General features: G+C 44.1%; 1 protein-coding gene and 1 pseudogene across 2 annotated transcripts in view; both read right to left on the reverse strand.

Moving 5' to 3' along the window:
* Positions 1–1,772: 1,772 nt before the first annotated feature.
* LOC100026009 (zinc finger protein 883-like) lies at positions 1,773–22,915 on the reverse strand (annotated as a pseudogene).
* A 36,250-nt stretch (positions 22,916–59,165) lies between these two features.
* The window catches only part of ZDHHC8 (zinc finger DHHC-type palmitoyltransferase 8), a 71,152-nt gene continuing 58,228 nt past the window's right edge, over positions 59,166–72,089 (reverse strand). Inside the window, exons 10-11 of one of the 2 annotated variants that reach the window (XM_056821393.1) lie at positions 71,583–72,089; positions 59,166–60,974 (exon numbers count right to left, since the gene is read on the reverse strand). The exon at positions 71,583–72,089 is cut by the window's right edge and continues 530 nt beyond it. In XM_056821393.1, coding sequence (XP_056677371.1) covers positions 60,734–60,974; positions 71,583–72,089 — 748 coding nt within the window. In that variant the 3' untranslated portion in view covers positions 59,166–60,733. Of the gene's footprint in view, positions 60,975–64,168; positions 66,388–71,582 lie in introns of those variants that run through there. The other variant, XM_056821394.1, reaches the window with a different exon arrangement.

A 72,089-nucleotide genomic window follows, 5' to 3' on the forward strand; every position in this document is an offset into this window, starting at 1 on the left:
GAATGACCATATCACCAGAGGAACTATATAGTATTAAGCTTAGTATTCTTACTATAAATGAAATCTTATGGCCTCATAGGAAGATGGTTCTATGCTTGGAGGCAAATAAAAGAAGTTGGAAGAGACAGTATCATAAATCAAAAAACCAGAAGCAGTATTTCCAGGGAACCTGGTCATCTTGTATTACAGCATTCATTATATATATGTGTGTGTGTGCTGTGTGAATCTAACAACAATAACACCCCTCGTTCATTTAAAAAACTCACTTTGATTGGCATCAGCCCTACCCTTTGACTGGGTGCCCAGAAGAGGCTGGACTCCAGTCCGGAGTGACTCCTGGTATCCAGAAGACTGGGCTCTGACCCCGACTGAGGTCATCTGACCAACCAGAGACCCAGAAAGAGTGATGTCAATGGGTCTATAAGAGATGGGACTAAAGAAGTGGGAAGGTCTTTTTTGGGATTTCAGTTGTTGGCTCTCTTAGGCATGGCCACTTTTGGTTAACGAAAGGAGACAAGCATGGCAAACTCAGATTAATTGGTTATAAATTAATACACAGCCTCCAGATAATTTTAATCATAAAAGTGCAAAAAGTTATTTAAATAACTGTAGTTTAGGCACCAACATCTATTGGAAAGGATGAAAAAAAAATAAATTCTTTGAAAAACTAAAAAATACTCTCCAAAATAAATCTAATGTATCTTATGATACTCAGTGATTTAAATGAAAATTTGAAAATAGATAATATTAAGAAATACGGGGGGCAGCTGGGTAGCTCAGTGGATTGAGAATCAGGCCTAGAGACGGGAGGTCCTAGGTTCAAATCTGACCTCAGACACTTCCCAGCTGTGTGACCCTGGGCAAGTGACTTGACCCCCATTGTCTAGCCCTTACCACTCTTCTGCCTTGGAATCAATACACAGTATTGATTCCAAAACAGAAGGTAAGGGTTAAAAAAAAAAAGAATAGCTAGGAAAGAAACATTTGGGGGCAGCTGGGTAGCTCGGTCAGGCCTAGAGACGGGAGATCCTGGATTCCAATCTGGCCTCAGACACTTCCCAGCTGTGTGACCCTGGACAAGTCACTTGACCCCCATTGTCTAGCCCTTACCACTCTTCTGCCTTGGAACCAATACACAGTATTGATTCCAAGACAGAAGGTAAGGGTTTAAATTTAAAAAAAAAAAGAAGAAAAGAAAAAGAAATACACTGCTGGAAAAGATGAATTAACAACAATGAAGTTGAGACTTATACACTGTATAGGACCTGCATGCCCATATACCATAAGTACTTTTTTTCATTGGACATGGCAACCACCAAATTACACGACAACAAAATTAACTGACTAGATTTTAACAAACTTGCTTCTTACTGATGTGGAAATTTTTCCCAAACTTAATATGAATCAAATGGAAAGATATCTCAGCACCCATCTAATTCTACCCAAGGGCAAAGAAGAACTTCTCCAACACATTTGACAAGAAATCTAGACTCTGCTTCTACAAAACCTCCAATGAGAGGAAGCTCACTCCCTACTAAGGTAAGCCATTCGGGACAGCTCTAATTGTTAGGAATAGTTTCCTGACATCAAGCCTAAAGTTGCCTCTTTGCAGTGTCCATCCATTGTTTTTGCTTCTCTTTCCTAAAGTCAATATAAAGCTGATGTTAATAAAGGTTTTCTGTAAAACCATAGTGAAGGAGAAAAAGTTGTTGCCTAAGATATTCCTTCTCTTTGGTTTTTTCCCTTTGCTCTCAGAAACACTTTTGACAATCTTTTCTCAGTCAACAAGCATTTATTACCAGGTGCCAGGCACTATTGTGCTAAGCCCAGAGGATACAAATACAAGCAAAAAAGGCCCTAGCTACAAGGAGTTTACATTCTAATGCAAGAAGACAACATATAAGAAGGAAGGTGAAAAAAATTCATCTGAAAACTGGGAGGAAGAGATGCCAAAGGAGGGAATTGTGAAGTCCAAAGGAACAGAAATGGCTGGTCTGGGCCCTTCCTCCAAATGGAAGTACAGTAAGATTCCCAATGGGGAGAGTAACAAGAGAAAATAAGGCCAAGGGGAAAACCTTGGGGGGACATCCCACTTAAAGTGCTAGGGAATATAAAAATAGTCAGAAAAGGGGGAAAAGGTATGTAAAATCATAAGAGAATTAAGTAAGTGCAAATGCAGAATGAGGTAGCAATCAATAATGTCTAAGACTTCAAAGGGAAAGACAGGAAACATAACTACTGAATATTGTGATTAGGAAGTCCATGATGCTTTTTTAAAAAAACTCTTACCTTCCATCTTGGAATCAATACTGTGTATTGGTTTCAAGGCAGAAGAGTGGTAAGGGCTAGGCAATGGGGTTAAATGACTTGGCCTGGGTCACAGCTGGGAAGTATCTGAGGTCAGATTTGAACCCAGAACCTCCCATCTCTAGGCCTGGCATTCTATCCACTGAGCCACCTACCTGCGCTCATTTCTGTTAAAGGATCTCATTCACAAAAAATAACTTAATATTTATGAACTATCTAAAATAGATTCTCAATTCACTGAGTTACCCAGCTGCCCCCTCCATGATGCCTTTTAAGAGAGCAGTTTCAAGTTTGAATGGTTGGAAAGAAATGAGACTACAAGACATTGTAGATATGGTAGTAATGAGGAATTGGAAGCACAATGTTTAAGAAATTTTAAAAGGAGTTTGGAAGTAAAGAGTAGAAAAGATGGGATGGTAATTGCAGGTCAGTATGGCTACATAAAAATGATGGGTTTGTTTCGTTTTGTTGTTGGGAGAACTGGAATACATTTGTGCATAGTTAGAAAGGAGCCTGTAAAGAGAGAAAAATATGAAAGATTTGGGAGAGATGTGTGCTAGAATAAAGTTCTGGAGTAGTAAGAAAAAGGCAAGATCAAGGGGACAGGCCAAAGATTTAGTCTCAGCAAAGTATTCATATTCTTTTGTGACTGGAAGACAATTTGGAGTGACAACTCTGAGGATTTTGGTGGATTAAAAGTTGAGAGTATACAACTATGAAACTGCCTTAGTTTTCTCAGGAAAGAGGAGGTATGGGTCAGGTAGGTTGCTCAGTGGATAGAGAGTCAGGCCTGGGGCTAGGAGGTCCTGGATTCAAATCTGGCCTCAGACATTTCCTAACTATGTGACTCTGGATAAGTCACTAAACCCCATTGCCTAACCCCTTACTGCTTTTCCACCTTGGAATCAATATTCGATTCTAAGACAGAAGGCAAGGTTTAAAAACAAAAAAAGAGTAATTTATACTGGCCTTGGTAATTAAGACATGCTACATAAAGGACTCTAAAAGGAAAAGATGTCTAGTCCTTGCTAAGACAAGGGGTGTAAGTGGTCTGGGCCACGTGTTTCCTACATGTATGCCTCATTACTACCATACTCCAAATTAGTAGTCACTCTTCCCACATATGTTTTGAAGAGTTTGGTAGCTACTGTTCTTACTATTCATCTTAATAAATGTCTTTGCCCTGAGCCAAAAAAAAAAAAAGTATGTTATATATTGTATTCATCAGCTTTAAGGAGATGCATGTGGTCTTAAGAAAAAGGTTTGGAAAAGCTACTGGGAAATGAGATAGGTATTTGCTTAATTTACAGGGATTTCCTCTTAAATTCTGTAATATTAAGTGAATATGTGCTTTGGCTGAAATCCTGGTCATGCTACTTAAATGCAAAATCACTGTGTTCATAAAGTTTCTCTCCAGTATGATGTCTTTAAAGTTTGTTCTCAAGGAAGAAGTTCTCATTTACTATTCAGTATATTCTAGTATAAACCCACTCATCTTGGGTAAGCAATCAGCTAATCTAAAAGTCCTTCCTGAGTTTTCTCTTCATTATGAATTATCTGATGTTTCTTAAGCTCTCTGTTTTGACAGAAGGATTTCCCACATTCATTACATTCATAAGATCTCTCTCCAGTATGAATTCTCTGATGTTTAGCAAGAGGTGTTCTATGGCAGAAGGTCTTCCCACATTCTTTACACTTATAAGGTTTCTCTCCACTGTGAATTCTTTGATGTTGAGTAAGATGTGTGCCTCGGTGGAAGGTTTTCCCACAGTCATTACATTTATATGGTTTCTCTCCAGTATGAATTCTCTGATGTTGAGCAAGACGTGTTCTCTGATGGAAAACCTTCCCACACTCTTGACAATTATAAGATTTCTCTCCATTATGAATTCTCTGATGTTCAGTAAGTCCTGTTCTCCATCGAAAAGCCTGTCCACATTCACTACAGTTATAAGGTTTCTCTCCAGTATGAATTCTCTGATGTTGAGCAAGTGGTGCTCTCTGACGGAAGGCTTTCCCACACTCTTTACACGTATAAGGTTTCTCTCCAGTATGAATTCTCTGATGTTCAGTAAGGTCTGTGCTCCACCGGAAGGCCTTCCCACATTCACTACAATTATAAGGTTTCTCTCCAGTATGAATTCTTTGGTGTTGAATAAGACTTCTTCTCTGGCGGAAGGTCTTCCCACATTCTTTACATTGAAAAGGTTTCTCTCCAGTATGAACTCTCTCATGTTCATTAAGTTCTGTGATCCACCGGAAGGCCTTTCCACAGTCATTACATTCATAAGGTTTTTCTCCGGTATGAATTTTCTGATGCTGCGTAAGTTCTGTGCTCCTAGGGAAGGCCTTCCCACATTCCTTACATGCATAAGGTTTCTCTCCAGTATGAATTCTCTGATGTTCAATAAGACGTATTCTCTGGCGGAAGGCATACCCACATTCTTTACATATGAATGGTTTCTCTCCAGTATGAATTCTCTGGTGTTGAGTGAGACCTGTCCTCCGACAGAAGGTCTTTCCACAATCATTACATTTGTAAGGTTTTACTCCTGTATGAACTCTCTGATGACGAGTAAGTTCTGAGCTCCATCGGAAGGCCTTCCCACATGACTTACATTCATAAGGTTTCTCTCCTGTATGGATTCTCTGATGTTCAGTAAGGCGTATTTTCTGTCGGAAAGCCTTTCCACATTCATTACATTTATAAGGTTTCTCTCCATTATGAATTTTTTGATGTTCAGTAAGTCCTGTCTTCCGGCTAAAGGCCTTTCCACATTCATTGCATTTATATGGTTTCTCTCCAGTATGAATTCTCTGATGTCGAGTAAGTCCTGTCTTCTGACTAAAGACCTTCCCACATTCATTACATTCATTAGGTTTCTTTACTGTAGGAATTCTTTGTTGAGTAAGGTTCATGCTATTGGGGAAGACCTTTTTACATTCACTTCCCCCAAATGGTTTCACTCCAGGATGTATTCTATGGTTTTCATTGAGGTTTGAATTATAACTGAAGAATTTCTCACATTCGTTAAACTTAGAAAACATCTGTGAGCAGATGCTATTACCCTTATTCAAGTGTGAAGAAATTCTGCAATTCTTTTTTAGGGTGTCACACTGACAGAGGTCCTTTTCAACAGATCCCTTATGTTGGGGAAAAAGAACTGATCCTGGATAGAAGCCTCCATTAAACTGGTTATACACATGTTCTGTCCCTTTATTAGAAGCTCTCCTTGAGATATTTTTAATTTGCCTTAACTGTTTTTCCTCCCATTCCCACTCCTTTTCTAACAGGGCATTATGTTCCCAGGCTTCTCCAAATTTGGAGAAGAGACTGCTCCTTGGGAATTTTTCTTGGAATGATTCTTTCATAGAGAAATCCATCTTTGGAGCTACCTCCATGAATTCAGGTCTAGGAGTCCAATCTGAAAGAAAATGAAAAAGCATCAGTATCCTCTTTCAGTAACACTTGGGTCTGTGCTCTCTTTCTTCCAATGACCAAAATTATTATCAAATTCATATTCTGCTTTATGTTTGTTTAGTCAATTATATTATATAAAAAGAATTAGCTATAAAACAATCTTGTGAAATAGATATAAACATCTTCCAAATCAGGGATCTAAATCCCATAATCTACCTCTTTTCCCAGCTCTCCTATTTCTGTCAAGGGTACTTCTATCCTTCAAAGTCACCTAGGTGCCTTACTTTCCTTCAAATCAGGTATCAAGTCTCTTGTGAAGTCTTATTGATTCTACCTCTACAATATATCTTATATTTTCTCTCCACTCCTATAGCTATTAATCTAGTTCATCCTTTATCACCAGGACTACCTGACGACAGCCTTTTAACTGCCCTCTATTCTACATGCTACCTGACACCCAGCTCTCACTTGTGGCTCCCAGTATCTGCTAGCATGTGGCAGTGGCCACACCCCGGGAAACGGCTTCGACAAGCCGGCTAAACATTGTGAGGGTAGCCATCGGGTCGACGTCGACCCCTGGTGAACTAAGGCTTTGCTCACCCAGCATGTGAAGACTGTTTCAGCGGAACAGGCGGAAGAAACCAACAAGAAGGTTCAAAGGCTGAGAGGGCGACACAGCAAAGCACTGTGGAGTGCTTAGGGCATGTTGGAGCACAAAGGACAATATGGCCGCCCAATGCAGCTGAGGAAGTCTCCAGGTGTAATGATTTTTCGTGCCACTAGACCCAGGCTTCCAATGCCAAGAGAGTGGGACTGTCTCTGTGCACCGACTTTTCCACTTAAGTCTCTTTCACACACAAATATCTTTGATCATCATTCTCAGCTTCCAAGAGACTACTACTAACTAATTCTACATGCACCCTTCATCTTCTTTCCATATACCACATACTATCAGAATGATGTTTCTTAAGTACAAGTTTAACCACCTCACTCCCCTGTTCAAAAAATTCCCTATATTTATCTGGAATCATATATAAGTTACTTTGTTTGGCACTTAACGCTTTGCACATTGTAAATATTAAATTAGCTCTCCCCTGCCCATTTTTAGATTTAATCACCAAAAGCATATACACCTGACTCACAATTGAGTGGAGGAGGTCTGTGACCCATGTGTGCGATAATGGGTGATGAATCAGAATCAACTGGGGCAGTCCTAAGCAAAAGCTTTAGCTGTAATTGGTACATGTCAAATGAAGGAAGTCACAGGAAGTGACGAAAAGAAACGGTCTTTAAAAATGCCAAGAAACTTCCTGTGGGGGTTCTCTTCTCTCTTCGACCTGACTTTGCCTCCAAAGCTTGGACTTGAGATCTCAGACTGCTTCCCTTTGGACTGACATGTGGTGAGTGAAAAAAGGCAGACTCCTTTCCTTGGATTTTCTGAAAGAACTAGCCTCAGAAGAGACCTATTCTCTTGAGAGAGGCTCCCTGCATCCCCAGGTCCTCAGCTCAAGGCCAAGGAGGCCACTCTAGCTCAGGACTAACTAGCCCTGCTTGAGGTGAGCCAGGGCTGGAGCAAAATACTTAGTGTGTAGGCTAATTATCTTATCCTATCCTCAATCTGATTTTTCGTACTTTCACTCTTTCTATATTTTATAAATAAATTGTTAAATAAACCTCTTTGGAATTAATTCAATTCCTGGTGACCCTATTCTTAAATAATCCAGTCCAACCTTTTATAAAAACCCCTCACATTTCTACCTCCTTTACATAATTCACACATTATGTGGAAACAATTATTACAGCACTATAATCCCTTAAAAATGTTCACTAGGAAACTTATCAGAAAGTAACATGTAAACCAATAGGAAATTTTTGAGACATAATACACACAAAAGGTATATTTTGTTAAGACACATATAAAAAAGATAATGAATGAATGATTGAAGAGGGGAAGCAGAATGGCTTTCGAAAGAAAGCAAACTAGAAAAGAACAAGATAACCCTTCCTATCTAAGAAAGGGGGAGGTGTCAAGGAAAGCATTTCATTCATCTGGGATAGCCTCTGCTCTTCTTCTGAGGCAGAGGGAGTTCAGAAGGAGACCTTCCTGCCTTAAATTTTCAAAATTCTTTTCCCCCCTCAATGATCAATTGTGATGGTAGGTAATAACTCCTCAGGCTCTCATTCACGCACCTGGATACACTCTTGGGATATCGTCCTCTGGCATCCAAGGTACTTTCCCTTGCTCCAAATGATTAATCACATCTGGTTTGGAAACAGCTAGTCCTATCATTAGAAAAAAGAAATGTGTTAGTTTCAGCTCAGAATTCGACTGGCCTCTCTTTGTAGACAAATAGAAAATTTAACACTAGCCTGTACCTTTTTTTGAAATCCTAAGACAACCTGTGGATTTTAATGCAAAGGATCTCACTTCCAAGCCTCTGAAACACATCCTTCTGAGGCGATGGATGCAGTCTGCCCGCTCATGCCAGGAGATGCTGTCCCAGTTCTAAGGACCATGTGGTGACTCATGGTGTCCAGAAGTCCTCCCTCTTATGCAGACTGAGGTCAGACTCCACTAAATCAGAGCAGCTCAGGGAAGGGACATCACAAGGAGCATGAATTGGAGCAGGGTAAAGAAGTAAGGCCTTTCCCCCTCAGAACTGTGGACAGAAGGGGCGGCTAGAAGAGTGCTAGAACACTTGTGGTCTGGCTGCACAGCTCGCTCAGGGGGAGGTGGCTAGGATGGTACCAGCCCAGGTGAGTTGGCTTAGGGCTGGCTACAGGAATGCCAGGTGCCCATGAGCTGGCTATGAAACTGGTGCAACCAGCACAGGGAAGAGGTTGCTAAGGGAATGGCCAGCCACATGTGGCTGGTGCCTTTTCTTTCTCTGGACTGCTTATTATTATTTAATAAAGAATTATAAATTAAGATACAGTCGCTGGAGAATTTTAATCTTAATAATAGGCCTAGAGAATGACACAAGGACCACTTAAGGTAGGACACCCATAACTTCCTAGGGAGGAAGAGGGAAAGGCAGTGGGCTTAAATGAAATGCACATTTGATGTCTTCAGAGGCTGAAGTAAAGAATCTTGGGGCTGCCAGATCACAGAGTAAGCAGCAGGAGCTCAAATTGCCACCTTCCAATAATATAAACCAAAGCACTTTAACAACTTTCCTATCCTGTCTCCACAAAAGAATGAACCATATCTATTTTTTGCAGAATCAGAAATATTCTTTATTAGAGAACTTCACAGCATGTAATGGTTACCAGAGTGCCCAGAGCCCTGGAAAACCTGAATTCTAGTCCAGCCTCAGACATTGACTAGCTGTGTGACCTTGGAGAAATCACTTCACCTCTGCCTGCCTCAGTTCCCTCATCAGTAGAAAGGTAGATAGTAGCACTTATCTCCCAGAGTTAAATGAGATAATGTTAGTAAGATGCTTTGCAAACCTAGACGAATAGTGCTATATGAATGCTAGCTATTAATGAAGGAAGCACAATCCCTCCAATGAGAAAAATCAGAAGCCAGGGGAGAGCTATTCTTACCCAGGCAGACCAGGTTCCTGTAGTTCTCCAGCATCACATCTCTGTACAGGGCTTTCTGAAAAGAGTTCAGGTACCTCCACTCCTCTGGGATGAATTCCACGGCCACATCCTTGAATGTCACCAGTTCCTACAATATCAGGATATTTCTGCATACTCAGCTTCCTGTCTTCATATTGGCTCAGGAGGATGGGTACAGTTGGTTTGAACAGAATCACAAAACCTGATCTGTAGAAGGGCCCTAAAAAGTCACCGAGGCCAGCCCAAATCGAAGAATCCCTTCTGCTCTTTCCTCTACAAGTGGGCCTGTAGCCTTAGCCTGAAGACTTCAAGGAGGAAGTATATAAAACAGTCCATTCTACTTTCAGGCATCTCTGATTTTTAGGAATTTTAAACTTATATTGAACCTGAATCTTCCTCTCAGCAATTTCTCCCCACTGCTCTAAGGGCCACAGAACAAGCTTAATCCTTCTTTCTTGTTTATAAAGAGGAATAATTTTTAAAGTTTTGAATAAGCAAAAAGAAATGTAATTAGGATAAGAAGGTAAACAGGGGAAAATTTTATAAGAAAGTCTTGGTTCTAGAAATCGATAAACAATGATTAGGCACCTGCCACATGCCTGACCCAGTGCTAAGCATGGGGATACAAGGCCAGACAGTCCTTGCCCTCCAGGAGCTCCCAGTTTAATGGGGGAGACAACATGCAAACAAATACATGGGAGTTCAATACAGGATAAAGAGGAAACGACTGAGAGGGAAGGTGCTGGATTTAAGATGGGTTGGGATAGGCTTCCTAGAGAAGGTGGGATTTTAGCTGGGGCTTAAAGGAAGCCTGGAAGGTCTGTACTGGGAGTAGGGAAAGGAGACGGCCAGAGAGAAAGATATGGAGATATTCAAAGAACAGCCAGGAGGCCAGTGTCCCTGGAGCAAAGGGTATAGAGACAGGGGAGGGAGGAGGGGGCAGTTCATGAAGGGCAATCTGGAGGTCACTGGAAGTTTGTGAGTAGATCAGACCTGGACTTGAAAACCACTCTGGTGGCTGAGAAAGGTGGCCTGGAGTGGGGAGAGACTTGAGGAAGGCCTACTTCCCATCCCTAACTAATGAGAGACGATGAAGTCTGTACAGAGTCGGGGCAGTGTCAGAGGAGAGAAGGGGACTTGGCCAAGAGATATGGCAGAGGGGGATGGACAGGCAACAGCTTGGATGAGGGGAGACAAGGGGATGAAAGTAAGGAACCAAGGATTACTCCTGGGAACCTGGAGGACCCGGAGAATGGTGTTACTCTCAACAGAAATAGGGAAGAGGGTTTAGGGTAGGCTTTTGGAGGCTGTGTATTCCTGCCAACCCCCCCCCCCCACCTTAGCCCAGACAGGGGAGGGAGAAAAGGAGGGGAGTGACCCTGGAGCCCTGCTCAGGGGAGGGAGAAAGTACATCCATTGGGCTGCTTGGCTGAGGGGCAGGGAGGTACAATGGAGAAGGAGAAGGGAGCAACTCTGGCAGCCAACAGCATGCGTGCCCACAGAGAGATCTCTGCATGCCATTTTCGGCACATGTGCATAGGTTTGCCATCATGGGTTGGGGGATTGTGTGTGAATTTAAGAGAAATAATTCTATTAGGACATATTGAGTTTGTGACAACTACTGGACACGCAGTTCAAAATGTCTGAAAGGCATTTGGAAATGTGAGAGTGAAGGTCAGTAGAGAGGATGAGGAGGGGAAGGAAAGGAAGATTCAAGAATCCTCATGAGGTCACTAAAACTATGGCAGCCAATGAGATCCCTGGATGGGAGGGAGAAGAGCAAAGAAGGCCCAGGACAGAGTCTGGAGGGCTGTGAAAAATAATGGGACCCCTACCCTATTTTAGCAGACCCACACCCAGCTAAAGTCAATAATTTTATCCCTATAACTGGTTCTAATTAGTATTATCTAGTTCAATATGATTCCATAGATGGTGATCAGTTATTTATTATTAACAAACTACCTAAAGCAAAAATAAGTCTTTCCTCTCTCACAAAACTATGTTAAACTTAATTTAACAGGGGACTCTTCCCAGATGTCACAAGCATCAGTGGAAAGTCTCCTGGTATGTTAAGGAAGGAAGAAAGCCCTTTCACTAGAATCACCCCCCTCAGGACTCTCACTGGGCAGGCAGGGCCATCTAGACAAGGGGTTTGAATGCCCAGGTTGCTGATCCAATGGGTGGATGAGCTGGCTACTACCATCCACACTGTTTGGCAGGAACATGACTAGGGGTGTATACCAAGAGTATGGAGTCTACCAGTAGACCCCTCCTTGATGCCTGGAGTGACCAGGCAGGTAAGGATGGGGTTGAACACTGAAAGGAATCAAAGCTGTATTCTGGAGAAGGGAGGGGACTCAGATTGTGAAGAAGGTCTAGGATCCTATTTGTGGGAGGGGACCAGGACCCTCTAATAAAGTTACTGGTTCAGAGCTCTGCCTCAGTTGTTTTATTGCAGATTGGGCAGATTTCTGGCATTATGATTAGAGGAGGACCCAGGCAAGGAGACAAGAGGAGGAGCTGTCACAGAGATAAGAGGAGAACCAGAAGGGAGAGACATGTCCTGAAAACCTGGACAGAAAAGAGGATCTGAGAAGAGGCAGCTCAATAGTGCCAAAGGCCTCAGAGAAGTCAAGAATGAGGCCTGAGAAAAGGTCACTGGTCACTTGGAAGAAAGTAATTTCAGTGGAATGATGTGGCCAAGTGCCAGACTGTAAGGGGTTATGGAGAGAGGGCCTGGGGGAGATGGACATAGGGTGGAAGGCTCAGGGAGGGGTTTTCAGGCAGGGGATGTGGGCATGTTTGTAGGAAGGAGCCAATGGACAACTCCTTCACTTGCCTAAATCATAATTTCCTCCTCAGAAAGGTGGATGAGCCAGCAGGGGGGGACCTTGTTCTGAGTACAAGTTCTCTACAACAGGGAGAACTGCTGAGGCAGAACTGATGGGAAACCTGTGAGGCAGGAATGCATCCCCTTGTGGGCCTGGGTTTAGCAAGGACAGTGATGATGCTGAGACAGACCACCACAGAGGAATGCCTGAGAGCACGAAGTTGTAAAAAGGCCACCTGAAGGGATGGGGCTGTTTAGGCTATATAAGCCGGGGGGAAAAGGAGGGGGGGAGGGCTGGAGGTTTTAAAGGGCTCAGTCTCCCTGTTTGGCCCATCAGGTTGATCCATGGGTGGAAATCACCAAAAGGCAAGGTAAGCAATGGCATAAAGAAAAGCTTCCTGACAGTCTGGCCTCCTAAGGAGGGAGGAGCTGCTCCAGGAGGTGTCAGGGTCCCTTCCATTCTATCTTCAAGCAAAGGCTGAACCATCCCATGTCCAGTGTGCTGTGGTGAGATTCTTTTCTGGGTAGGGGTCAGATCAAACAGCTGCTTAGGGCCCATCTACTTCCCAGTCATTTCTAAACCACACCACTTGGTCTCTAGCCATCTTCTGCGTCCCCTTCCTATAAGAACGTTGGACTCTGCTCCCCCCCCCCCCCCCCCCGGGGCTCCTGGACTAATGAAGTTGCAGAACCAGGCCCAGAATCAGGCTTCCCTGAGCTAGTTACAAAAGATCTGAAACCCTTTTCCCTCCCTTTACCACCTCCCTCACCACCTTTATGTCTTAATCTTTCTCTCTTCAAATATAGGCTCCTTGAAGGCAGGGACTGCTTTGCTTGCATTTGTAGTTTCAGTGTTTTGCACAGTGCCTGGCACATAGTTTGGTGAATGGATGTTTTGTCATTCTTTGACAAGGAATTTAGAAAAACAAGGTCAGAATTTTATGAACTTGGAAAAGTAAAGAAAGCAGAATAGAGGGAATATGCACAAATAATAAAAATACACTCCAATAGTAGAAAGGAAACGAATCCCTAAGAGGCTTCAGAATTCAGACTAATTGGAAAACAAATCATGATTCCAGAGGATTGAGGATGAAATAGATGCTCGTCCTCTTTCCAGAGATGATGGGGAAGAAAGCATCTACTGTCAGGTACCCCAGAGATATTGACTGCTTTTGCTTACCAGTGTCTCTTTGGGTTAGAATGAAGGGTTCAACTAGGGGGAGAGATGCTGGGAATTGACACTGATGATCAAAAAACCCAAACAGGTTTTAAAAGAATTTTTTTCAAAAGGATATACACTCACATGGGGGAATTGGACTGAATCTAATCTATGGCTCTATGAAGGACAAAATTCACTGGCTTATAGAATATGGGAAAAAATGGCTGAAACATGGGGACCCAGATGTTATTTCAGTTAATGGGAAACTCTCACATACTTGGTGATGATCCCTGGAGGGTAGGCGCAGAGGAGACATTCTGTTCACCTCCTCAAGGTTCTCAGAAGCTGGAGCTAAGGAGAAAAAGAACATGATGAGCAGGACTGACCCTTCCTTTTAGCTTCCAGACCCCAGACCTGGAAATGTTCACAGACCGACTTGTTGAGATATAGAGCAGAGGGAACTCAGAAGCTCTTCCCAGAATTTAACTTAATTCAATAATGACTGAATCAATAAATACCTCCTATATGCAGAGAAATAAGGCCAGACTGAACAGATTCCTGGTTTCAAGAAGCTCACATTTCATTGGGGTGATACTATGTGCATAATAAAATAAGTAGCTATGAGATAATGTGCAGAGGAGAGTACGAACCACTGGGGGTGGGAGTCAGGAATGGCCTCATAGCTGAGGGAGCACCTGAAGGGGGGCCTGAAGGATCCTGGGAAGCAGAGGTAAAAGCCATACTCCAGGTACTGGGGTGTGGGCAACCTATGGAAATTTCTGGAGACACAAGATAATAGAACTTTGGAAAAGAGAGAGCAGCTTAGATCTGAAATCCATTGGAAGCTCTCTCTATGTACGTCATTTATGGAAGGAAAATTCCTTCCAAGTCATGACGGACAACACCTCAGCTATAAACTCAGATTGGTGGAGTAAGGATGGGAATTAAGTCTGGAGAAGCTGAAGTGAGATGGGCCGGCTGAGTGACTTGGGATTTGTCCTAGAGAGCTGTAGAGTCCATGTGAGGAGGGGAGTGACAGACTCAGCCTTGGGGAGTGAATTCCACAGCTATTAGGAAGCCAAGTTGGAAAGGAGACAGACTGTGAGCAGAAGACCAGGTGGGGGCCTTGTATGAGAGCACAGGATGAGAGGCATTCAACAAAGGCTCAGGCAATGGGTGTAATAACTAAAACTCTCCAGAGGCAGAACTTCTTCATTTTAAGTTGAATTGTGAATAGACCACTTCAGAAAATCTACAATGGACAGAAGACTCCCTCCACAATCCAAACAGCACCAACAAGTGTGAGTGGAGAAAAAAGCAGAGGCCCAAGAGAGGAGCTAAAGAACCAGGATTCTCCTGGCCCACATCTTCCATACCCCTTGTGACCTCACCACTCAGTCCCTCCCCTAGACACTCCAGATTTCTCTGACTGGTGAGTAGCTGCTGAAAAGGTGTACTTAGAAACCCCAACTCCTCTCTCAATACTTCATCACAGGAAGAGGTGGATCTCAGGAGGGCACCAACACCCCCTCCCCCCCACTTTACCACCATGGCTGGGCCACTGCATTTCAAAATGGTGGCCAGAGCTTAATGTCCTTTCCCACTTAGGAAAGGTCTTGTTTACAGATAAATAGGGTCTCCACCTTGCCTATAACAAAAGCCAGTCCAATCAGATATCTTGAGGCTGGGGAGTTAATCACTTCATCTTGAAAGCTGGCATCATGACCCTCAACAACCCAGGTTTAATTAAGAAAGGTTTCATGGGAGCAGCTGGGTAGCTCAGTGGATTGAGAATCAGGCCTAGAGATGGGAGGTCCTAGGTTCAAATCCGGCCTCAGCCACTTCCTAGCTGTGTGACTCTGGGCAAGTCACTTGACCCCCATTGCCTAGCCCTTACCACTCTTCTGCCTTGGAGTCAATACTGTGTATTGGCAGACAGAAGGTAAGGGTTTAAAAAAAAAAAGAAAGGTTTCATACAAAAATCCATTACAATTTAATATTCATTTTCCACAGTGAGCACAGTAAAGGGAAGGGACAGAAAGAGGATTTGCCATGGAGGTGCTTTCCTGGGCACCATTATCCTTCTTATTAAGGTGTACCACATGGGACACCAGTTCTAATTCTTTGCTTCTCCTCACCCACCCTTGCCCACATGTCCAAACAAGTACAAAGTCCAAATTCTAACTCCACAGCATTTCTTCTACTGTCCACCCACAGAATTATTGCTCTATTTTCATACCTTCATCATCTCTAGTGGTCTACTGCAATTATCTAACTCATTTCCCTTTCTCCAGCCTCTCTTCTTCTCTAATTCATGCTCCAAATAATTGCCAAAATGACCTTTCTAAAGCACAGGACTAGAATCAATGGAGAATCTCGAAAAATATTTTAAACATCAAGTAAGAAAGGTAGAAGAAAAATTGGGGAAAAGAAATTAATATGATACAGGAAAAATCATGAAAAAAGAGTCAACAGCTTAATAAAGGAGGCACAAAAAAATACTGAAGGCATTAATACCTTGAACTCTTTTTAAAAAGCAGAATTGGTCAAATGGAAAAAGATATACAAAAATGTCCTGAAAAGAAAAACTTTTTGGGAGACAGAATTGGTCCTAAGAAGAAAGAAGTACAAAAATTCACTGAGGAAAAGAACTCTTTACAAAGTAGAACTGGCCAAATGGAAAAGGAGGTACAAAAGCTCACTCAAGAAAATCATGCCTTAAAAATTAAAATTGAGCAAGTGGAAGTTAATGACTCCATGAGAAATTTTAAAAAACCAAATAAAGTCAAAACAAGAAAAAGTAGAAGAAAAATGTGAATTATCTCATAGAAAAAAATGACCTGGAAAATAAATTCTGGAGAGATAGTCTAAGAATTATGGGACTACCTGAAATCTATGATCATAAAAAAGAACTATGACACCATCTTTCAAGAAACCATCAAGGAAAATTACCCTGATATTCTAGAACAGTGATGGTGAATCTATAGTATTATGTGCCAAAGATGGCACGCAAAGTACTTTCTGTGGGAATGTGCACCACCCACTACTCCTACCCCCCAGTTCATTACTAGAAAGGGAGAGGGATTCGGGTGGAGCTGCTCCATTCCCCTTCTCCACTGTGCCTGATGACATTTTTTCACTTCACCTGCCCCTTTGCCCAGCAGTTCATCGAGTGCTTTCTCTGTCCCTTGTGTGGGGTAAGGTGGGGAGCATGACACCAGGTTTCTTGGGGGCCGGGCATGGCACACAGTTTCAAAAAGGTTCACCGTCACTATTCTAGAACCAAAGGTCAAAATAGAAATTGAAAGAAAGAATCCACCAATCACCTTCTGAAAGAGATCCCAAGAAGATAACTACCAGAAATATTATAGCCAAATTCCAAAACTCCAAGGTCAAGAAGAAAATACTGCAAGCATTTGAAAAGAAACAATTCAAGCTGCACCAAGCACGCACCTGAGGGCAGCCCCAACAAAATGCTGCCCTCACTGCCTCTTCTGGCGCTCAGAAGATTCGCAGTCTGCAGCGTAAGAGGGAAGCAGCGTGGCTGCGGGGCTTTGTTGCTGTGTCCCAGCTCAGCCATCGCAGAGCTATGACCAAAGGCCTCATTTTAGGCATTTATGCCAATGAAAAGGAAGATGATGCCTTTCAGTTTACAAGTGCAGGAGACAATTTTGACAAATTTGTATCTGGAAAGCTTAGAGAACTTTTGACCATATCTGGGTCTCCACTAAAGGCAGGCAAAACACGTACATTTTATGGCCTTCATCAGGATTTCCCCAGTGCTGTTGTAGTTGGTCTGGGTAAAAAGACGTCTGGGATAAATGCCCTGGAAAATTGGAATGAAGGCAAAGAAAACATCCGAGTTGCTGTTGCGGCTGCATGCAGACAGATCCAGGACCTGGAGATTGCTTCTGCGGAAGTGGATCCCTGTGGAGATGCGCAAGCTGATGCAGGAGGAGCTGTTCTTGGCCTCTATGAATTTGATGAGCTAAAGCAAAAACAGAAGACTATAGTTTCTGCTCAACTGTATGGAAGGTGGTTAAAAACAGAACCAAATATGTGATATAGACTAAAAGACCAGTAGAATTTTAGAGTTTAAAAAGAAAAGGAACTTGGTGATTATCTAAAGCAGTGGTTTCAAACTCATTTGACTTAGAAAACCATGAATTAACATTATCTATGTTGGATTGAAATTTTGTTTGATTAAACACGGTCCAATTACATATTAATCTAGTTCTTGTGCATTTGGGAGATCTTTGAATCTAATATCTCTAATCTATGCCCTCTCAGTAAAAATGTCAGAGCTTCTGTTTTATTCCCTTCTTTCTACAGATACCAAAAGTGAGGTCCAGGTCAAACAACTTGTTCAAAGTCACATAGGTTGTGGGGGACTAAGGGGAATGGAGGTAGATTTGATACAAATAATTTTTTAATTTTTACTTTTCTTCTTTTACATTATTTTATGTGGCTCATTACTAACAATATCACATGTCATAATTTAGTAGTTACAAAGTACCACAATTTTTATAAGTAATGTCTTCAATACTAGTATATTTTTGCAAAAGCCTTACAAATTATTATTATTATTTTTGCTGAAAATAGTTGGTGAGACCCCTGTAAAGACTTAAGTGAAAAGTTTAGTAAACCGTAAAGCATTCGTTTCTGGCAGCTCAATTCAGAGGCCTATTCGGTTTCGCTGTGCCCTTATTCACACTTGTTGAAATTGTGCTACTGTGATATAGAATAGAAGAATGACATGTTAGAACTGGAGGGCATCAGAACGATAATCTTATCCAGTCTTCCATCATTTTCAGATGGGAAAATTGAACTATGGAGAGATTAGATGACTTACCCAAACTCACGTAGCTAGTTTGTGGCATCTTGTTTGTGAATCTTGATAGAACTAGATTAGTTGTCTGACCTACACAGTCCAATGTGTTCCATTATACCATACTGCCCGTAGTGTGACAAAAGAAAAGTTCATAAAACACCCAGTATTTTTTTATTCTCTCATTTTAAATTAAGATATGATACTACAGGCCAAACTTTCTTCCAAATCTGGCTTAAGACCTGAATGTACCTTATTAAGGAGTGTTTCATACACATATGTGCATATGATATATAATAATAAATGTATTAAATAATACAAATTATAAAAGAATACTCACAAAATTACAATGATTGTAAGTTATAATACATTTTATAAGTAATAAATATGCTCTATATGTTAAAAAAAAAAGAAACAATTCAATTATTGGGGAGCCATCGTCGGGATAAAAGAAGATTGAGCAGCTTCTATATTAAAGGATCAGATAACATGGAATATATTCCAGAGGGCAAAAGAGGTAGGACTTCAATTAAGAAACATTTCCTAGCAAAACTGAATATAATCCTGGGGGACTAAGAGGGGAGGAAAGAAAAGAGATCATGGATATTCAGTGAAATAGAGGACTTTCAAACATTCCTGATGAGAAGACCAGAACTGAATGGAAAATCTGACTCTCAAATAAAATACTCAAGAGAATCATAAAAAGGTAAAGAGGAATGAGAAATCAAAAGACATTCAGTAAGGTTAAGCTAGAAGGGGAGATGATTCTTGTAACTCCAAAGAACTTTATCATTAGGACAAGTAGGAGTATAAACAGACAGAGGGTGGGGGTATGAATTGAACATAATGGAATAATATAAAAAATTAAATTAAATTAAGCTGTAAGAAAGAGGGCTACATTGGGAGAAGAGAAAAAGAAAAGGAAGTAAAGTATCACCCATAAAAGAGGCATGAAAGAGTGTTTACCATGGAGGTGAAAATAGGGGAGGTGAGGAGAGGAGCATATGAACCTTATTTTCATCAGAATTGGCTCACTGAGGGAAGAACACACAATCAATTGGGTATAGGAAGGTATCTTACTCTATTTATAGCAGTAATGGTGAACCTATGGCATGTGTGCCCAAAAGGGCACACAGAGTCCTCTCTATGTGGACACACCTGCAGTCACCTGCCAGAGTTTGTTACTAGAAAGTCGGAGGGACTCAGACAGAGCTATTCCCCTCCCCCTCTCCATGCACCTGAGATTATTCCTCATTTCTCCTGTCCCTCTGCTCAAAAGACCAATGGGAGAACTTTCTCCCTCCCATCGAGGGCAAGGCGAATGGGTGGAGGTGGGGGTGGGGTAGGCATGGCACTACATTTCTAAAAGGTTTGCCATCACTGCCCTATAGGAAAGTAGGAGGGAAAGATGATAAGAAAAGGGTGCAAACTGAGGGAGGTGGGGTCAGAAACTAAACAGAGCAAAATAGGATGGAGAGTAATACCTAGTAATTACCATGATGTAAAACATTTTTTATATTTTATGTTAGGCCTCATTTCTCAAATACAAAGAGAAATAAGTTGAATATATATAAGAATACAAGTCATTGGTCAAAGAATATGAACAGGGAGTTTTCAGACAAAATAAATAAAGCTCTCTATAGTCATAAAAAATGCTCTAAATCACTATTAAGAAGAGAAATGCCAATTAAAACAACTCTGAGGTACTACCCCACACCTATCAGACAGGTTATTGAGAAGGAAAATGACAAAACTTGGAGGGGATATGGGAAAATTGAGACACAAAAGCACTACTGAGGCAGTTGTGAACTGATTCAATCATTCAGGAGAGCAATTTGAACCTATGCCCAAAAAGATATAACAGTATATACCCTCTGATCCAGCAGTACCATTACTAGGTTAGTATCCCAAAGAGGAGGGACTTACATGTACAAAAACATTCAAAGCTTTTTTTGTGGGGAGAAAAGGTTTGTAAACTAAGGGGATACATAATCAATTGGGGAATAGCTGAGTAAGTTATAGTATATGATTGGGGTGGAATATTGCTGTGCTGTAAGAAATGACAAGCAGGAAGAGCTTGGAAAAACCTGTAAAGACTTAACATGAACTGAAGTGGAATGAAATAAGCAGAACCAGGAGAACACTGTACAGTAAGTGACAGGAATACAGTTATTCTCAGCAATACAATGATCTAAAACTATCCCAAATGACTCATGATAAAAAATACCTGAATCTGAATCCTGACCAAAGCAAAATTTTCCACTTTCTTAGTTTTTTTTTAATTTGAGTTTCCTTCCACAAAAGGTTGGAAAATGTTTTACATGATGCACATACAAAATCTACATGAAACTGCTTAATATCTCAAACAGGGTAGGGAGTGGGGGGGGGGGGGAAGGGAAGAAGACAATTTGAGACTCAACATTCCTTGGAAAATGAAGAAAACTTTTTACATGTAATTGGGGAAAAAGAAAATAAAATTTAATGCATAAATAAAACACAGGGCTATATAAAGCTCTTCCAAAAACTTTCCAGTAGTTCCCTTTTTAACTCTAGAATGAAACCAACTTTTTCCTCACCTGTGCTTCAAAGTCTTTTTTTTTTAACCCTTACCTACCATCTTAGAATCAATGCTGTGTATGGGTTCCAAGGCAGAAGAGTGGTAAGGGCTAGGCAATGGGGTAAGGGACTTGTGCAGGGTCACACAGCTGGGAAGTATCTTAGGCTGGATTTAAACTCGGAAACATGAGCATTCCTGACTTTAGGTCTGGTTCTCTATTCACTGTGCCACCAAGCTGTACAGCCTTGCAGAATCTCGAGATTCCTTCAAAGCTTCCTATAAGAGGCCTTTCATGACCCCTTCTCTGCTGCCTCCCCCTCCAAAGATCTCATAATTTACTTCTAGAATAAAATGTTAATGTATTTAATTTTGATCCTAGGGTTCCCTGTCTTGCCCAGTCTGGCAATACACGGACTACTCACAGGTTCAATCCCCAAACTGATTGGCATGGGAGTTTTAACCCGCTCCATTTTTCTGGCTGGCCAAGTTCATTCCGCCTGGGGCTCACCATACTGATTCAGGACTTCATGTGAACACTCCTTAGCCTTCCTGCAGTTCAAAACTCTGAAACTCAAGAACCAGCCTCAGGTTCCCAAGCCCCACAAAGCCCTGGGTATTCACTACAAACTATTTTGAATTTGAGTAGCTATGAGAAAAGTACTGGGCTTAGAGTCAGGAAGGCCTGAACTGTCCTCAGACGCTTCTAAATTGTGTGACCCTGGGCAAGTCACTTCACCCTGTGGGCCTTAGTTTCCCAATCTGTCAAGTGAGCTGGAGAAGGAAATGGCTAATCACTCCAGAATCTTTGCCAAGAAGGTTCTAAATGGGGCCATAAAGAGTCAGATAAGACTGACCACAAGGAAACTTGTGAGCAGGCGAGGCCTGTTTTCATTTTGTCTCTTGCCTTAATCAATCTGGCGGTCACTTCGTAGGCATTTCAGAAATAATAACTTGTGTTACTTCTGGCACAGTAGAGAGAAGGCTGGCTCTGCAGCCAGAGAGTCATCTCTAAATCTGGGCTCCCGTTCTCTAATGCTTAGCACACTTCTGTGTAAGCAACCAGCACTTAATGAAGGCTTCATTCATTCTGTACTTTATTTATGGAAAGGTGGTTGGGGGGGGCAGGGCAGTGATACAAAGGGAGGGGGCCGCGTTCTGAAATCTTGCATTTCTCCACATTTCGCCCTAGTTAAGCATAAATGGCACAATCTGTACTGCTAAACATTTAACTGTTGCGTTTTATTAATCCGTACAGAGATGCGGGCTTTCAGGGAAGATAGCCAGAGGCCTTGGCGGGGTTTTCTTTCCGCCTAGAACTCCCCCGAATGCGGGGGCAGGGGCTAGTCGATAAAAATGCAAGGCCAGATCCTGCCCAGGGAAGCTACTCCTTCAGCCCCAGGGGCCATTTCATCGCTCCACACCTCTTTTTAAAAATACTCTCATGCCTCACGTTCTCAGGGCGAGATCCAGCTACAAACTTTTATGAGTTTTTCCCACAATAGGGCCTGACTCAGGTTTCTTTCTCTGGCGCCGAGCACACGGCTCTGCATACAGCAGGCACTTAATAAATGCTTCATTCACAACCCCCGGTTGTGCATCAGTGTTTCCCATAGTCTCTCTCCCCCACCAGAGCAGGAACTACTGGGGGGAGGGGCTTGCCTTTCTTTTACCCAAAGCCCGTGGCCTGGCACAGAGCAGACGTTTTATAAATGTTTAGTGAGTACTGAAGGAGGAAGGCTGGGGAGGAAAGGCAGGTCATCGCCGAAATCTGCAGATGCCGGAAGAGCGACCCGTGGAGGAGGGTACGCCCAGTTCGGCTTGGCCCAAAGGGCGAACAGGCATCAGTCACTAAGAACGTGACGTCAGAGTGACATCAGGGATTTTGTCACTAGGAGAAAGTAGAAAACCGAGAGCGCGGGAGAGCAGCGGTTGCTTCTGATTGGATGAGGCTTTAGCCCGCCCCCCCCACGCAGTCCAATGGACGCGGCAATCGGCGGAGCCCGCAGACACGCGGCCCACCTACCCCCCAACAATCCCTAGAACGAGAAGGAGACAGGGAAACATGACGCCAAGGCTCCGCCGGGACCTACCTCGCTCTCCAGCGGGGTCGGCCCTCGGTCCGTTCTGAAGCCGGCGCCAAAGAGAAGATGCAGAAGAGTTGAGGAGGGAGCAACGTGAGATCCGGAAGTGGCTGACTTCCGGTGCCAACCAGTTGGCCAGGGGAGGAAATTACGTATGAGGCGGGAATTGAGGCGTGGCCAGTAAACATAACTTCCTCCAGGGCAGCAAAGCCTTCTGGGAAACCTAGTTTGGGAGCCTAGAGATTTGGGAGCATGCGCATTGTGCTCCTAGAGCTGCCTTAACAAAGTAGCTGGAGGCGGAGACTTTCCCGGGATCCTCCCCTTCCCTCTGCCTCCTCCACGTGGGCTCTGCGGATATTTCCCGCCCATTGCTCTTTCCCTCTATGTTCATTGCGGTCTGCCCTCCACCCTGGTCAGGGACTATCTCCTCCAGGGAGTCTCCCCGGATCCTCTCCAGTCCCTGGTCACCTGCTGCTCAGCTCGGGGCCAGCCTCACAGTCTACTTCCGGGAAGAGAAGGGAAAGGAAGGAAGGACTGGGAAAGTACCTTGGATGGACAGGAATAGCAGCTTGACACGTCGGGAAAGGAAGAATTGGAAGGAAAACTAGGAAGCAGTGGTCAGCAACAAATAAATAAATACGGAAACACATCAGAAACTGTGAAATAATTTTAAAGAATAAGACTTTTCCCTCTGTCCCCCATGCCCTGTAAGTGCCCATACATGTAGAGATACACACAAAGACAAGGAAGTTAGTGTACATGCATGTATGTATATAAACCGATATATCCAGATTACTGTAAGGGGAAGGTTTTTGTTATTCTGTCGCTAAACCCCGGTGGTTCCTCATTTCCTTCTCCAGTGGATTAATGCAAACAAAGGTTTAGTGACTTGCCCAGGGTCCCTTAGCTAGGAAGCTTCTGAGATTGGATGGTTTGATTCCCTTCCATCTAGCTCCAATGACTTGCCATAGGGATTTTCCTAAAGCCTAGAACTGAGCAGGCTGACCTCTCCCCTCCTCAATGAACTCCAAATGACTTAAAGATCAAATATTATCTCTTCTGTTGAACTTTTAAACTTTTACATAACCACCTCTCAAGCCATCTTCCAGCCTCCTTGGATAACATTCCTCCCCCACTCTGGTGTCTAGCCAAATTGTCCTTGACTCCTTCTGACACATAGTACTCCATCTCCCATGTCACTCCCCATCATCTTGGTGCAGGCTCTTCTTGTAATACTGTGATGGCCTACTGTGGGGCTTCCTTGCCTCCAAACCTCCAAACTCTTCCTACTCCAATCCATCCTCTACTCAGTTAGTAAACTGACCTTCTTACAGCAAAGTCTGACCAGATGACCCCTGAAGTTGTTCATTTCAATGGCTTCCTATGACCCCTAGTATCAAATGAAAAATCCTATGGCATTAAAAGCCCTTCAAAATCTCCTTCCCTACCTCCAACCTCTATCTTTCCAGTCTTCCTACATCTTGTTATCTGTCAAGAACTTTGTGATCTATTTGAACTGACCTCCTGGCTATTCCCCAAAAAGATGCTCCATCTCTAGACTCCTAGAATTTGTACTGACTGTTCTCCATGCCTGGAATACTCTCCCTCCTCATCTCAGCCTCCTGGTTTTCTTCAGGTCTCATCTAAAATCCTACCTCCTAGAAGAAGTCTCTCCCAAGCTGTCTTAATTCTACTACCTTCCTTCTGCTTATTAGTTCCTATTTCTCCTTGCCTACAGGTTTGTGTGGAAATCACTGTTTGCATGGTATGTTGTCTTCACACAGATAGAGCACCAGGCCTGGAGTCAGGACAATCTGTGTTCAAATCTGGTTTCAGACACTTCCTACTGTGGTATGACATTGGGCAAGTCACTTAACCTCGATTGCCTAGCCCTTATTGCTCTTCTGCCTTAGAACTGATATTAAAAGGGAAGGGAAGGGTTTAAACAAAACAGAAATTGGAAGAACTAAGATGGCGAAGTAAGCAAGCAGCCCTCCAAGCTTGTCAAACCCACCTCCAAACAATGACCAAAAAAAATATGAAAATAAATCCTGGAGCCTAAAGTGACTGAACCAACAGAAGACAGGATGAAGCAGTGCTCCAGTCCAGGATGGTATAGAAGAACAGCAAGTTTTCTTGCTATTTCTTGCCAGTCCATTGGACAAGGCTTTCCTGGAGGCCTAAAAACTCTAACTAGCCAAACCGAAGTACAGAATTAATTTAAATTTCTTCGGAATCTCATACTTGTTCAGAGCTTCTCAAATCTTATTTTCTTTAGTCTCTTAACAGCACCCATTTGTCCTGTTTCTGGAATTCTAGTACAAATGTCCTTATGGTGACAGGTATAATAATAAAATAGGTTTGACAAATAATTAAAAAATATTGTTGTGGTCGCCAATTATAATAATTAACTCTTAAGTCAAAAGACTTTTAGTAGCTGTAATAGCTTTATTACAGTAAGGTAAAGATAATAAAGGGGGAAATGTAGGAAGGAGGTAGAAAATATTGCATAGCTAAATTACCTAAGTCCAGATCCTAGTGCCTCACCAAAGAGAGTGTCACATGGAAGATAGGAGAATTGCTGAAAGGCCAGTATCTCTGGCCAGGGTCTCCTCAACCACAGTGAGTCACCGAAGATGAACTCCTAGAGCCACCAACACAGAATCACCATGCAGAAGAATCCGTCTTTCAGTAAGAGCCATCAATGCAGTAGAAATCCAATACAGAGACACCAATGTAGAAGTTCTCCCTCAGCAAGAGCCACCAAGGCAGCAGAATGAATCATAATGCCCTCAGCTGACTTTTATAAGCAGTTTTCTCCATGTCATTTCCTGTCTCTCTGATTTCTAGTTCCTTTCACTGTGGGCTGGTTTACCACATCTCAGGAACCAATCATAGTCTCCCAAATTGCCTAGCACTGTTGGGGGTCAGTGCTTGTGGTCTTTTAGGACTAACTAAATGTTAATGACTAAGTGTGAAAGACTGGGGACTCCAAGTTCTTGATTGATTAAGTCAAAATATACAAAAAGTTTAAATTCTCTTTCACACAGGGATTCACTGGGCAAAATTTCAGGAATCCTTTGGTATAAGGACCTAGAAGAAATCTTCCTGGACCTTGAGGAGAATTACATATGGTCCAAGTATTCCCTATAAAGGAAAGCCTAGAAACTTTGGGCAGACCACAATTTTTGCGGCCCTATGCACTGAAGGAATTGGGAGAGCTTTCATCTAGAACAGTTTTCTTTCTAACCTGAATTTGAGGGAGTGAATTCTGGTGGACTCAGATCCTTAATCCCTGTAGGGGTAAGTGCTCATGCTCAGAGAATCCTTTATAGACTCAGGCGTTCTCTTTGGAAAGGGAGACTTGATTTTATTTTCCTTTTCTTTGTTTTGTGATGGGAAATGTTCCCATCACCCTTTTAAAAAAATATAAACATTGATTCGATTAAATTGATAGATGTTTATCTAAATACTTTTCTGGATGTGTTTCTTGGAATTTCTTTTTGTCCCAGAAAGACTTCAATTTAGATAAAAGGGAAGAGATAAAAATCATCGATTAAATGGTTAGATGAGAAATAAGTACAGCTCAGTAATCCACCTTGGAAGTTGATATAGGAAAGCCCTTTTTGCAAGGAACAAGATAACAAGTAACATAAAAATTTTGTAAATGATAAGGGGTTGTTAAATTATATTACCATATATTTGGGAATATGGAAAATTTTGAAAATTATCAAATATGAAAGGCAGTAGTAAACATTACCCAAGTAACAGATTCTCTGAAAATTAAAAAAAACCCATCAACTCAACACCTCCATGAGACAGCAAGAAACATTTGAACAAAATCAAAAGATTGAAAGAATAGAAGAAAATGTAAGAGAAATGTTATTTTAAAATTCACCTAGAAAAAAAGGTCAAGGAGATGAAGAAATCAGGGCTGTCAATAACATGAAAAAAAATGTTCTAAATCACTCTTGATTAAAGAAAAGCAAATTAAAACAATGCTGAAGTGCCAACTCATACCTATCAGACTGACTAATATGACAGTAAAGGAAGTGATAAATGTTGGAGGAGATAAGACAAAATTGGGACACTGATGCATTATTGGTGGAATTGTAAATTGCCCTAACTATTCTGAAGGGCAACTTATGCCCAAAGGTTCATAAAATTGTGCATACCTTTTGATTGTGTGATACCTCTACTGGGTCTGTATTCTAAAAAGGGGATAAGGACAAAAATAGTTATAGCAACTCTTTTTGTGGTGACAAAGAACTGGAAATTGAGGGATGTCCATCCATTGGGGAATGACTGAACAAATTGTGGTATATGTTGGTGTTGGAATATTATTGTTCATATGATAAGCAGGATTATTTCTGAAAAATCTGGAAAGAGCTACCTGAGTTGATGCAGAATGAAACCAGGAATTGTACATAGTAACATAATATTGTACAATGATTTCTAATTGAAAAAGACCAGAGCAGAGTAGAAACCTTGAAATCCAAATAAAAGAGTAAAAAGAAATCTAGAAAGAAGAATTTGAGTAATTAGAAAGCATTATATTATGTGCAGTGCTAACATTCTGCATTGTAACAGAGGGAAAAACAAGTATCCCTTCAGAACTGTAATGTCTTCAAAGGGTATTAAGGGAATTAAATAGCAAAGATTGATAGTTGAGTATCCTTATTACCTTCTTTTATCCCTTCAATTTCTTTTTCTTCTCCAATTGCTAATGCTAACAATTAATTATTAAAACATTAAATAGTGATTGTGATAATGAGGATCCTTGCTTCACTCCTGATCTTATTGGGAAGGATTCTAACTTATTCCCATTGCAGATTATATTTGCTGATAATTTTAAATAAATACTACTTATTATTTTATGGAAAGGACCTTTTATTCCTATGCTTTCCAGTGTTTTCAATAGGAATGGATGTTACATTTTGTCAAAGGCTTTTTCTGCATCTATTGAGTTAATCATGTGATTTCTCTTAGTTTGATTATTGATATGGTCAATTATGCTGATAATTTTCCTAATATTATACCAATCTTTCATTACTGGTATAAATCCCAAATGGACATAGTAAACAATCCTTGTTGTGTTGCTATAGTCTCTTTGCTTCTATTTTATGTAAGATTTTTGCATCTAGATTCATTAAGGAAATTGGCCTGTAACTTTCTTTCTCTGTTTTGGCTTAGGTATCAGCCCCATATTTGTATCATAAAAAGAATTTGGAAAGACTCCTCCTTTGCTTATTTTGCCAAATAGTTTCTATAGTATTGGGATTATTTTTTAAATGTTTGAAAGAATTCACTTGTGAATCCATCTGGTCCTGGGGATTTTTCTTAGGAAGTTCATTGATGGTTTGTTCAATTTATTTTTCTGAAATGGAATTATTTAAGTGTTCTATTTCCTCTTCTGTTAATCTAGGCAATTTATATTTTTGTAAGTATTCATCCATTTCACCTAGATTGTCATATTTCTTGTCATGTAATTGGGCAAAATAGCTACTAATGATTGCTTTACTTTCCTACTCATTGACAATGAAATCACTTTACATCTTTGAAACTGGTAATTTGATTCTCTTCCTTTTTAAATCAAATTAACCAATGCTCTATTTAATTTATTTTTCCATAGAACCAACTCCTAGTCTTATTTATTAGTTCAGTAGTTCTTTTACTTTCAATTGTATTAATCTTTCCTTTGATTTTTAAGATTTTCAATTTAGTCTTTAATTGGGGATTTTAAATTTGTTCTTTTTCTATCTTTTTTAGTTGCGTGCCCAATTCATTGATGTATTTTTTTTTGTTTGTTTTTTACCCCACTCAATTTTATTAATATGAGCATTCAGGGATATAAATTTTCCTCTGAGTACTGCTTTGACTATATCCCATAAATTTTGATATGTTGTCTCCTCACTGTCATTCTCTTCAATTATATCAGTGATTGTTCCTGTAATTTGTTCCTTGACCTAACTGTTTTGAAGAATTAGATTATTTGGTTTCCAATTAATTTTTAATTTGCCTTTCCATGAACCCTTATTGATTATAATTTTTATCATCTTATAATCGGAAAAGTTGCATTTATTATTTCTGTTTTTCTGAATTTGGTTATAAAGGTTTTTATGCCCTAGAATATGGTCAATTTTTGAATATGTACCATGTGTTGCTGAAAAGAAGGTATATTCCTTTTTGTCCCTATTCAATTTTTTTTCAGATATCTATTAAATCTAACTTTGTTAAAATTTCATTCACTTTCTTTATTTTTTCTTATTTATATTTTGGTTAGATTGATCTATTTCTGACAGGGGAAGGTTGAGGAACCCCATAGTAAAGTTTTACTATTCATTTCCTCCTTAAGCTCCTTTAATTACTTCCTTTAAATTCTGGATGCTATACCATCTGGTGCATATATGTTAAGTACTGATATTAATTCATTTTCTATATTACCTTTTATCAAGATGTAATTGCCTTACTTATCTCATTTAATCAGATCTATCTTTGCTTTAGCTTTGTCTGAGATCATGATTGCTACTCTTGCTTTTTTTTTTTTTAATTTCAGTCTGCTCTAGCCCCTTACCTGTGTATGTCTACCTGCCTCAAGTGTGCTTCTTGCAAACAACATATGGTAGGATTCTGGTTTTTAATCCACTCATATCCACTTCCACTTTATGGGTGAGTTTATTCCATTTACATTCACAGTAATGATTATCATCTGAGTATTCCCCTCCATCTTGTTTTCCTTTTTTATTTTTGCCCTTTCTCCTTTCGCTCTTTCCCTCCACCCAGTGTTTTGCTTTTAATCACTCTCCCCATTCCCCCTCCCTTATATTACTCTCCACCACAACCCTTATTATTCACCTCCTACTTCTCTATAGGATATTTTAATCACCTCCCTCCACACCTTCCCCTTTCTTATTCTCCTTCTACTTCTCTATAGGACAAGATAGGATTACAAACCCCAATGAATCTGGTTGGTCTTCCCTCTTGAGCCAATTCCAATGAAAGTAATATTCAAGTATTATCCATCACCTCCTTCATCTTCTCCTTTATTGTAATAATTCTCACCCCCATGCCTCTTTATGTGATATAATTTATGCCACTTTGCTTCCCTTTTCCCATTTCTCTTCGAACAATCCTCTTTTTCGCCCCTAGTTTTTTTCATATTATTCTAAATAGCTTACTACCATAACCTCCATCTATGTATACTTCTTCTAACTACTATAATAATGCTAAAAACTTTTAAGAGTTAAACATATCATCTTTCCATGTAGGAATATAAATAATTCAACCTTATTGAGACCCTTAAATTTTTTTCTTTTTTATTTGCCTTTGTATGTTTTTATTGAGTTTTGTATTTGGACATCGAAATTTCTGTTTAAGTCTGGTCTTTTCTTCAGTAATTCTTGGAAATATTCTAATTTATTAAATTACCATATTTTCTCTTGAAAGAATATAGTCAGTTTTGATGAATAAGTGATTCTTGGTTATAAACCCAGTTCCCTTGCCTTCCAGAATATCATATTCCAAGCCTTCTGATCCTTCAAGGTGGAAGCTGCCAGATACTATGTAATACTGACTGGGACTCCATGATATTTTAATTGTTTTTTTCTCACTGCTTGCAGTATTTTCTCCTTGGCTTGGGAGGTCTTAAAATTGGCCATAACATTCCTGGGAGTTGTCATTAGGGAATTTATTACAGGAGGTGATCTGTGTTTTCAATTTCTATTTTACCCTCTTATTCAAGAATATGAGGGCAGCTTGTTAATTTCTTATAATATGATGTCTAGGCTTTTTTATCATGATTTTCAGGTAGTCCAATAATTCTTAAATTACCTCTCCTCAATCTATTTTCCAGGTCAGTTGTTTTTCTCAATTAGATATTTTATATTTTCTTCTATGTTTTCATTCCTTTAATTTTGTTTAATTGTTTCTTGATATCTAATGAAGTCGTTAGCTTCATTTTGTCCAATTCAAATTTTTAAAGACTAGATTTCATCCATGACCTTTTGATCCTACTTTTCCTTATAGTCCATTCTACTTTTCATGGGACCTTTTACTTCAATGGATTTTTCTGCTTCTTTTTCCAGCTGACCAATTTTGCTTTTTAAATTGTTATTTTCTTTTTGCATTATTTTCATTTCTTTCCCCCGTTTCTCTTCCACCTGTCTTATTTGATTTTTTAAATTCCTTTTTGAGTTCTGCCTGTGCCTGAGGCCAATTTTCATTTTTCTTTGAAGTTTTGCATGTGGTTGCTTGGATCTTACCATCCCTTATTGATTCTATGCCTTGCTTTTTGTCTTTGTAGAAATGTTTTATGGTTAGGTGTTTCTTTTGCTCTTTTCTCATTTTCCAAGGCTTTATTTCCTTGCCTTTAGACTGGGAGTTCTGAAAGCTAATGATTCTGTCTCCTCTACTGATGGCTTGCAGGACTTGGGACTTGAGGTATTTTGCTCTGGGTCTAGGACTTCAGGGCAGTGCAGGCCAAGTGCTATGGACTTCAGGGCCTCACTGTGGACCAGTGACAAGGTGTGGGCCTTTAAGGGGTGGGTGTTGGGAATGGAATGCTCTGTTTTTGGGGCAGGCAGGGTCCCAGGATCCTGAAGTTGGCTTATGCCCAGGCTCAAAACCTGGTCTAATAGATGGGGAGTGGTTGGCCAGGATTCCTTTGTGTATAGTTTTGCTTCTAGTTCCCCCTTATACCATGAAAATTGATTTTCTCTCTGCATACCTTTCTTCTTTTTTCCCACAGGAGAACCCCCTCACTCTGTCTTGTTATTGGTTTTCTTTTTACTCCTGTCATTTTGAGACTCTTTTTAAAGACTGAAAAGATTGTTATAACAGTTTCAGCTTTCACTGCTACTAAGCCTCCATCTTGGCTCCACCCCCTAATACTTTCTTTTAAAGAAGATTCTCCCATGTTTGTACCATTAATAATTTCTTTTTCCGGTGTCAGGCCTCTTATGTACACTACTTTAGGTCATTCTGCCAAAGTCCTAACATATATATTACATTTTTATCCACTATGAACTCTCTGATATTCTATAACACAAGGAGCTATTCCATGGAAGGTCCTGGATTCAAATCTGATCTCAGATACTGCTTAGCTTTGTAACTCTTTGTGACTCTCCATATTTTCAATAGGATATTTGATTTTTTCTTTCCTTTTTTTGTACTTAAATACATGGAATCAGTATTATTATTTTTTATTTTGAAGGATAAGTTTACAATATCTATTAGTCCTAATACCTATGCATACCCAAAAACTTTAGACTATGGAAACCTACCATTGATTGTTAAATATTATGGGACTTTAACTAATATTTGTGTCTGTTTTCAGAAGAAGGGATTACTAAGGAGCCATACTGTACAGTGCAAAGAAGCACAAGGTCAAGAAGAGCAACAATCCCTGTGGGATTGATTTGAATCTATACCAAGACAGAGGGCTTGTTTTGGAGTTTGAGGAAGTGGTCATTTGACAAATTCAGACATTGGATTTACCCATGCCAGGTTTCTACTAGTACCTTCATTTGGCTTTCATTTTGACTCCCCTCTCCCTGAGATTAAAGGTAAAATCATAACAGGGAACCATACTTCACTTTTACCTCAGACTTTTGTCCCCTTTCTCTTTTATAGCATGGCAATTTTCTATAGTCATGACTGCTGATGGGTAAGTGAAATATTGCTGCAATTGTCCTGCATACTTGTAGGACAAAAGTCACTTTAATTAGGCCTTGCTGGTGATTCAAGGACCTGTTATAGTTTTATTTTTTACTCTTAATTTTATATACATAGGGTTTTGATATATATGTGTTTTTTATTCAGAATTTATTTATTTTTATTTTTCTTCTATTTGGTTTTTGGGGTTTTGGCTTTCTTTTGAGAATTGATTCATATACCTCATAGCTCAGCCATGTATCCTGGGGTTATCCTAGTGTTGGTCAACACCCTTCTACGGGTGGATTGTATAATTATCCTAAAATCCAAGGTTTAAGATCTTTTAAAGCAATTTTAGGAAAAGAAAATCACCAACACCCCTATTCAATAAAGTGGATTTTCTAAGTGGATTTTCTAGAGAAGATGCTATGCCTACAGAAACCACATACTACATTAAGAGATCCTGAATGAACTTTGAGATATAATGAACTGAACTGAAAGGGGTTGAACTTATCACTTATTCTGAATGTAAACTCTTAGGCCAAAGGCAAGTGCCCCCATTTAGCTTTTTGTCAATGCATATATTAATCATTTTGTTTTCTCTCCCTCTTTTTCCCCAAATAGTTGTAATTCCCTCTATTTTAAGTGCAATATTTTATATACCTCTAGTAAGAGAATCTTTAGATATATAAGCTACATATGTGGAATGATTCACTGGGGAGACCTGACATGTTAATCTCCTAGAAACCCCAAATAAACAGATTCAATATGTTGGTCTCCTAAAGAATCAAAGGGGGGATTGTGTGAAGGAAATGCACCTTTCTGGGTTTTCACTCTTGATCTCATCTCCTGCCATATATTTGGCTCAGAAGCCAGGACTGTGTGAGGGAAATCATTGGGTAAATTAGGTCACTTGAGTGTATATGAGTTTGCATCACCCAAGTCGCCTAGTATGGGTCATGGGTCTGTGACATACACACTTGATCCGGACATGGTTCTGAATTTGATTTGGCTGTAAAAAGAAGGAATAAAAGGGATGATCCAGGAAGTGTTCAGGCTCTCTGTCTCTGCATCCTGCCTAGGAACTCGTGTGCTAGGGTGCTGCTGTAGAAGCCACATGGCACTAGACTAGCTTTTTTACTTTTATCCTTCTACCTATTGTTAGAATTTCTGGATCTTTCTGTATCCCCATATAGCAGTACTCTGTTATATTATCTCTTGAGAGCTTCCATTATCTTGCTTTTTCAATTTTTTTCTCCTAGCACTTAGCACAGTGTTGGCCATTAATAAATGCTTTTTCATTTATTCCTTTAAAATCTTGTTTTTTCATTTTTTATCTTGTTTCATATTCTGAATTTCCCATTGTCCTTTCCCTCCATGCATTTCACACATGAACCATGTCTACTTACTGTTCTTCATACATAAAAGTCCACTTCCAGCCCTCATGCCTTTGTATTAGCTGACCTCTATTCTGGCAAGACAAATTTTTCTGTAATGAATATTTAAGCTGGGAGAGGAATAAGGCCTGGGCCTGTAATTTCATTGCATGGGGAATTCTCCATGTGAGTAAGCTCCTTCTACCAAAAAAGATGAATACTTTCTCACAATTTGTAGTCTTAGAGAGTTGCCTGGAGCACTGGGAGATTAAACAATTTGTCCAGGCAAAGGCAGATCTTGAATTTTGAGGTCAGCTAACTACCCACTTGGTAACTTGGTGGCTCAAAGGAGAGAGAGCTAGACTCATCTTCCTGAGTTCAAAATCTGGTCTCAGACACTTAGTAGTTGTGAGACCCTGGGCAAGTCACTTAACCCTGTTTGCTTTGGTGGTTTTCATTTGTAAAATGAGCTAGAGAAGGAAATGGCAAATCATCCCAGTATCTTTGCCAAAACAAACAAACCCAAATGGGTTCATGAAAAGTTAGATGTGATTGAAATGACTGAATGACAACAAACTACCCACTATGCACCATAGCCTCTCATCCTTTAGCTACGTACCCAACATTCCAGTATGTTATCTCTTTATTCAGATTTTCTGTCATCCTTTGCTTTGATTCCCTTTCACAACTCCACCTAGAAGACAACCCCCCTCCCAACTCCCAACCCATCTATACTTAATACCCTCCTCGGCCTCTCTTCCCACTCACATCCCAACCCTTTGCAGGCTGACTTCTACATCATCATTCAACTGGAGCCTTTCTCTCCAAAGACTCTAATGATCTCTTCATGGCCAAGTCTAATGAAGTCTAATGGTCTTTCCCCAGTTCTCGTTTTTCTCAACCCCTTTGTAGCATCTACACTGTGGACTATGTTCTCTTACTGGAAACTCTCTCCTCTCTGGGTTTTCATGACACTGTTCTCTCCTTGTTCTCCTCCTACTTATCTCACTACTCCTTCTCAGGCTGCTTTGCTGGATCTTCTTCCATGTTATCATTCCCACTAGCTATGAGTGGCCCACAAGATTCTGTCCTAAATCCTCTTATCTATTATCTTTGGTGACCTTATCAGCTCCCATATTTTAAATGAGCATCTCTATGCAGCTGCTTTATAGGTCTATTTATAGAAAACCCACCTCTGCCTCTTGAGACTCAGTCCCCCATCACAAACTGTCTATTGGACGTTTCCAACTTGATGTCCCATAGGAACCTTTAACTAGACAAGTACAAAAACAGCCCTCGTTTTCCCCCAGAGCCTGTTCCTCTTCCGAAGTTCCCTATCAATATTAAGGGTACTGAGAACCTTCTACTCACCCAGGTTCTCATCTTTAAAGTCATCCTGGATTCCTTGTTCTCTTTTTGGAAGGCTTGCAAAGTACCTGGGAGATTTAGAACTCAATGGAGAAGGATAACTTTACTTGATAGTAAGTCCAAGCTCTCTTGGGAGATGTAAAGATTAAATTAACTCTCCCCTGATTGTGAAGATTAAATTAACTCCCCTGCCCATTTTTAGATTTAATCACCAAAAGCGTGAACATCCCACTTAATCATTGAGTGGGGGAGGTCTGTTATCCACGTGTGCTATAGAGGGTGATGAATCAGAATCAAACTGACTGTCCCCTGGGCAGTCCTAAGCAAAGCTCAACTGTAATTGTAGATGTAAAAATGGAGGAAGACACAGGAAATGATGCAAAAGAAAGTGTCTTTAAAAGGGAGTTACAACTTCCTGTGGGGAGAGGACTTCTATTTCTTCCAGAGTTTTGAGTTTGAGTTGAAAGCTGGTGAAGAATCTGCTGACTGGATCTGAGACCTTTCCTGGTGAGACTGTTCTTGAATCTCTCGCTTTGCACTGACACGTGGTGAGTGAAAAGAGATAACTCCTTTCCTGGATTTTCTGAAAGGACTAGCCTCAGGAGAGATCTACCTTCTTGAGAGAGGCTCCCTGTATTCCCAAGTCCTCAGCTACAAGGGCTGAGACCCCTCAGGCTAAGGATTAAGCCATGCCTGGGTTGAGCCAGGGGTTGGAGCAAAATACTTAGTCTGTAGACCAGATATCTTACCCTATTGTCTCTCTGATTCCTTATTTCACTCTTTCTATATTTTGTAAATAAATTGTTAAATAAATCTCTTTGGAATTAATTAAATTCCTGGAAACCTTATTCTTAAATAATCCAGTCCAACCTTTTATATAAAACCCCTTTTTTCCCCTTATAGAGAGAATAGGGACTTACCTAGGGTAGCATGATATTCCTGGAGTACAACATTGGTCCATTGAAGAGGTAGAATTCACTGGAGCAAGTGGTTGTTTTAATTTTACAGAAAATAAGAGAACTACTCCTTTGGGAAAGGGGTGCCCATAGTAGTATACTGAATCTGGAAAATAGTATGGGTCTCTGGGATAGGGGGAGAGGGAAGGACAATTGTCATCACAGTCTGTGGATTCAGGGATGACTCTTCTATGGCATTTTGTCAAATAAAGCCTATACTATTTTCAGTGTACTGAATACTTGTGTAACCCCTGTCTAAAGGCCCACTGATATAGAACTCTCTCCTTCTTGGAAGAGAGGTGGTACATGGGCAGCTAGGTGACACAATGGATAGAGTGTCAGGTGTGACCATGAAAATATGGTTTTCAAGACTGTGAATTGCCAAAACTGTAAAGATAATTTTTAGTGTCTTGTTTTAAATAAAAAATAAGTGATCTCCATGGGAAAAATTCCCAAATATGAAAATACCAATCAGCTGGGTTTTTATGGAGATTTTAATGAATACAAATGAAGGAATTAAGGAAAGGGAGAGAGAATAAGAGAAAATAGTATGAAGGGCCTAGGCCAAATGGCCTAGGCCTGAGCCTTAAGAGAGACTAGTCAGTCTTTAATCACTCACCACAAGATTTGTCCCACCACGGCGAACTCCCAAACTGAACTACGAACTCCAAATAGTCTGAACTCCCACTAAGTTCAGAGAGCCAGCTCTGACTCCTGACCTCCAATTCAGCTTCCAAAGCTGAACTACTCTCAATTTTGAACTCCCTTTCCTTTTAAAGAAATTTTCTCTTGTGTCACCTCCCCTAAATTTTCACATCTACCAATCATAGTAGACACTTTTTCCTAGGACTGCCCATTCTTTTTTTTTTTTAAACCCTTACCTTCCGTCTTGGAGTCAATACTGTATATTGGCTCCAAGGCAGAAGAGTGGTAAGGGTAGGCAATGGGGGTCAAGTGACTTGCCCAGGGTCACACAGCTGGGAAGTGTCTGAGGCCAGATTTGAACCTAGGACCTCCCGTCTCTAGGGCTAGCTCTCAATTCACTGAGCTACCCAGCTGCCCCCAGGACTGCCCATTCTTATTTCACATCATTCTTTAGTTCTCACCTTCTCTGGGTGGACTAAAACTTCACACCTCTTTTGTTAAGCTTGCCTTTTGTAAGTTGCTTGACCTTTTAGTGATTAATTTAACCTTTATAGGTACTTAGCTCCCTTTTGTATTAGATCTAAAATTAAACCTAGCTTAAGGCTTTTGCTTCACTATAAGTATGAGTTGGGGACTTTTCATTGTTCAGTAAGGAGTTTACAACTTTATCGTCCCCTAAAGTATGCCTAAGTATGGGTGGAGTAATGTTAAAATTCCCAATACATTCCTGATCAAGTACCTCCATTTGTTATAATAAGGGGATGGCTTAACCAAATCTTCCAAGGTAGAGTCTGAGCAGTTTTAAGATTCACAATCCCCACTGATGAGACTAGTCTCCCCATTGATCATTTAACATAATCATCTTGTAGTCCTAACGCACTTCTAACTACAGATGTATACAATATTCAGTTTCTAGGAGGAAATTACAGTAGTTAGGGAGGAATAGAAAAGAAAGAAAGAAAACAAAACCAATGTTTTGCTAGGTGCATTGACAGAAAGCCAAATTAAGGGCAGTCCCCTTGGCATAAAAGTGTACATTTACAATAAATGCTCAATCAAATTTCAGTTCAATCAACCACACCCAAAGTTCATTCTTGATCTTCTTGATGTAGTGTGGATTTTCCAGCATCTTTCTGCAACAGTTCATTCTCTGGATTTAGGAGTTAGCAAGCTTCTTCCTTGAAGATCTTTTCTCAAACAAAAAAATCAAAATCTTGGATTTTAATTTAAAATACACAGGTCTGCAGACAGGAAGAATCATCTCGAGTTCAAATCTGGCTGTGTGACCCTGGGCAAATCATTTTATCCTGTTTATCTCACTCAATTCCCTTATCTGTAAAATGAGCTGGTGAAGAAAATGGTAAACCCCTCTAGGATCTTTGCCAAGAAAACTTCAAATGGAGTCATGGAGAAGATGAAAAAAGGCTGAATAATAACAGCAGGAGGAGCAAGGTAGCATTGGTGAGAGCAAGAGAGTTTCAATTCTCATTCCTCTCCAATCTTTTTTTTTCAGATTTGAGAGAGAAGAGGGCAACCCCACCTCAGATTGCCAAAGGAAGAGACTCAGGGGAGACATAAGAGGAGCTCTCATCCTCCCTGTTCCCAGCTTGGGGCTCCAGAGACTTCAGGGAAATTTCCCTCTAAGTAAGATCTAGCCTTCTCTCTTGGTAGGGTGGGTGATCTTGCCTCTGATAGGAGAGTTCCTTTACTTTGTATTATATCTGGCATATATTCACTTTTCTATACTTCCTTTGATTTCGGTTTTGCTATAACTTGGGTAAATCAGTTTCTTTGCTCTGGGCTTTGTATGCTCATTGTGGAACTGGCATTTCGTGGGAGAGGGGTCAAATTTTGTCCTTCTTCTCCACATTTAATGAAATAGTAATCAAACTTAGATTGAACCTCATCAGATCCCCTCAATCAATAATCCTTAAGGTGTGGAAAGAGTTCGTGGTAGCCTGGTACCTCCTTTCTCTGAGGAGAGCAGAGCAACTCTGGCCCCAACTTTGCAGTAATTAAAGTCTCTCTTGGAGAAGGTGAGGGAGAAGAGGCTAGAGATGTCTATTCTGCCTCCCTTTGAGCCCCATACAGTGACACCCTTGGGCTGCATGTGGAAGGACAGGCCCTCACAAAATAAGGGGCCTCAGTCTCCCCAACTGTAAAATGAATGAATTGGATTAATTCAGTGACCTTTAATGTCACTCATGACTAAATCTAAGAATCCAGCCAAGGGGGCCATTTGGTGCAAAACCCCAGAGATGGGAGTTGGCTTGGGACCTGCTAGTAAGCTAGTTTGACTTAAAGAAGAGAGAGTATGTAATTGGAAATCTGTTATCCTAAAAACTGCGTTTCCCAGGAGCCCACTGACTTCCTGTCATTATGTACTTCCTGTAGACAGAGGGATAAATTCAGTGGGGTTCCTGGTTCCGCCCTCTTTGCTTCCTGGGTAAGTGGGCTTTTTGAACAGATAGAGCCATGGGCATGTGGTTTTTTATTTTGTTACTTTTTATTCCTTTATTTCTAATGATCATTAATACATCACTTAAAATAGAAATTTGAAATGATTGTACATTAATTTTAATTTTTACAAGAGGGAGTCTGAAATGAGGCTGGAAAGAAAGGGGAACCAGCCTGAGGAGGGCTTTCAGGGCCAGGCCCCCAGGTGGCACCCTGGTCACTAATCTGGTCCCAATGGGCAGTAAGGCCCCTTGGTGGTGATGACAGATCATCGTACTACCAAGACGGGCTGCCTGTCTGTTCTTCCCTCTCTCCAACTCTGCTTCTCTCTAGGGGTCCTTACCAGCTATGTCTGAGGGGGTGGGGTGGGGATCAGCATCTTCTCCAGCCCCCTGCTGCCCCCAAATCCTGCCTCCTCACTGGGAAATCTGAGCAAAGAATGCCCTGGGGATTCTGGGCTAATTAATACCCTGCCTCCTCCCCAGGCTCCCACAACACCATCAGAGATTGTTATGAGTAAAGAAGTTCTAAAAAAATCCCTGAGGATTCTGAGCTAATCGTGCCCCCAGGAATAGTGATCTGAAGCACAGGTGTGTACCCCTGGGTGGCTGACAGCGAGTTCCCAGCAGCAGGGAACAGCCTTGTTTTTAATTGCCCTGCCAGGAGAGTTTATTTTCCTGGACTGCTTCGCATTACTCTGGAGACTCTTTTCCTGGGGCCATTTAAATGTGTTTTTCTAAACTGGAATGTTGATTGCCACCCTCGAGATGACTCATCAGCTGCACCAGATGCTGGGACCCAACTCTAGCAAGGGGAGTGTGTGGCCGTTCCAGCCTGGCGTCCCCCCTCGAGACCGTTAGATTGATGCACTTCTTGCTCTCCACCATGTTAGTTCCTTCCTCTTACACTTTCTTCTCCATACTGTAAGACAAACCCCAAACATTTTGTATACTGTGAAGAGGGTCAGCCAGAGCAAGAGGGGCACGCTGCCTGTTTTGGGGGCTCCAAGACCACGTCATCCCAGATGCTAGAAGAGTCAAGGCCAGTCTGGGTATTGAGATAGAAGTCTTTTCCCTCAGAGAACTCTAGTTAGTGAGATCTAACTAATCCCCCATAAAGCCCTTCAAGGAGGGCCCAAGGGACTGCCTGGGAAGCTTGGCTTCTCATCCCTGTGACCTTGGACAAATCATTTCCCCTCTCTTGGCTGAGGAGATAAACTAGAAGAGTCTAAGGTCCTTTCCAACTCTCTATCATACACTTCTAAAGGAGATGGGCAGAGGCAATGCCAAGCCCCAGGGGCTTGTGGGACTTGGACCCTCCAAGGCTGAGAACCTGATTTATATAGATCAATGAATAGAAGAGGATAAATGACTCGGCCATAGTCAGACAGTCAGTATGTGGCAGAGGCAAGACCTGAATTCAGGCCTTCTTCAATCTAAGGCTAATTCTCCATCCATTACAATATGCAACCTTTAAAGCTTTTTCTTGGGAACTTGTGTGTGTGTGTGTGTGTGTGTGTGTGTGTGTGGTGTTTTTTTTTTTAACCCTTACCTTCTGTCTTGGAATTATGTATTGGTTCCAAGGCAGAAGAGTGGTAAGGGCTAGGCAATGGGGGTTAAGTGACTTGCCCACGGTCACACAGCTAGGAAGTGATTGGAACCCAGTACCTCCTGTCTCTAGACCTGGCTTTCAATCCACTGAGCTACCCAGCTGCCCCAATAGATAACTTCTAATTCTATATAATTTTATAACCTCAAACCACTCTCTTCCTCTCTGTAGACTTGAGTTTCCCATTCTTTAAAATGAGGCTATTGGAGTAACGGGGTAGCATAGTAGATAGAATGCCAATTGCTTAGCCCTTACTGCTCTTTTGCCTTAGAAATGATACTTAGTATTGATTCTAAGAAAGAAGGTAAGGATTTTAAAATAAAAATAAAATAAAATGAGGCAAGTGGGCTATATACTAAGATCTTTTCTAGTTTTAAATCCTATGAAGAATTATCTGTGATAATCCATTTTGCAAATTAAGATACTGGGTTCACAGAAACTTAGGGCTTTGCTCACTTACACAGCTATCCAGTAAGAGTTAAAGATTTGAATCCATATCCTCTGACTCCTGATTGAGTATTTCTTTTCAAAGGTTTTCATTAATATATTTTATTTTCCCCAATTACATATAAGATAGCTTTTAACATTTTCAAAAAATTTGAGTTGCAAATTCTCTCCTTCTTCCTCTCCCCCTCCCTAAGATGGTAAACAATTTGATCTAGATTATATATGTATGATGAAGTAAAACATATTTTCACAGTGATCATATAAAAATAAATATACTATATATTTATGTATATATATATATATTACATGTAATAATACATATCAAATTTTTTAAAAATGAGAAAAGAAAAAGAAAAATAGTATGCTTCAATCTACATTCAAAGTCCTTTCTCTAGAGGAGATAGTACTTTTTATCATGCATTTCTGAGATTGTCTTGGATCATTATCTTGCTAGGAATAGCTAATAGCGCTCAAGGAGCAGAACTCATAGCTCTAAAACAAGCTTGCATAATTGCCAAGGATAAAAAGGCAACAATTTATACGGATTCTAGATATGCTTTCAGCATTTGTCACTCAGTCGGAATGCTATGGCTCCAAAGAGGATTTTTAATCTCAGCTGGAAAATCTATAGCTAATGCAGAAATTATTAATGAAGTTCTTTCTGCTCTCCAGCTGCCTGAAGCCCTAGCTGTAGTTCATTGTTCTGCCCATACAGGCGGCACTGACCCTGTCTCTAGAGGAAATGATCGAGCAGATGCCGCTGCAAATTTAGCAGCCATAGAAGGACCTGAATTAATTTTAACATTAACAACTACTAATGATTTAAATTTACCACTTTCCTATAATGAAAAGAAAGTGGAAAAATGGAAACAAAAATTCAAAGCAAAACAGATTAATGGAGTATGGGTGTCATCTGAAGGAAAACCCCTGCTCCCTAGAAGTTTCTATAACCAAATTTGCCAATCTATTCACAAAAATGGTCATTTTGGCACCCAGGGCATCGTGGACTCTGTCAAGAGAGTATGGATAGCCCCTGGTATAACTACTATAGCCTCTAAAGTATGTTCAGCCTGCTCTATTTGCCAGGCATATAACCAACATGCATATCGTGGAAAAGCCTTTGGGGGGCATCCTCTGGCTTACACACCTTTTGAACATCTACAGATAGATTTCATAATGATGCCAAAGGCTGGACGTTATAAATTTTGTCTGGTCATAGTAGATCAACTAACCAGATAGATGGCCGGAAGCATTTCCTATGACCCGAGCCACAGCAGATTTTGTTGCAAAGATACTTTTAAAGGAAATTATTCCTCGTTTTGGCCTGCTAGCACGTATTAACTCCGATAGAGGGAGTCATTTTACTGATTCTGTCTTAAACCAAATATATTCTTGCTTGGGGATAACTCCCAAATTCCATGTTCCATATCAACCCCAGAGATCAGGCCAAGTGGAGAGGATGAATAAAGAACTTAAGACTATGATTGGCAAATTATGCACTGAGACCCATTTAAAATGGCCTGAAATTCTCCCTCTGGCCCTATTTTATCTTAGAAGCAGGCCTAGAGGAGACTTACATATTTCACCATTTGAGATGCTTTTTGGACATCCACCTATACAGGCTAAGCCTTTCTCCCCGGCTTATACATCGCTATTAGGGGGAGATATTACTATTGCTTCCTATATACAGGAGTTACAGCACAAACTAAATGAACTTCATGAATCTGGAGCTGCAGTACAAGCTGGACCATTAGACTTTTCTCTGCATGACCTGAACCCAGGAGATAAAGTTTATATCAAGAATTTTAAGCGAACTGGAGCAACTCAACCTTCATGGGAAGGACCATTCCAAATATTATTAACTACTCCAACATCTATAAAGATTGGAGAAAGAGACTCTTGGATTCACTGCTCACATGTGAAGAAATCATCTTCTGCTGAGACTGATTGACTGTATCCTATCATATGAATTGTGACTCTATCTTATCATATGAATTGGAGATAATAATCCATAGACAAATGGATGCTGTTTTTTCAAGAACACATTGGATTACTGATTTTTTTTAATTTTATTTTTCTTTTCTTTTCTTCTTCAATCAGAATATTTGATTTTTTTCTCATTTTTTGTACTGAAGGTACACATAATTAATATTAATATTATTTTTTTCCCTGCAGTAATACAAGTTAATATATATACTCTTGCTATAATATCAATAGATGCCTAAGAGCTTTAAACTATGGGAACCTGCCATTTATTGATAAAATATTATAGGACTGTGATTAATGTTTGTGTCTGATTCCAGGAAAAGGGATAAAAACAAGGAGCACAGACTAAACCTGAATAGTGCCAATAGAGTACACAAGAAATATTAAAGTGAGACTCGAGGTTGCGACGCTTAACTTATGTTAAGTCATAGGACTTCCTTGTATCTACACTCTTTACGAAGTACTCAAACAAGTACAAAGCTTGACTACCATGCTGGCTCCCTATATCCCTGAGGAAAAAAAAATCAGATAAGGGAATGACATTTCCCCATCAAAATAGAATTCTAATTCTTTTCTTCTTATATTATGGCAACTTCCTGTAGCATTGGCTACAAATGGCTAAGTGAAATATTACTGCATTCTGTCCTACATACTTGTGGGATAGAAATTACTTTAAACTGGACCTATACAAGGCCTATTTTGAATTTTTCTCATGTTTTTGATTATTTTTCTATTCTTTTGATAATTGATACATACACCACCAAAACTGAACATTGCATTCTGAGCTAAACTTGATATTTTTTAATACTTATTTCAGGGGGGATTGTATTTTAATTTAAAATCTAAGAATTTTTGAGTTTTTTTTTGTTTAAGATTGTATTTTTATAAAAATCCAAGAATTTTGATTTTTGTTTAAGATTTTACTATTATAAAAATTCAAGATTTTGATTCTGTTAGAGAAAAGATCTTCAAGAAAGAAGCTTGAAACTTTTATATCCAGAGAATGAACTGTTGCAGAAAGATGCCGAAAACCTACACTTCATCAAGAAGATCAAGAATGAACTTTGGATATGATTGATTGGACTGAACTTTTGATTGAACATTTATTGTAAATGTACACATTTATGCCAAAAGGGCTGCCCTTGATTTGGCTTTCTGTCAATGCGCCCAGCAAAACATTGGTTTTGCTTTCTTTTCTTTTCTATTTCCTCCCTCACTATTCTAATTTCTCTTAGAAAATTGAAAATTGTGTATATCTATAGTTAGAATTGAATTCAGAATTACAAAATTGATTATGTTGTTTGATCAGTGGGGAGACTGGTCTCCCATGATCATCAGGGGGGATTGTAAACCTTAAAATTTCTTAGACTTATGAATGTTGGAAATTTCCCCATTGGGAAATTTCATACTTGAAAAAATTTCCTACTGATAGTTAGAACTCTATTGGAATGTGAAACTCCTTGGCATAGGAGGATCCTTCTCCTCCCTACTTAAGACTACTTTAGGACAGAAACCTTTTGCTAAACAATGGAAAGGGCTTTGACCTATGCTTAAATATAGAACAGGAAGTTCTTTGAGTCATGATTGATTTTAGAATTGATACAATAGAGATACTTGGAATGACAGAACCAGGTCTTGGAACTTACAATCTCCACCCTACTCAGAGTAACAGGATTTAGGAAGGGCTGCAGCAAAGATCAAGATTTAATTATTTGAGAATATGACCTTCAACAGACATGTGCAAAGGAGACAGACCTCTGGGCGGTCCTAGGTTAAGCTAGAGCCACCATTAGCACAGGGGAGACATGGACAGTGATTGGTAGATGTGAGAACTGAGGGGAGGGGACTTAGATTGTTTGCTTAACGATAGCGGGGTCTGAGGAGGTTTTGCTCTGGAGAGGAGGTTTGATGCTCTGAAGGAGAGTCTGAGAGGAGAGAGGTCCTGGAGGGAGAGTTCCTGGAGAGGTCTTGAAGGAGGCTGTGGAAGGAGAACTCAGGAGGTTTTTGCTCTGAAGGAGGTCTGAGAGGAGAGAGGTCCTGGAGGGAGAGCTGCTGGAGAGGTCTTGAAGGAGGCTGTGGAAGGAGAACTCAGGAGGAGTCAAGAGGAGAATTCTCTGGAAACATTTCTTGAAAGGAGGCTCTCTTGAAGGTGGAGCCTGAGGTTGGCATGAGAAGCCTTACCTAGAGAGATCTTGGGTGAGTGATAAAACCAACTGACTGATCTATCTCTTAGGACTGAGGTCTAGGCCTTATTAGCTTGAGACCCTTCATTCTTATTCCTTTCTTACTTTCTCTCTTTTTCTATTGATTAATCAGTGTATTATAAATTAAATTTCTCTATAAAACCCAGTTGGCTTGGGCATATTCATAAATTGGGAATATATTCCCTGGCGACCATCTTGTATTTATATAAAACCAAGACACAGTAGAAAACATATTTCAGCGGTCATAATTGTTATATATTTCCCTTGCTCCCAAACATTTTAATTATCACAGTTTCTATCTACAACTATTTAATACTCAAAACTAATTTAAATCTAACACTATTAAAGGTCAAGCAACTTGTAAACTTGCCAGGACCAAAAAGGTGAAAACTTATTCAGAAGTTTTTCTGGTTCAAACTGTACTAAAGGGATTAGTCAACCCAGCAGTGTTTTTTCTGGTACAAACTTACTAAAGGGATTAGTCGACCCAGCAGTTTTTTTTCTAATGGGCTGTCCTTTGGAAAACATCTACTGTGATTGGTAGATGGAAGAACTTAGGGGAGGTGACATAGGAGAAAACCCCCTATATAAGAAAAAGCAGAATCTCTTGAAAGAAGATCCTTTTGGACAAGCTCTTGAGGAGAGACTCTTGAGAAGGAAATCTCTTGGAGGACAATCTCTAAGGAGGTCTTGCTGGAGCTCCTCTGAGGGGACTCTGTCCCTCTGGAGGCTCTTGAGAGAGGCCCTTTGAAACAGTCTCTGGCTGGAAGGCTCTTTGAGGAGGACTCTGGCTGGAACTCCCTCTGGGGAGACTCTGTCACTAGAATCCTTGCTTAGACAGACCTTGTGGTGAGTGTTAAAAGACTGACTGACTGATCTCTCTCTCTTAAGACTCAGGTCTAGGCCATGTTGGCTTAAGGCCCTTCATACTTATTTCCTTTTTCTCTCTCTCTCTATTTCTTTAATTCCTCATTGTATTATTAATTAAATTCTCTATAAAACCCAGTTGACTTGGGTATATTCATAATTGGGAATATTTCCATGGCGACCACCTTATATTTGATTTAAAACCAAGACACTGTAGTGAAACATATTTTCTGCAGTCACAATTTACTCACCCACTCTTATATCTACTATAATTTATATCTTCCACTATTTAATCACTGCAGTTTACAACCTCACCCATTTTCACTCTTTTAAATTGCCACAGTTTATGGCAAACAACTATTTTAATTCTACACAATACCTTCCTGACCAAGTACCTCCATTGTTAAAAATGAGGAATAGCTTAATCAAATCTTCTGAGCAGTTTTAAGATTCACATTTCAACAGACAGTTTCCAAAGAGAAACCATAGCTCTCTTTCTGGTGTCTCGGGGCAAGGAGATTTAAACGTTTGGCCTTCAAGCCTTGAAGAAAAGATAGGAGAATGTACTTCCCTCCCTTGTTTGCTGATGTTGGGGACTATGCATGTTGATGACTTTGCTTTAATTATTCTAATTCCCAACTTTCCCAGAGGTTGAAATGAAGAATTCATTTAAATGAATTGACACAGAATGTGTCTTGCCTGGTTCCCAGAAACTGAAGAAATGAAGTTGAAAGAGGACAATCTGACCTGAAAAAACAGACATTCACTCTAGTCACTCCTTAAGACAGACAAAGATTATGTATGAATCAGGTTTACTTCTCTCCCAAGGACTCAGTTTAAAAGAAACAATTAATCCTGCAATCATGCCTCAATCACCCAGATACCTAGGACACTGAATATACCATTAAGCTTTGGGGTTTTTGGTTAGTTTTTCCAAATTTATTTTTCTCTTTTTAATTCTTTGTTATTGGTGGAATCCCAGTTTGGCCAGGCTTGGGTCAATTTGTCTGAGGGACATCTCCAAGACACTTTGTCTTGCATGGGGCAAATACTTCACAGAAATACTGAGGGAGATAGTCCAAAGACTGAGGCATGACATTTTTTGGTGGGAGGTATTGTGGGGGGCTTGAGGTGAACCCCCTGGGTTTGGGACAGGTACCCTTTGCAAGAATGCAAGACTGCAAAACTTAGCTCATGTACGAATTTAAATTTAAGTTTTTATGCTAATATGAAAGTTCTAAAGTAAAGTTCTAAAGTAGTGTGGTCACCAATTTAAAAATATTACAGCTGAAGTCAAAATGACTTTTAGCAGCTTTATTTACAAAGAGGTGGAAAGTGTGAAAGTGAGAAAATATAAAGAGACAGATTCTAATAAGCCTACCAGCCCTTCTCCTGAGAAGCCAGGCTCAGCCTCAGCAGGGCTTCCCTAAGGCTGTCACCACATGGATTTTTCTGGTAATCCTCAGCCAGAAGTCCTGGTGATATTGTCTTCAGTCAGGGTTCTACCAATGCAACCTCCTTCAAAGCCAAGGCAGGAATCTCCAGAACCAGTCTCTCCAAAAGCCAGGAAATGAGGGCTACTCATCCAGCAAACTAACACAGGATCCAGGGAAAGAGTCTCCTCCTTCAGTCCAGCTCATCAATGCAGAGTCTCCAAAGATGAACTCTGAAGGAGAAGAAGTTCAAAGGAGAAATCCCTTGGACAGGAAGTTCATGACTTTTTATAGTTCTTTTTCCACATCACTTCCTGTCCCTTCCCCACTTAACAGGAACCAATCACAGTCTTTCAATTTGCTTAGCACTGTTCAGGGGTGGGGCGGTGACCTCTGGAGTTGTCACCCACTCTAGCAAGTGACTTGTGAACTCTCATACTTAGTGACTGGTAAAGTACTTAAGTTTTTGATTGATTAACTTAAAAGTTGTTGATTGATAGACAAAGAGAGGTTGATTCACTCTTTACACTTAAAAATAAAAAGAGAAATTTATTAATTTGGTAATAATGTTGAAGGGTCAGGAGACAGGTTCAAGAGTGGACACTGCCTCCTGGGGGGATGGATTCTGGATTTTTTATATCTTATTAACAACAGGTGCTACGTGACTAGAGAAGGGACTGTGATGGTATGAGTTTTAGGCAGAAGTGGAGTGGGGGTGTTGGTCATCTGACCAGGGCTAGAGTGGTGCTTTGTTTCCCAAAGACACAGGGGTTGGCTGGGCATAGTTTAGGGAACAAGTAGATGCCCTAGATTATAACCTGATGGTATCAGGGCCTAACCAAAAGATAGATAGATAGATAGATAGATAGATAGATAGATAGATAGATAGATAGATAGATAGATAGATGATAGATAGATAGATAGATAGATAGATAGATAGATAGATAGATAGATAGATGATAGATAGATAGACAGATAGATATATGATAGATAGATAGATAGATAGATATAGATATAGATATAGATATAGATATATCGGTAGTCTATCTATCCATCTCTGTGTCCATCTCAAAATCTAGAGGAGAGGGGGTGGCTGCATGACTCAGTGGATGGAGAGCCAGGCCTAGAGATGGGAGGTCCTAGGTTCAAATCTGGCCTCAGCCACTTCCTAGCTGTGTGACCCTGGGCAAGTCACTTGACCCCCATTGCCTAACCCTTACCGCTCTTATGCCTTGAAGCCAATACACAGGATTGGTTCCAAGACAGAAGGTGAGAGTTAAAAAAAAATCTAAAGGAGAATCCAAGGGGAATAATTCTCTCAGGGGTCTTTTCTTATTGCGAGTCCTTTTCCTCAGCATTACAAGAATTCAAGGAAGGGAAGGAATTTTCCTGCTCTCTGTTTGACCTGAACTGTTTCTGGAGTTTGGGGTGTCCAAAAGGGAAACCCCAAAGCCCTTGTAGGGGGAATTAAAACAGTTTTGCACAAATGACAAAAATTTACACCAAGTAGCGAAATAGCACACACTTGTATTCATGAGGGGTTTTTAAAAATCCAATGAAAATAAAAACGGAGACAAGACAAACAAAACCTGTTCTTCCTGTGACTCACAGTCCTGACATGAGGGGACACATGGGTGTGAAAAACAAAAACAAAGTCCTGAGCCTCTCAAATGAGAACGATTTTAATTGGTATTCTCTCTCTGTCCCAAGTATACAGGATTCCAGTGGTGAGAGTTCTTTCCCATTCACCTTTAAGGTTGGCACACTTTTTCTGTTTCTTCGTCTTCCTCTATATCTATATCATCTTCATCATCTGCAGTTTAGTCTTCCTGGCCTTCTTCAGGGTCTTCTTCCAATTTTTCACTGGGGGAAATGTTCAGGCGTAAGCAAAGCATCCTTTCAATTGTGGAATTAACTGGAAGGGCTACCAATGGAGCTGCTGACTTGTAGGAGAATCTGGCCCCCTCCCAACAGGTCTCCCATTGGTTCTTGTCCTTTGTACTTGAAGAGGACCGTAATGCCATCATTGGGGAAATCTTCTGACTAGAGCATGAATTGGATTTCAATGAGGCAGAGCTGCACAGGGTTATCAGCCTTACTCTCTCTTCCAGAGTCGTCAGAGTTCAGTGGCAAGACAAAAGGGGAAGACCCGGGGTGTAGCGGATGGCCTTGGGGTAGACACCTCCTAACTCCCTGATGGGTTGAAGATCTAGCAGTTCCCCTCAACCTGGTTTAGTCCATCTGCTGACACAGTTTGTCCACGTGTGTCCACCACGCATGCTATAGCCATGCCCCTTGTACCACCACTGCTTGTAGTCCTAGATGTCAAAATCAAATTCGTCTCAAATGATAAAAATGTCATAATTTAATTATTGTGCATTCATTTTCGTTTTTACATAGAGCCTGCTCATGGTGGACTCGCCTGGGTCAGATCATTCCCTCTCTCCTTGGATCAGCTGTGGCACTGTATCTCATCCTCAGCTGGTTCCTCTAATCTTCATTCCTCTCTGGGTTCCACTCCTGCCTGACTCACTGACTTTCTCCACTGTGCCCCAATAAGGGTACTCTCTCACCCCACCCCTTTTAGCTTCCTTTCCTCCTCTCCATTAGAAGGTAAGCCCTGGGGCAGCTGGGTGGCTCACTGGATAGAGAACTGAGTCCTAGGTTCAGATCTGGCTTCAGACTCTTCCTAGCTGTGAGACCCTGGGCAAGTCACTTAATCCCAATTGCCTAGCCTTCACCACTCTTCTGCCTTCTTTGAATGGATACTTAGTATGGCTTCGAAGGTAGAAAGGAAGGGTTGTGAAAAAGGAAGAGAGCTCAGGAGGAGGAAGAAGAGGGAGGAGGAGGAGCAGGAGAAGGAGGAGGAGCAGGAGAAGGAGGAGGAGACAACAACCGAGATTTTCTATTTGTATTTATATTCCCGATGCTTAGCAAAGTGACCGGCATGCTTACTGCATTTGTATACATTTGCCTACATTTCCGTATGTTCTTCTATCACTGGGTATTTCTGGGTCCATCCTGATGTGGATAATTTCTCAGGCTTCAATTCACTGTTTTGCTTGGATAAATGAGTTTATTTATTTTTCATTATTCATGGTGGTCTTTTGGGTAACCCAACTTTATTTGGAGGAAGCTAATCAGGTTAACTAATTAAACTAATTAGTACCCTCATTTTGAGAGCAATTGGGGATGGCACATTTTATTCTGAGCCTGTTGTGTCCGCGAGGTGCCACCGTGGATAGAGTACGGAGCCTGGAATCAGAAAGACTCATTTTCCTGAGCTCAAATCTGACCTCAGACAATTAGTTAGCTGTGTGACCCTGAGCAAGTCACTTGACCCTGTTTGCCTCAATTTCCTTCTATGTAAAATGATCTGGAGAAGGACATGGTAAAGAACTCCAATATTTCTGCCAAGAAAACTCCAAATGGGGTTATGAAGAATCGGACATGAGTGAAAAATGACTGAACGACAAATTCTTTCCCTAAACTATCAGTGTTCAAGGTATGGTAAATACATACAATTTTGGCCCAATCCGCCTCTTGGAGGCAGAGGAGGAAAGGACTGACCACCCTGCTCTCGCTCTCCTCTGGGTCCCTTTAAAGACAGAAATCAGACTTTCTTGGAGAGGAATGGATCAGTTCCCGATGAAATCACTACCCATGCACACATGCCTGCCAAACCATCTTTATATTTAGCCAGCAACCACACATATATCTTGCATAAGGTATAGTCCTTCAGCTGGAGGCGGGGAAATTGGGAATTGAATGTGATATTAAAACAAAAGATGCCCGTTTTAAAATAGGAATCTTCTAGAAAAACTCTGGATAGGCTCCCTGTGACGGCCAGGACTTCTATGGTCCTCTTTGTCCCCAGGTGAAGGAATTTGGGAGATTTAGACTGGAGGAGAGAAGATTTGGGAGGTGGGGGTCTGGGGTGTGTGTGGGAACGAATACTGAGTTCAGGTATTTGAAGGACTATCAAAGGGAGAGTGACAATTGCTCTCCTTAGCCCTCGACAGTAAAACCAGGAAGAATTGGCAGAAGGGTTAGAGAAAGAAAATTTTTGTTTGATACAAGGAAGAATTTCTGAAAAATTATAGCAGTCCCAAAGTGGATTGGCCTGCCTGGGTTCACAGTGAGCTCTCTGGTACTGAGAGTATTTAAACAGGCATAAATGATCGTGTCAGGGCAGGTGTAAAGAAGATTCCCATTTGAGGCCTGTCTCAGCTCTGAGGTCTCAGCTCTGACAGCTTTCATATCTGTAGCTTGGGGCAGAGGCAGGCGTTGGGGCATCCAACCTGAGGAAATGCTGCGCAGTTTGGTGAAGGATCCTTGTCTGGCCTTCCAGCAGGAAGGGAGAGGGAGGGGGAAAGTATTTATTAAACATCTACTATGTGCCAGACACTGTACTAAGTCCTTTATTAGATAATCTCATTTGATCCTCATAACAACCCTGGGAGACAGAGCAACTTCTGTATGATACAGATGAGGAAACTGAGGCAAATAGATGTAAGTGCTTTGCCTAGGGTCACACAGCTACTAAATGGCTGAGGCTATGTTTGAACTCGGGCCTTCCTGGCTTCAGGCCCCCCTCCTAGGCTCCCAGGAATATATTGAAGTCACAGAGCTCACAATTTTCATAGAATTTAATGATTACAGAACCACCTCCTCTTCATTGCAGGAGTGGGGAGCTTTGAGTATGGAATATTCAATATTCTGATGGATGTTATTAATCAATCGGTCAGCTTTCTGCATTGTGTCATCCATCCCCCATATTGGGTATAAGGGTTGGCTCAATGATTAGGAGAGAAGGGAGGAGCACGGCTGCTAATAAATATAATATTTTAAAAACAAAAAAGCCAATAAAACAATACATTTTCCAAAGAACTTTAAACTGAAAGAGATCTTAGAATCCATTGAGTCCAACCCCTCATTTTACAGAAAAGAAAACTGAGGTGTAGAGAAGGGAAATCATTTGGCCTGTGTCACACTTCTGGTAAATACATGGAATCTGTATGGAATCCCAAGTCTTCAAATATCAAATCCCGTGTTCTTTCCATCCTAACTCTGCGTGACGTACCACTGCCAGGTCCAAATGAGTTGGGACACTATACCAAATCCCTCCTCCAATCAGTCACGTCTGTTTTGTGCCCGGGCATAGTGTTTGGATTGAATTTGAACTGAGAGAGTTTGACATTTAAAGAGGGGTGGGAAAATTAGGCCTTCCTCCCTCCTCCCTTCCCTCCCTCTCTTCCTCTCTTCCTTCCTTCCTTCCTTCCTTCCTTCCTTCCCTCTTTCCCTTTCCTCCCTCCCTCCTTTCTTCCTTCCCTCTTTCCCTTTCCTCCTTTCCCTTTCCCTTTCCTCCTTTCCTTCCTTCCTTCCTTCCTTCCTTCCTTCCTTCCTTCCTTCCTTCCTTCCTTCCTTCCTTCCTTCCTTTTCTCTTTCCCTTTCCTCCCTCCCTCCTTTCTTCCTTCCCTCTTTCCCTTTCCTCCTTTCCTCCCTCCCTCCCTTCCTTCCTTCCTTTTCTCTTTCCCTTTCCTCCCTCCCTCCTTTCTTCCTTCCCTCTTTCCCTTTCCTCCCTTCCTTCCTTCCTTCCTTCCTGCCTTCCTTCCTTCCTTCCTTCCTTCCTTCCTTCCTGCCTTCCTTCCTTCCTTCCTTCCTTCCTTCCTCCCTCCCTTCCTTCCTTCCTTCCTTCCTTCCTTCCTCCCTCCCTTCCTTCCTTCCTTCCTTCCTTCCTTCCTTCCTTCCCTCTTTCCCTTTCCTCCCTCCCTCCTTTCTTCCTTCCCTCTTTCCCTTTCCTCCTTTCCTCCCTTCCTCCCTCCCTCCCTCCCTCCCTTCCTTCCTTCCTTCCTTCCTTCCTTCCTTCCTTCCTTCCTTCCTTCCTCCCTCCCTTTTCCTTCTTCCTCCTCCTCCCTCTTTTTCTTCTTTTCATTGGTTCCTTAAATGAAAAAATTTAAAAGCTTATGTTTAGGTTCATCTGTTCTTTTGCCAAAGTACAGAATGTAAAGGTGCCCAATCTATAATACGAATCTGTTATCAAACAGTTATTTTATTCCTACACACAAGAGGAATGCTAATTACAAAATACTCACAAGTTTGCTTTTGACAAAAACAGATTTAAAACAAGATTTAAGGGCAGCTCATTGGCTCAGTGGATAGAATGCCAGGTCTGGAGTTGGGAGGACCTGGATTCAAATCTGACCTCTGACTTTTCCTAGACATTGCCTAGCCTTTACCACTCTTCTGCCTTGAAACTTCTAAGAAAGCAGGTAAGGGTTTTTAAAAAAATAACAAAAAGCAGTTTGAGGAAGGAAGGAGGGAAGGAAGGAAGAGAAAAGAAAAGGCAGGCCATGGTCAAAATAAGGGAACATGGAGAAGTTATTATCAGTCTTGACCTGGAGGGACCTGATGCCCGCCACTGGGCACTGGGAATGGCTCCAAGATTCCTGGAAGCCGAGGCGAAAGGGAAACACGGTGAGCTTGTAACTATCTGCCAGGGGAAAGCAGAGACAAACTTTTTTTCCTGGAATTCAGCCCAGGGGAAATTTCTCATGTGGGGCCTTGTGTCTGAGGCCCTGGAAGAGAAGGCAGGATGGTCCGTGGGGCCTTGGGAGAGACACTGAAGCCCTGTGGGGAGAGATGCCGCAGGGACCAAAGTGGGCCATCCAGTGAAAGGGCAGGGCTGGGATCTGGGCGAAGTCCCAGCGTGTGTCTTATTACCTGAAGAGAGGAGGCAGGGAGGGAAGAACAGGGGAGGTTGTGATTGAAAACACTCTCCAGCCTTTTCCAGCTTAGGAAGGGGTCAGGCTCTAAAATCCCCTTCTAAAGGGAATTGTTTGGAAATGGGGACGTGGTGTGTGCTCCTGGAGAGATCCTGGCGGGCAGGGCCCAGCCTGGCTGGGTTAATGCTTGTGTGTTTACAGTGAAAGCCACAGTACACGCTAGACAGTGAACCGGGATGGGAGCGGGACAGAGCTAGATGGGACCTCACAGGCCATCCAGAGAAGAATCGCCCATTTGTCCTCGACTCAGGGCTGCAAAGGCCTTTCCTCTGGCAGGGAGTGCCAATTTGTTATCCCCCTTTGTCAGTTGGGGAAACTGAGGCTCAGAAAGGAAATACGATGCCCCGATTTGAACCCATGAACTCATTCCAGGTCGTAGAACCTCTCCATAATGCCACATTGCCTCTAGTCACAGAACCACAGAGTTGAAGAGTCAGATGGGACCCCAGCAGCTTTCTAGTCCAACCAACACCCAAAGGAATTCCCACTTTAACGAAGGCATCAAGTGGCAAAAGTCTAAGGAGATGAAACTCTTCCTGTCCGTCTGTCAGTCAACAAGCATTAATTAAGCACCTTTTATTACCAGAGATACAACAAAGACAAAAGACAGTCCTTGCTCTGAAGGAGCTCATATTCTTTTTTACATTTTCTTTTTCATTTTTAAACCCTCATCTTCTGTCGTAGAATCCATACTGTTATCAGTTCTGAGGCAGAAAGGACTAGGAGATTAGGGTTAAGTGACTTGCCCAAGGTCACATGGCTAGAAAGTATGTGAGGCCACATTTGAACCCAAGACTACCTGTCTCCAGGCCTGGCTCTCTACCCACTGAGCCACCTAGCTACACCAAGAGCTCATAGGCTAATGGGAGAGACCACATGCAAACAATTACGTTCATAGAAGATATAACCAGGGTAAATGGAAGGAAATCTCAGAGGGATGGAAGAATTCGCATTTGGGGAGAATAGGGAAGGCCTCCTGAGGAAGATGGCATTTTAGCTGAGAATTGAAAGAATTATAATTATACTTAATCTTGTACAAAGAATAGCAAGGAGGCCGGGTATGAGTTTTTTCTAAAAGAATAATAAAATGGTTTTTACATGTCATTGGGGGAAAGTAAAATATCATTAAAACCTAAAAAGAAGAGAGTAACACTCCAGGGAGACTATGAAACCCGCAGGGACCAGCAGGGACCATTCTGGATGGAGACACCACAGATCTACCAGAAACCAGCGGAGAAAGTGCCCAACAGACACTGGTGCACACCAGAGGGCGATGAACCATGAGCTCATTCTTCCTACCGATGGTGTTGAGATTCCTGGGAAAGGGTGCCCGAGGTTTATGAGGGGATAATCTATTGGGATTTTTTTTTTTTGCTTGTTTCATTCAGTTCTTTGTCCTCTAGAGCATCTGCCAGTTAGAGAAGAAGTAATGACATCCCTGGGTGCACGTGAGCTATTTAACCTCTGAATACTTTGAACCTGGGATACCTACTCTGGGGATCTCACACATGAGAGAGGGTGCCCCAGTGCACAAAGAGCTGGGGGCTTCAGTGAGCTTCAAGTTCAGTATAAGTGAACTCTGGAAGGGGGAACCAAAAAAAGGAGCTGTGGTCTTGGGTTGCACCATGAGAAATTTGGTGGGAGGTGGCCATCTTGTCCCGACTCTTGTAAAGATAATTTTAGGGTTGTGACTTAAGATCTAAATTAATTGATCGTCAGGGAAAAATCCCAAATGAAATCCCCAAGTAAGTCTGGAAATTTATGGTAATTTTAATTAATATAGAGGGAAGGACTTAAGGAGAAAGGGGGAAGAGGATATAGGATTTCTCCCAACTGGCCTGTGCCAGGGGGAGTTCAAGATCTCCACCGCTGGGTCTCTGAAGGAGATTAGAGGCTTCTAAGAGGATAAAATTTGGAAAGTAAAGGAAGGAAAACTCAGCCAGAAACTCACCACCAAACCGGACAATAGCTTGTAGCCATGCCAAAATGCCGAAAGACCCAGCACATGCCATCAGTCAATTTTCTGCCGCCAAAGGTACTGAAGAGAGGAAGAGAGCCAAATATATAGACCTTTTACTCTTGTGTCCCCTCCTCTAAATGCCCATTCTTTAGTTCTCATATTCTTTGATTAGATTATATCTTTAGAGTTACTTAACACTTCTTTGTTAAGTTCACCTTTTGTTAGTTACTTGACCTTTTTGTGATTAATTTAACCTTTATAGTTACTTAACACCTTTTTGTATTAAGATCTAAAAATAGACTTAACTTAAAGTTCTAGTTTCACTATAAAGTAAGAACTAAGTACCTTCATTGTTCAATCAGGACATTACAATTTCATCTTCTCCATAAAGTAAGATCTAAGTAGGGTGGAGTAATTTAAAGTTCACACTCTCCCTAGATCTGGAGTATTATGTTCAGTTTGGGACCCAAGTCCATTTTAGTTCCTACTCATCCAGAACCTTGTTGCAGGACTTCTAACCAGGTACAAGCATTCTTAGGTGCCTTCCATCTCAGATCCTGTCAACTACATGAAGAGATGTCTTTTGGGTCCAGCAAGTCCACGTGCCTTTTACCCAAGTGACCATGGGGATTGGTCATTTGCAGCCTCCTCCTCTATATCTATGTCATGAACCCTACTCCTTTTGAAGGCTTCTTAACTTTAGCCACAGGGCATTTACCCCTATCCTCAGGGTAGAAGGGAATGTGGTTGCTCAGTCATTTCAGTTGTGTCTGATTCTTCATGACCCCATCTGGAGTTTTCTTGGTAGAGGCCTTGGACGGGTTTGCCATTTCTTTCTTCATCTTATTTGACAGATGAGGAAACTGAGGCAAACAGGATTAAACAACTTGTCCAGGATCCGACGCTAGTAACCTGAAACCTCTGCCATTACCTGAAGCCAGAAATGTGAGGGGGGGACATTTAAAGTGCTATGGTGAGCGAGGGGGGGGCCTAGCCCAAGATGGCGGCAGCGGGGGATCCTCAAGCTTCACTTCTGGGCACAGGGGCAAAGGACCAACGCCATTGGGGGAGTCTTCCCCAGTATTCTAAAGCTTCTCTTGCTGAAGTGTTGAATGCATGCTTTTAGAAGAATTCTTAGATAGTGCTACCTTCCCTCTTATGACCCTTCCTGTGGGGCAACAGATGTACCAAATGGTATTGCGTGCAGGTCCTGGAATGTTTTTATAATCTCTAATATTGTTGAAGAATACGAGAACTGGATAGTGAAGAGTCTGCCCTGTAGGTTGGCTGGCACCTTCTCTGCAATTTATAGTTGTAGAGAGTATCCCCAAGCTCCCTTGGATCTCCAAAAGGGTAAGTGACTTGCCCAGGGCCCCACAGAGTATAGTTAGGAGGCTGATTTAAGAACCCATCTCAGAGCAGATTGATAAAAACTGCTCTATTTGGCAATGTCTCGGCTTTTAAAGATTCCTTTCTAAGTATACCCATCTCTTTTTCAAAATAAGTGGAGATATTGGTCTTACACTATTGCCTCTATTTCATCACAAAGTGGAACTTCTGGAGTATATGGCAAGTGTAGATGGGAATACTATCAAGTCCTCCTGCTTCTCCCTTTTCAGATGTACGTCACAGCTCGATTTCCACTTCTGGTTCATCTTATCTGGACTTGGGAATGAACGAAGCTATTTTTTGAGTGTCCTACATCAAAGGAAAGAGCAGTCAGTCTATCATTGCAGGAGCCATGTGACAAGCAACACTTTGTGCTCTTTGGCAGAACACTGGACTGGTTTAGATAAGCCTCCATGAGCAGTTATGGCACTTGATGTGTAGACATGTCAGAGCCTTGACCCTCTTTCCTCTGTGGCAAAGCGTGTCCCATGGAAAATGGAATGTGTATACTTGTATAAACCTTGCAAATATGATTTTTTCTGGGTTCATATATAATTTTTTTGTCACTGTGTGACTTGGATGGGAGCCTATCATGGACAAATTTGATTATTTTGCAGCCCTGGGGTGTAATTAAAGCCTCTATATCTTCAATTCATTCAAGCCCCATTATGGTTGGTCCACATCAGCAGTTGGCATCATCCTCGCTGAAGCATTTCCTAGAGGGGGGATAATGATTGTTCCGAGGTGTCTTGGCTTGGGCAGCTAGATGACCCAGTGGATAAAGGACTCATTTTCATGAGTTCAAATCCAACCTCAGTCATTTCCTAGCTGTGTGTCCCTGGACAAGTCTCTTACCTGGTTGCCTCAGTTTCCTCATCCATCAAATGAACTGGAGAAGGAAATAGCAAACCACTCCAGGATCTCTACCAAGAAAACTCCAAATGGGGTCATGGAGAGTCCCGTGCAACTCAACATCTTGGAACAGAGAAGCATCCCTTACTCCACTGGCCTTCCTATTAAGCTGAGCAGCCCAAGGCCAGCCTGACAGCTGGAGCCACCGGGCTTATTTGTTAGATGCAGGGCAGGAGTCGGACCCAATGGGTGGCACTGCCAGAGCCCGGCTTCCCTCCTCCCTGCCAAGGAAGATCAGGGTTTCGACCTCCAAGAAGTGAGGACGACAAGCCTTGCCAGCCTGCCCCAGCGCTGCTTGGCCATCCTGATTCCTGGACGCCGGTCAGTGGCCGGAGAGGCTGGGCCCAGCACAAAGACAGGAGCCACGGAGATAAAACACCAAAAATTTATTCAGGGAATTAAATGGAAAAAATACCCTTGTAGAACAATCTATCGTAATTTTGTCTTGTTTCTCAAAAACGGAGAAATACAGTTAGGCGACCATAATATATACTTTATATTCCATAGTTGGGGGTTACAGGGTCTGGAAATGTCGTTCTGTGCTTCGGTACAATTGAAAATAAATAATTTGTTGCTCAATCTTCCTCAAGGCAGTTAAATAAACTCATGCAAATCCAATGTGCCCCCTTGCTGGCTCCCGAGACCGGCCCGCACGCACCGTTCGGGGACGAGCCCGAAGCTCCCGCCTCTCCCCCCAAGCCTGGTAAAGGGCATCTGGATATCTGGGAGCTCCCGGGGTGGAGCCTCCCTCCGATCCCTCGCCGTCGGGCCGGGGTGCCCCCCAGGACCGAGGCGAGGGAGGCCAACGTTCCTCCCCGCTGTGCCCACGAGCTGGGGAGCAGACCACCACGTCTGCTTCTCTAGGCGGCTACAGGGTATGGTTTGTACGACACTGAAGTTAGCATGAGAGGAAGGAAGTCGGGTTGTTTCTTGAGCGGAAACGTAGCAGCGTGGGGGGCGGGGGGGGGGGGGGGAGGATGGAGAGCCCCGGCCTGGCCGAGTCTGGCTCTGGGGAGGCTCCGACCTCCCCATCCCAGGCCCAGCTGGTCGTCTGGGCCCGAGACGTGGCTTCTAGTCACGAGGACCGCTGGGCTTTGGCTCCGTACAGACACGAGGCAGGACGAGGGCCAAATGGACGGCCAGGCTCCGGAGAGGAAGCCAGGCAGCAGGGATGGCGGGGTTAAGGCAACATGCGTGCACGCCCTGGGGGGTTGGGTGGAGGGGAGATGGGGGCAGCCGTGGTTCGGGGGCTCAGGGAGGAGGGGGCAGCCGCTGGGCAGGCAGGGCCTCCGGGATTTCTCTCCCAGCATCCCTCACGGATGCCCCAGAAGCGGCCCCTCCTCGTCCCGGTGCAACCTGAAACCTCTGCCATTACCTGAAGCCAGAAATGCGAGGGGGGGACATTTAAAGTGCTATGGCGAGCGAGGGGGGCCTAGCCCAAGATGGCGGCAGCGGGGGATCCTCAAGCTTCACTTCTGGGCACAGGGGCGAAGGACCAACGCCATTGGGGGAGGCGGGGGGCACAGCTTTCTCCTTGGGGCTCCTCCTCACTCATCTCCCCGTCTGGGCCCTGGAGGCCTGGAGCCGGGCTTTGACATCCTGGGGCTCATCTCACATCTTTCTCCCGCCTCCCCCCTTCTCCCAGAGGGCTGCTGGTCGCCTTGGAGAAAGGGGCGGCCCGGGACAACTCTGGCGGGGAATGTGCCTAATGGCCGGCGACTCCAGGCAGGAAGTCTGGTCCCATTCGAACGGCCCCCGTGCAGCCGCCCAGACTGGGGGGTCCTCGCCAGCCAGGGCAGCCACGGCATCGTGAGCGAGGGCCGAATTTTCCTGCCTGGTCCCTGCCAGGAGGCAGCTGCCCCTGAAGTCACGAGGGGCCTCTTCCTGAGCGAGTCCTGGGAAGGGAGCTTGGCTTTCTGGACGAGGGGCATGAAGGGCTCTACTTGGCATCCCGTTCAGGCCAAGAGAGGCTCGGGAAAAGGGTGGATGCGGCCGAGTGCAAGCGGCATACGGCAGCCAGCTGGGGCACCCCCACAGGGGGGCAGTAGCCAGAGGCTGTGGGGCTCCACGGGGGGCGGAGGGCTGAGCTAGCGCAGTGGTACCGGCAAAGGTGGAGACTGGTCCTGGGGTTCAGCCGCCCGCTGTTCCCGCATCCTCGGCTGCAGGCTCCGATCCGCCCCCTGGGGGGAGGCCGCAGCAGGAAGAGAAATGGAGACAGAAATGGGGGAGAGGCAAGTCAGGTAAGGGACCGCGCCACCCGCTGCCAGGCAGCAGAGAGCCCTGGGCCCGGAGTCAAAGGGTCAGGTTTTGGAGGCCCCCACAGCCTTGGCCACCCGGACCGGCCACGTGATTTCTCAGGGTCTTTGGAAAATGACGGGATCGGACTAGGTCATTTCTAAGCTCCCTCCCAGTGCTGGCATGCCTGGTTCTAAGCTCCCTCACTTCTGACCGCCTGTTCTAGGCTCCCTCCCAGCTCTGACACCCCCTGTTCTAGGTCACCTCTCAGCCCTGACATCTCCTGTTCTAGGCTCCCTCCCAGCTCTGACACCCCCTGTTCTAGGCTCCCTCCCAAATCTGACATCCCCTGTTCTAGGCTCCCTCCCAAATCTGACATCTCCTGTTCTAGGCTCCCTCCCAGCTCTGACACCCCCTGTTCTAGGCCACCTCCCAGCTGACACCCTATTCTAGGCCACCTCCCAGCTCTGACACCCCCTGTTCTAGGTCACCTCTCAGCCCTGACATCTCCTGTTCTAGGCTCCGTCCCAAATCTGACACCCTCAGTTCTAGGCTCCCTCCCAGCTCTGACACGCCCTGTTCTAAGCTCCCTCCCAGCTCTGACATTCTCCATGGGGTCTGGGGACAGATTTGGGGGGTCTGTGACCTTGGACAGAAAAAAAATGGCGTCTTTGTTTTCACTAATCTCTCCCTCAGAGATGAACGGCAGCCCGGCTAGTACTGAAATCCGCACGTTTGCCCCCTCAAGTTGGAGAACCTGGAACTCCAAACTAAAAAGTGATGGTGGAAACAGCCACGGAATCGGGAAACCGAAGGAAACAAAGCACGTGACTACGCGGCCGCCACCGTTCTAATGGCCCGTAGTACTGGCTGGCCGGCCTGCCGGAGGGGTCCCGGACACCGATCGGGCGAAGAATCCCCGTGCTAGTCTCCCCATGCTCTGGCTTCCTGCTCTGACCCCGTTCTAGGGCCTACGTCCTCAGGTTCTCCCCAAATCTATCCGCTACGATCGTGTGGTCTGCTGGTCCCTCGCCACAGGCTCAGCCCTTGCTGGCCCACCTTCCAGGAACCCTCGAGCCTGGCAGGGAGATCACCCAGAAGCCCCTGGACTGGACCATCACTCCCGGGAGACTGGTGAGCCCAAGCCAGCCTGGGTGCTTGGAGGCCTCACGGAGGAATACGATTCCTTCCATCTTCCCTTGCGGCCACCCTTCCCTCCCCGTCACGGAGGAGGGTTGGACCAGAGGCTGCCCAGCTCTAAGCCTGGGCTCTTCCTCACGAGTCCTGTGACCTCTTCCGGGAGATCAGCCTGCGAAGCAGGCCACGTCCTCGGCTCCCAGAACGATGCCCGTCGGCACCGGCCTGCCCACGGGGTCGCTCCTCTCTGCCTAGGCTTAGCCAGGACCTCCAAGCCACCAAACCATTAGAGGAGAAGATCAGAGGTTTCTGGAAGTCCGTAATCTCTGGGGTTTCGAGAACAACTCGGGGCCAGGGGGGACATTCTCTCTCCTCTCTCCCTCTCCATCCTTCCATTTGTCCCTCTCTCTCTCTCACCCCTTTAGTCAGACCCTCCCTCATGCTACAAGGCCCTCTGAGTCTTATCTTGTCACTGCGGCCTTCACTCAGACCTCCCACCCCAGTAGTCTTCCTATAGGGATGAAGTAGTGGAATGGAGAGTGCTTCTGCATCGGGAGCCAGAGGACCGGGGTTCAAATCCAGCCTTGCTGCTTATTAGCTCTGTGACCGTGGGCAAATCACGTCTCTGGGCCTCAGTTTCCCCACTTATAAAACAATGGGCCTAGAACCTCCTACTCTAGCTCTAGACCTACAATCTGATCACCCTCTGCCTGCCTCCAGGAAGCCTTCCCCCGGGGCTTTAAGAGGTTCTTTCCCATGGAAAGCTAGGCCTGTGTGGGCAGGATGAGGCCCCGCTCCTCACTCTTTGCCAAGGACCTCTCTGACCAGAAGCCCCAGCTATGAGAACCAACGGGTCAGCTGGGAACTCGGTGACCCCCTCGTCCAATCCCTTCATTTTATAGCCAGGGTGACCGAGGCTCGGGAGATCCCGAGGCCCTTCCCTAGGTGCCACCCCCAGCGGGCACCCCGGACCCGGAATTCGGAAGGTTTCTCGTCATCCTCTCCAGACACCAAGTCTACCGACTCTGGCAGGGCCGGGCGGTCCCAAAGGGATGAAGCCTCCAAGGCCACGGGGCCTCCTCGGCTTCCCCAGCAAGGCACACTCCTGGCTGACTGTAGACTTCAGACAACCCTGCTGCTAGGCATTCATGGACGTCTAGCTACCTGCTAGCTGTGGGGCCTTGGACTCATCTCTCTTTAGGCCTCGGTTTCTTCATCTGTAAGAAGGACGAGAAGATCAAGCATTTGAAGACTTCTGAGATCATCTCATTCAAATTCCTCATTTGACAGAGAGGGAAACTGAGGCCCACAGAGGAGAAGAATCAGGAGAAATAGCCAAGGGTAGACTGGCTTAGATTAGCTGATTTCCAAGGTCTGACACAGTGATTCCTCAAGGCAGACAACTGGGCTCATGGAACTGGGACCCATCAGAGGGACGCCCAACCACATCTGTTCCATGGGGCGGGAAAAGAGATTGTCTACAGCCCTGGCAGCCATCCTAGACGGGGCTGTCTTTCCCCAGAAATACAACTGGGAGGCGTTCACCGGAGCATCTGGGGACCCGCCAATGGTTCTAGATACTGCAACATTGGGTCTTTGGGTAGCAAAAGAGGATGTTGGTCCTCCTGCCTGGGTGGGGGCACCCCAAAGGTTCACTCAGACAGTGCTTGGATTAAATGTGCTCACTCTCTCTCTCCCTCCCTCTCTTTCTCTCTCTCTCCCTCACGCTCTCTGTCTCCCTCTCTCTCCTTCCCTCCCTCTCTCTCTCTCCCTCTTTCTTTCTCTCCCTCCCTCTCTCTCACTCACTCACTCTCTCTCACTCTCTCTCCCTCTCTCTCCCTCTCTCTCTCTCTCCCTCTCTCCCTCTCTCTCTCTCTCTCTCCCTCTCTCTCTCCCTCTCCCTCTCCCTCTCCCTCTCTCTCTCTCTCTCCCTCTCTCTCCCTCTCTCTCTCTCTCTCTCTCTCTCTCTCTCTCTCTCTCTCTCTCTCTCTCTCTCTCTCTCTCTCTCTCTCTCTCTCTCTCTCTCTCCCTCTTCCTCTCCCTCTCTCTCTCTCTCTCTCTCCCTCTTCCTCTCCCTCTTCCTCTCTCTAATAAAAGCATATAAAACACAAAAAAAATACTTAATCAACCCCCACCAAAGCAAATGATGAAGATGCGCTTCTCCTCGGGGTAGACCTGAGCACCGCCGTGGCCCCAACTCCTGATAGGGCCGATTTTAATGGCCGAAACTGGGCTCTGGGTTTGGGGGTCCGGAGAGATCAGGGCGAGCCCCGGATCTAGGACTCCCAAGGCTAATTAGCTAATGGTTTCCATTTACGTCAACCCCCCCAGCCATAGAAACACAGAAAAGTTAAGGCTTCAAGTCGAGACATCTCCCCACAGCCATAAGCACGCCCCCCCCCCACAGTTAATACGAGGCATGGACAAATGACAAATTCTAAAAGACCAGAGAACGGAGACAACAGAGTCGTTTGCTTGGGGAGGACGGGGGAGCCGGGGACGGGGACCCACGGACAGAGGGATGCGAGATCTGAACTATTGCTACTCATCCTGGGAAATGCGCACACATCCCTCGTTGTCACACATGGCACAGGGGGTTTGGCAAATACAGAGGGGGCCCCCACTCTCCCCTTTCTCAAAGCTGAGAAGCGGAGGAGCTTGGGGAAGGGAGAGAGGGGTGCGGGAGGGAAGGGAGGAGGGGAAACGCAATCCAAAAAAACAAGGCAACTCGTTAATGGCGACAGGACGTCGGGGGTTCAAGTGCCAAGCCCAGGGGGATTCGCTGAAGCATCCGGGTGCCCACCAGCGGTGCCAGATACCTCGACGTGAGGCCCTTTGGGAGCTGCTGGTCCAGGCAAGCGTCCACCAAGGCTCCCGGCTCCAGGAAGGCTGAGATGAACGGCTGGCCTCTTCGTGCCAGTCAGAGCACAAAGAATTCTGGGGATCGCCAGGGCCTTCGTTCAAGCTTCCCCCAGAGCCAAGAGCAGCAGGCGTAGGGTGGCATCTGTCCTTCGCTCCTCTCTTCATCGTCGAGGCGAGGGGCTCTTAAGAAGGCGCAGAGGCTGGGCGGGTGCTCACTTCGTCCCTGGAAACACGCCTCTGTCCCCTCCGCTTCAGCCCCTGCGCCCTGATGCAAGGAGCTAGCTAGGCAGGGCCGCAAGACCGTAGGGGCGGCATCTCGGGCACGCACTTGGCCAGCAGTTTCTGCATAGTTTCGGCCAGGGCCGGGCCTCCTTTCTCACGCATTGCTCAGCGAGCACAGGGGCTTTTAGGCTGGCTTCTCTGCTTCTCGAGAGCATCGATGGATCCTTCGTGGACTCACCCCGTCCGCCATCTTTGTGGTCCAACCTATGAGGTATGTGTGCTCTGCCTGGAGCGGATGAGCTCCGTCCAATGTGGAAAGTCTCGTGGGAACAGAGGAAGGTAGAAGGCAAGTCAGCTCTTGGGGGGTGGAAGGAGCCCCAAGCCGCTCCGACTGCCCCATCGGGCGCTGCCATTGGACGGGCCAGGGCACAAGCCCAGTGCAGCGCCTCCTCAGAGGAGGCCGTGGTGCTGGGAGCACGTGGATGGAGGCTGGGCCGAGGAACAACTTCAAGCCATTTCTTCCGGGAGGCCCCGTGCCTGCCGAGGGGGTCTTCCTGCGGCCCACCCGTCCTCCTCTTGGACAGTCAAGGACCGTAGAACCCAGAGACACAGACATGCACGTGTTCGTCGAAAGGTGGGGTCTGGCCCCGTCTTCAGAGCAGCGCGGCACACGGGGGCTGCGCTCGGGCTGCTCCAGAGGCCTGGCGTGGGAAGTCCAGGCCCCCTGGCGCCCGGGACCTCTCTGGCGTGGGCACCCCGCCCTGACGCTCCAAGCCAGGCAGTTCTCCAGACCGTTCATCCCATTCCCTTGGGGGTGGGGGGCCGGGGAGCCGTGGAGGGAGGCGGGCTTGGAGGGGGGCAGAGAGACAACAGGACAAACAGCAGGCAAACCCCAGGGGCGCCGCCTTCGTTTTGGATCTTCAGGGTGCCGCAGGTCACAAGGCCGGGACAGGGAAGCTCCCTCTTCACACTGAAATTTCATACGTGGTCCCCCCTACTCCAGACACCTTCTTAACACTGGTGTGCCTGCTAGGGCTTCCGGGCACCCCCTGGGTGCTGGCCACAGGCCCCAATCGGGGAAGGCCTTTGGACTGTCCGTTTAGAATACTCTGAGGGGTCTTCAGCAACATATGCTCCCTGTGGGAAAAGAAGCACACACACACGCACACACACACATACACGTGAACACACAAAGGCTTGACACAACACGCCAGCAGCCAAGGCCACGGACAGACCCATCCTGGCCAAAAGCCCCCTCCCCCTGCCCTCTCCCTCCCCCAGGGCTCTGGGACGGGACACCTCAAGCCGACAGGGGCAGGAACCACAGAGGACGAGACGGGGCAGGGAGGACACCGACAAGGACCACACGCTGCCAGGACCCCGTCCAAAGCCCGGCCGATCCTTCCCCTCCACCCCAGGCCCCCCATTCCTTCCGAGAAGCGGATGCTCTCCTGGACTGTGGACCTCCCCTCCCGCCCCCTTGGGCCAGAGTCCCGGGGCATTATGGGAGATCCTTTCCTTCCCAGGAAGTAGGGGCAAGGGGATGCGGCCAGCCTGCCCACGCCGAGGTCCCGGGGGAGCTAGCATTGGAAGAAGAATTGGGCTGAGCTTTAGCAGAAAAGATGCCATGCCAGGAAAGGAAGCCAAGGGCCGAGAGGCAGGGGGAAAGAGGCAGGCTTGGAGGGAGGGGACCTGGGTGTGAATTCTGACTCAGCTCCTTAGGAGCCGGGGGAGCTGGGGCAATGCCTTCCCCTTCCTGGGCCTCACTTTCTATGTCTGTAAGACGGAGTTGGATCCACTCAGCTCCAAGGTTCTCACTACATCTAACCCCATGTTGGCTTTTGACCGGCTCTTGGACCTTGAAAGAGCCCCTCTTTGCCTCCCTGGACCTCTCTTTTGCTGTCTACAAGATGAAAGGAATGGGCAGGCCCAAAGTGGAAAGAACGTAGACTAGAGAGGGCAAACCTGGGCTCCTGATGGCCTTGAGCTTCATTTCCCCCCTCTACGAAACGAGGGGGTGGGCCCAGGTCCCTCTGGACGCCTAGGGCTAGGATTCCTAGCGTCCCCAGCCAGCCTAGAAGCATTCTCCTTCTCTCCAGCACTAGAGGGAGCTGTGGGCACACAAGTGAACTGCACGGGGCAGCGAGGCCACCTGGACTGGGCAGCAGCAAGACATCAGGGCCCACTGAGGTCCCCTCCCCAAGACAGAAGCCTCCCAGGGTCCTCAGAGCCACGTCCCCTCCCTGAGCACTCCTCGAGGGTCTCCAGTCCAAACCCTCCCCAGCATCCCCAGTCCCAGGTCAAGAATCTCCTCTATAATGAGTGACAAGATTCTATTGAAGAGAGACCTCCTGGCACAGGGGAAGAGAGCTGGCCTTGGGGCCAGAGGATCCGAGTTCAAATTCTGACCCAACTTTTGTGACTGTCCCCTCGGCCTCCGATCTCTCATCTGTAAAACGAGGAGGCTAGATTAGGGTCCCTTTCAGCTCTAGGACTATAATCCTAGGCAGGAATTATTCCCTCCAGGGAGTAAAAAATCACTATCCAGTATGCTAGCTATGCTCCAGCTTGCTGAGGCTTGCCAGAAACTTTCCTTACACTTAATATCTTACGACAATCTTGGAAGAAGGTAGATGCCCTTATTAACCCCATTTTACAAATAAAGGAAACTGAGGTTCGAAGAGATTTGCCCATTATAATGTCACAAGTTGTGTGTGTCTGTGGCAGGATTTGAACCCAAGGCTTCCTTGTCTCCCAGAACCCTTAGCAGCCTATTTTCTGACTAGCCAGCTCTAATTGTTGAGTTTCCTTCCTTCCTTCCTCCCTGGATGGCTAATAGTCTAGAATGAACCTGATCTCTCTGCTTGAAGACAGTCACCCCTTTCCCACTCCTCCCAAGGTATTCCTTCCAACTGATCACTGAATGATGAGGCTCCTCCTCATCAAGGCCAGACATTGGTGGGCTGGATATGTCCAACGTCAGAGAGTCAACCAGCAATCATTAAGTGCCTCCTGTGTGCCAGGCACTGTGCCAAGTGCCAGTCAAAGGACGGAAAAGGGAGAGGAAGGCACACCAATCAATCCCAAGTGAAGGAGCTGGGGATGGTGAGCTCAAGTAGCTAATCATTGAATTGGAGGCCATCGTAGATATCATCTGGTCCATGCCCTCTTCTTAAACTGTTGGGGAAACTGAGGCTCTGGAGATCAGTGGTTGCCCATGAAGGAAGACCAAGGTGGGGAAGTTCAAGGACCTTTTGGGGAAATGAGGAATAGCCTTGTTCTGCTTGGCCCCAGAGGGCAGAATTAAGAGCAATGGGAAGGTGGGGAAGAGAAGAGTTACAGAGGGATAAATTGAGGCTACACAATATACTGCTTAATAAGGAGATATATCCCAAAATGAAGCAGGCTGTCTCAGGAGGTAGTGAGCTCCCCATCACTGGAGGTCTCCAGGCAGAGACCAGAAGACTTCTTGTCAGAAATATTGTAGAGAAAACTCCTTTTCAAGTACAGATGAGACTTTACAGCCTCTAGCTTTGGGCTTCTGGGACTCTCCTCTATCATCCAATCATTGTTAGAGCCCTCTCCCTCATATCCTATTGCTCAGATGCCTCCTACCACTCTCTTCTCCTTCAAACCGTCTCACATGATGAAGTGGTCCTACCCCTGACCAAGGCAAACCATTGGCTAAACCACTGGCTTGGCTGTCCAAGCTACCTGGCCAAGTGGTCCCGTTCCTTCCCATCTCCAACACATCGTCCCATCTTTCTCTTTCATTCCCATTCTCTCACTTATCTTCAATCTTTCCCTCTGTCGGCTCATCCCCTACTACCTACAAGCATGCCCATGTTTCCATCATGGAGACAAACCAAGACAAAAGACTTGGTCCTTGCATCTCCATCAGCTCTCATTCTCTACCTCTTTGCTCCATTGTAGCTAAACTCGAATACGCCACCCACCACAGGGGTTTGTGCTCGCTCTCCTCTCACTCTCTTCTTAATCCCTTACAGTTTGGAATGTGATCTTTGATTCCACCAACACTGTTTTCTCGAAAGTTGGTTGCCAGATCCAATGCCCCTTTCTCAGTCCTCTTTATCCTTGACTTCTCTGCTGCTTATCATTCCCTCCCCTTTTCTCTTTAGGTTTTCGGGACACCCCTCTCTCCTAGTTCTCCTCTATCTCCTTTGCTGGATTCTCTTCCAGCTTGGACATTCTAACCATAGGTATCTCTCAGGGTTCTGTCTGGACTCTCTTCGCTTCTCCGTCTACTCTGCTTCATTTGGGCAATCTCATCGGCTTCCATAGATTTAAAGACCAACTCGAGGCTGCTGATTCCAATCTCACTTCCCCAATGGCCTTTCAGAGATCTTGAACTGCAGGTAACTCCTCATTTTCCCCCTAAACTCCTCTCTTCACTTCCTACCTTCCTCTATTAGTGTAGAGGGCAGTATTCTCCTCCCAGGCCCTCAGGCTCCCAACCTAGAAGTCATCCTGGGCTTCTCATTGAAATATCCAATATGGCGCCAAGGCTTGTCATATTCTGCCTCTGGAACTATTTCTCAAATGTGCCCCCTCCTCTCCTTTGACACTCCTCACAGCCTAGTGCAGACCCCATCACCTCGCTCACACTGGGACTATGGCAATAGCTGCTAGGGGTGTCTGCTTGCTTCAATGCTCTCCCCACTGCAATCCATTCTCCATCCATCCACCAAAGTGATTTTCCCAAAGCTCAAGTCCCACCATGTCACTTCCCTCCTCAGTAAACTCCAGTGGCTCCCTATGGCCTCCAGAATCAAGCAGAAAACTTCTGTTTAGCTTTGGTACCTCCTGATAACCCTGATACCTTCCCAGTCTTTTTACATCTTATATCTTCTCACATACTCTCTGATCCAGTGACCCTGACCTCCTGACTGTTCCACAAAGGAGACCCTCCGTCTCTCCTCTCTGGGCTGTCCCCCATGCCTGGATGATCTCCCTCTTCTGTTCTGACTACTGATCGCCTTTGCCTTCCTTTAATTTCCAACTTAAAATCCCATCTTCGACAGGAAGCCTTCCCCAACCCCTGTGAATTCTGATGTGTTTCCTCGGTTAACTATTTCCTATGCATTTTGCTTCATACATTGTTGTTTGTGTGTCGTCTCCTCCATCAGACTGGAAATTCTTTGAGGGCAGGAAGTGTCTTTTGCTTTTTATATCCCTAGCATTTAGCACAGTGCCTGGCACACAGTAGGTGCTTAATAAATGCTTACTGAACTGAAATTTATGGGAGGGAAGAGGGATGCAAAGTTTAGTCCAGTGCTATGCTCACCTTTTGGCTTCCAACTCTCAGAATCTAAGGGACTTTGTTTCTTTCCAAAATTGGCTTTGGAAAAGGACAGGACAGAAAAGAGTGAGAAGATCCCTTCCTGGGAAAAAGATGTGTATGGGTTGTGAGAGAGTATGTGTATCGGAGAGGGATGGAGGGACAGAGGGAGGAAGAGAGACAGACAGACAGAGACAGAGTGTATGTGTATGTCTATTTGTGTGTGGGGGATCAGATTAGGAGTAAGGGGGGGGTTCTATTATTATTCGTGGAGGCACGGAGCCAACGTGTGATCTCATCAGGAAGAGAAATGGCCGCACTGGGAATTTCCTCAATTCCTTCCACCAATACTAGCGGGTCCCAGTTCCACAATTAATCCTCTAAGAGAGTCTCCTGGGACCCTGAGACGGGAAGTGACTGGCCCAGGTCACACAGTCAGAGACGGTCAGAAACAGGACCTGCCCACAGGTCCCCCGACTGCAAGGACCCCCTGAAAAGAAGGGGCAGCGGAGAACAAGAGAAGACTTTCCACTTTTGGTTCTGCTTGGGCCTCACTAAGGCCTGGATGATCGTGGCAGTAAATGAGGATGGGAGGAGAGCCTTGGAGACTTGGGGGACGGAGGCGTGAGTGTGGTGAGCGGTCCAGCCTGGCCTGGGGGAATCTCTGCCTGCCCTGCCGGCCTCACTCTTGGATGGGATTTCTGAGGTATCGGGCTCCCTTTTCCTGGTGAAGAGACCCCAGACACAGCCCTGATGTGGTCTGGAGGGGGCGACAGAGGGAGGAGAGAAAAGGAGGGCAGCATCAGCAGCAGAAGGCACAGGTGTACCCCCGTGAGGGAGGCCCTGGGCCTCGGGGTGCTGGGCTAGGCAGGGCTCACAGAGCGCATCAGACTCGGGTGCTGAGCACTCGGTGGCCCCAGGGGCACGGACTCTCCCTGAGGGTCCTAGAGTGGACGATCCACTCCAGAGCCAAAGCCCGTGGATGAGCAGCAGCAGAGGAGGGGCCTCCGGGAGGACCCCAGCCCATACTTACCTTTGAACTCCTAGAGGGGGCGGCTCTGTGATCTCCACAGTGTTAATAAAGGAGACCGCCTTGGGGCCGCCATAGGAAGGTGAGCGTGGCATCCCAGAGGGGGAGGATGGGACCTGGTGGGCCGGGGACATGTAGGGGCCAGCGCTTCCCCGGCCCTGCAGCGTCTGGTGGCTCTGAATGTTGTTATTGGCCAAGTCGGCCTGGAGGGAGGTGGTGGAAGTCCTCGGGGCGCGCGCCATGACCCCCGAGAGGGAGGACAGAGACGACTGGAGCATGGGGTTCCTGGCGCCGAAGCCGCTGCTGGCCGACGTCAGGTTCTCCCGGGAGCCGCAGGGCAGGGCCAGGCTGCGGGGGTCGTCCGAGGACAGCGTGCTGACCTGCTGGAGGCTGTAGGAGCTGGGGGTGTCGTAGACGCCGGAGTCGCCGAACACCGAGTCCGGGTGCGAGTGCAGGAGCTTCTCCCGCTCCTCCATCTCTTTGCGCTCCTGGATGGAGGCCATGATGGTC

Source organism: Monodelphis domestica, chromosome 3 (assembly GCF_027887165.1).
Source record: "Monodelphis domestica isolate mMonDom1 chromosome 3, mMonDom1.pri, whole genome shotgun sequence".
Lineage (NCBI taxonomy): Eukaryota > Metazoa > Chordata > Mammalia > Didelphimorphia > Didelphidae > Monodelphis > Monodelphis domestica.